Raw genomic sequence first — 64,509 nt, forward strand, 5'->3', positions numbered from 1 at the left:
TAATCGGATATTTAGTTTCGAGGTTATGTATCAAAATGTGAAAATCACAAAACTTCATTATCTTAGAAACTACACAACCGATTTGAACAAAATTGGTATCAAAAGAACGGCGTTGTTTTTTGAACCATTTGTGAAATAATTTTATAATGATTGAACATGTAGTTCAAAAGTTATGCAAAGAAACGTGAAACACTGTTTAAACTCACTTACTTTTCTCAGAGATGGCTGGACCGATTTTCACAAAATTAGTGTCATATGGAAGGTCTTGTTGCCCCATAAGACCCTATTGAATTTTATTGTTATAGGACTTTAACTTTGTCCGTTGTGTATAATAATGTGAAATCAGGCTATGACAAGAAACACGTTTCTAAGACTGCTTGAAATCACCCACTTTTCTCAGAGATGGATGGACCGATTTTCACAAAATAACCTGCAATAGGAAGGTCTAGTTGCCTGATAAAACCCTGTTGAATTTAATTATAATCGGATCCTTCGTGGGGGAAGTAAAATACAAAGTGCCCTGCCAGTTGTTGCCATCCAGGATGAGACAGGTATGACAGAGCTGTATGCCATCACGGGTCGGCGCGTGACGATCGCCGAGGTCATGCAATATGTGCGTGACCACTGAAAGTTCCCGACAGTCCCGGACCAGCAGCGAGAGATCGCCTAGGGGTGGTGAGGGTCGGACACTGGGCAGTAGACTATTCGCAAAAGCCACATGTACCCAGAAGCATCTCCGACGGAGCGAGCAGTGCCGCTCCCACCATCCAGAATGCACTAACCCGCCCATTGGGGCCGATTTTAGTGAGTTTCCAATTACGGCAACTGGTCGCAACTTTTTATGATTCGAGTTCGTTTTCATACCACGATTCTGGGCTAGCACCTGCGCCGAGCTCCCTCAGTAAGGTTTCCGTCTCGTAAAACCTGGCAGGCCTTCCAGTACGTTCCGCGTCCATTGCCTGTTGGGAAAAAGGCAGAAGGGTCAGATGGTGGGAATTGGTCTTAGAACCAGATTCCCTTTCCTGACTTACGCCAGTCGCGGGCGACATAGTTGTTCATAGTTGAACAAGGATAGCGGCTGGAAGGGAGACCGAATTAACTACAAAATGAATACAAATAAGAAACCTGTGACGGGTGTGGAGGGACTACCAAATCTCTTCGCAGCAAAACCTGGTGGCGGAAAGGCTATCACACCAGTTTCCACACCGGATATAATGGTCGATGATCTCTTGCTAGGCAAGGCGACCGAAAAGAGCAGGGACAAGCGGCCTAGGGTGGCAGCGCTTTCCGAACAGTTCGATGCTATCATCGAGTTCGCGGCGAATAGGACCAATTTTTCCAGGGATCTGAAGCAGGGCCTCCTCCTGCTTCGGGCTACCATCGACGAAGCTCAAAAGGAGTACGCCAAACTTGTGGCTCGGGTTGAAGCCTCCGAAAAGGGGGCGAGGACTGAGAGGGGCAACTGAATCTAAGCAGGTTCAGAATGATACCCTCAGGCCCTCATTCGCCGCGATCTGCTCTACGGGGCAGGTCGGTAAGTGAACGCGGCAGTCCCCGGGGGAAGCAGCCCCCGATAACGTGAAGAAGCGATTGGTGGAGCTAGCCTCGTGTCGTATACTAACTCTTTTGTACGGCACCGTAAATCATAAACAAACAAATGCTAAATTAATTGAACCGCGCAGGTAAGTTCCGTTACATCAGCTATGTAACTGAACTCAACCTTTGCCGACGTTACAGCATACTCGCTACTAGACCTGGCTGAGTGTAATGCAACGTGGGTGCCCGATTCATATAGCGCGCAAAATGCAGCGTTGCAATTTTGATGCCCGTTGCTCCAGATGTTTCCTATAGGAGCCAATTTGGGCATGTATATACACACATAGAATTAAGTATTTCGGCAATTGCATTTGCCTATAAAATCAAATCGATTTTAATAAAGAATCATTAATTAATTAGCATTCCGCAGTGACTGGTCTACTCGTCTCACCGGAAAAGCTATAAGAACAAAAAGGTCTTATCATTGCGAACGGGTTGGCTTTCGTCGACTCCGTCGCCGCTATTATAGAAACCTCCCGTTCTATGTCCCGAAGTTGCGCCGGTTGTTCCGCTCCGAGATTGAATACACGCACCGAGCTCGATGAAACTTGTCATAACAACAAAATTAGTACAAAACTATTGAATGGCGGTATGTAAACTAGTAATCTCGCGAGCTAGCACACCAGCAAGCTCAAAGGCCGGAACATCGACCGGAGCGGTGACTGCGGGAAACCCATGGGTTACCGTCGTAGGAAAAGGGCACAAGGAGAGTAAAAACCTCAGGACAGTGCGGCGACAAAACGTCCACCAAATGTCTAAAAGGCGAGGAGTAGAGGGGACTGGTCCCCGTGGCTCTGTGGTTAGCGATGTCGGTCGGTTAGCTCTCCCATACGGTTGTGATATCGGGTTCGTCTCCCGATCGAGTCAAGGATCTTTTCGTGCTGGAAATTTCTTCGACTCAGCACTGGGGCACGGTGTATCGTTGTACTTATCCTACACATGCAAAATGTGCCAAAAACAATATCTATAACAAGTTCTTTCAACTAATCTAGTTGATTGAGACTGCTATTAGCCCCAAGGCTAAGCGTGCGATATTGTTTTTAGGGGGGAAAACCTCTTACCCAAGACTGACGGGTCCAAGTATTCATAAGTCTTGAAGAAAATGAGAGGTAACACCCAGCTGCAGGATTTAGGGGCGGATGTGCGAACCATCCATCGATCTCGCACTGGCGAGATGATTCTTGAGCTCCAAAAGAATGCGAAAAACAAGGGCGCTTCCTATAAGGCGGTAGCCGATCAGGTGCTTGTTAAAAAGGTGCAGATTTGAGCACTCACCTCGGAGGTGACTCTCCAGCTCAAAAATCTGGATGAAATCACCGAAGAGTGTGACGTTGCACAAGTCCTCAGAAAGATATGTGCGGTGTGGAGGAGGCCACTGAGTCAATCCGCCTCCGAAAGGTCCAGCGGGGACCCAGGTGGGTACCTTCCGACTAGCATCGGCAGATGCAAACCTCTGGATATATTCCAACGCCCGGGCGTTTGCTTCCGGTGCTTCGAGGATGGACATAAGCTCTGAACCTGCAAGGGGCCGACAGAAGCCAGTTATGCAGGCGTTGCGGTGGTGAAGGCCATAGAGCGAAGGATAAGTCTAGTATGATGGCCGTATGGACGACGAGCAGGTTCACAGTTTAGGAGGTTGTTTCAACTTCAAACGAAGGGTACGCGGTTACCAAAGTGAATGGAGTATTCTACTGCAGTTGCTATGCTCCACCACGTTGGACTACCGAAAGGTTCACCCAGATGGTCGACCAGTTACCCATGGAGCTAACGGGTCTAACGCCGTTGGTGGTGGCGGGTGACTTCAACGCTTGGGCTGTTGAGTGGGGAAGTCCCTCTACGAACCAGAGGGGCCCGATCCTGTTGGAAGCTTTGGCAAAGCTCAACTTGGATCTGGCCAACGTTGGTACCAAATGTACATTTAGCAGAAATGGTGCGGAGTCGATCATCGATGTGACGTTCTTCAGCCTAGGACTGATCACGAACTGGTGGGTAGACGATGGGTGGACCAATTGCGACCACCAGTCGGTTTGCTATAGTGCAGAAAACAACGCGAGGCGGCAAGTAACGGGTAGAGCCAATACTCCGACCGTCCGCGGCTGGAAGACATAGCATTTCGATGCCGAAGTATCCGAAGTGGCAATACGAAGAGAGTGCGATGGAGGCAGTTGGCGCCCGACTTAGTTGCCATACTCTCGCGGGCGTAGGACGCCAACATGCCTAGGATCCGCCAACTGAGGAATGGGAAGCCACTGGTTTACTGGTGGACTGATGCGATAGCGGACCTCCGCAGTGTGTGCCTCCGTGCAAGACGGAGGATACAGCGTGCGCAAACAGACGAACAGAGGATTGAGCGCCGCGCAGCATTCGGTTCTGCAAGATCGGCGCCAAAAAGTGCGATTAGGGCAAGCAAGAGGGCCTGCTTCGATAGGCTATGCGCGAGTGCCAATACGAACCCGTGGGGTAACGCCTGTAGTAATGGCCAAGACCAAAGGCGTGCTGGCGCTTGCAGATCGATCACCAGCGATGCTGGAGCGTATCATCGGGGGACTCTTTCTACGCCACGATCCTAGTTCTTGGCTTCAGGCAGTCGAATAGCTCAGCGGTAAATGGCAGCAAGCGTAAACTTCTTGCCAGCATGGTTTCGTCCATACTCAGGTATGGGGGCCCAGTGTGGTTCAAAGCGTTAGGTACTAACAGTTATCGTGGTAAACTGGGAAGTACCTACAGGCTCATGTGCCTAAGGGTTGCGAGTGCGTTTCGTACAGTGTCATACGACGCAATCTGCGTCCTGTCCAGCATGATGTCTATCAGCATAGCCATTCGGAAGGGTGTAGAATGCTTCGACCAACGTTACACATAGGGCATACGAGGTACCAGAAGATCATTATCGATGATCAGATGGCAGCAGGTATGGTCCAATTCCACGTAGGGTAGATGGACGCACCGACTTATTCCGGTGGTATCCGGATGGGTGGGGAGGCGCCATGGAGACCCGAACTTCTGGAGGGCGGTTTGTGCAGCCGCCTCTCAAATAGTCCTAGAGTTACAAAGCAGGCGACAGGTTGACCACCGACACGCCAGTGTTTGCTAACTGCCAGTAGCCAGGTTAGTTAGCTAATTACAAAGAGACTTGATTGAGTCAGGAGGTTGCACAAAGCATAAAAGCCGCTACCCGAAGCAATACTTTGCGGTCGTCCCGGGGCGTATTAAGGGCTGGAAACTGAGGGGTTTTTAGTGGGTCAAACCCCACACTACCTGAGGTTGGTCCCTCAGGTGTTTGGCAGTAAATTTTCCCTCTACCTGAAATAGAATTAAAAGGTGAGACAGGTCTCGTCGTTTATCACCACTGCCACGTCGTGATTTGCCGAGAAAATCGATTTGACCATTTTATTCAGGCGCTGCCGCTGCGTCATTGCATGTAGCTGCGAGACTAGTGAACGGGACTGCTGCTTCCTGGCATGTATGTTCAGTCCATGATCGCCAGGCACTTTTTTACTGTTTGGTCGGTTGCATGGACCTTCCGGCCAAGCGCGTCACTCAGGGTCGTCCGGAACCGGGCTTTCTTTCAACGCTCTGATTGTTTTCGAATAGTGCCAAGATGATGTAGATGCCGAAACGGGCGTATCCACAGTGTCCACGAACTGACGCACGATGCCCGTTTTCGAGGCAGCGTGGTACTATTATTTAAACGCGCACACATCTGAACGGAGTAGCTCCACTGTTTTCGCCATCACGATTAGAGTTCGACTGATAACTAGAACTATCAATTTTTCTGCTGGCTCATGGGTTAATATGATTGATACTGCATGCGTTGTTTCATCAGTGCGTGTTTAGTTATTACTATTATTTCATTGTTCATCGCTAAAAATTGATAAAAAGTTTCAAAGACTAATTTATGCGAACAAGAACCAATCACATGCGAGGTTTCCTAGCACAGACAACATGAGTAGACAGCAACCATTCTATCTGATATTCTTTTAATCAACGTCATAGGAAAAATTGACAGTCTCCCCATTCCAGTAGGTCAATTTATGTTTGCTTTCATGAGCTTAAACTAGTTTAATGTCTTGAAGGTAAAGGTTTTTTGAAAAGATTGAAACTACCCTTTTTTGAACAATTTCTAAATCTGCTATAAGAACGTAAAAAGATCTGATGTTTTAGAAGAGAACATGCTGGTGAACGTAACAGCACCGTACAGTATATGTGTAGCAGAGAGCTGCAGTTCTCTCGTCGCCTATGATATCAGTGGTACACTTCTATTCGTACATTTCAGCGGTACACTTTTATTCGGACTGCAGCGGTACTTTTCGTATTGCAGGGGTACACTTTTGTTCGTACATTTCTAAACGTGAATATGATTACCAGGAATTACCCAACAAGAAATGTACAATTTTGCAACGGTTATAAGTTATGATTTATTGACGTAGAATTACGTCTTTCGGCAACATATACAGGGGACCAGTTTCATTACAGGGATCCAATTACAAAAACCAAAAACATCGGCAGCGTCACAAAAATTGTCCATTTTCAACCGTTTTAAGCTCAGTCAGTTTCCAACCGATTTTCGTCATTTTTGCAGTAATCGATTGGAAAATCAATCAAGCACCCGTCCAAATGCAAAAAGTTGTAATCTGATTGTTCGAACGATTGTACTATTGAAAATTGTCAAGCCTTGTCGAAACGCAAATGTCGACCTCTGATTGGTCGCACAATGCTTCTTTCCCTAACAAGGTCGACAGAATATACCTAGTTGACTAAGAATGTGCGCTTTGTAATTCATTCCATGATTGTGCCGACATCACACGGACGTTGGTTGCTGATCGTGAAGAAGAAAGAAAAGCCGGGTTTCAATCTTTGTCAGGGCGGATATCGCGCGCTATCTGGACCATGAAGCATTTATGCGATAATTAAATGAAATTTGCAACTGCAGCAACCAGTCTTTTTCAAGGCTACTAAGTATATTTTGAAGAGCATAATGAATGGTTATTACTAAATTGCATCTTTGATTGCAGTTTGATGCTGCTGCAATTGCGCAGCAGTGTGATGTATATTACGATTCATTAACACTGTGCATCACAAGCGGTATATGCGAAACAAATCCGATTCCAAACAGAAAAGTTCAGCAAGTTCTGCTCACGGCGCTGAGTCCGTTTTAGAAAATTCATAACACTTCATTAACAAATATGTAACGTCTTTAAGAAGACGGTTGTTACTTAATATCACAGCATAATTACGACCCTTATATCCGATACGAGAACGGGAACATCTTCTTCCTTCAAGCCGTGCAACACACGATACATGTGTCAACCTATTGTTGCCTTTATAAGGCAACAATAGGTTGACAAGAGAAATGTAACAATTTACTTGGAGCAGCAAACGTATGGCGGTCTGAACCTTACGGCAAGTGTAATAGTAGAACGTTTGTTGTAATCCGCCAACCGGGAAGCAACCGAAAATGTTTCTCCTTACAACGAGGTACGACCTGTTGTGACAAATTTTCTGGCTCCTTTGTCGCTTGCCTCTGGTGCCATCTCAATGATGATACATTTGTTGCCAGGTACACAGTTGACGATAAAATAATGCGCTTTCACGCTCAAATTTCGCTAATATACCGACAAACTGTGAGCAGCGTAGCCCATACTCTTTTTTACGAACGTAGTAGAATGATATAACTGGAAATAATTTTTCCAGTTATCTCATTCCACAACGTGCGTAAAAAATCTTTGTCAGAGCGGATATCGCGCGCTATCTGGACCATGAAGCGTTTATGCGATAATTGAATGAAATTTGCAACTGCAGCAACCAGTCTTTTTCAAGGCTGCTAAATATATTTGGAAGAGCATAATGAATGGTTATTACAAAATTGCTACTTTGATTGCAGTTTGATGCTGCTGCAATTGCGCAGCAGTGTGATGTATATTACGATTCATTAACACTGTGCATCACAAGCGGTATATGCGAAACAAATCCGTAAATGTCAATTTACTAAGTTTTCATCATTACAAACCAGTCACTTCTCACAGCATCTCGATCATACTCATGGTTCATAACAATTTACAGAAGGGGCATCTTTGCCGATTGAGGATTCCGGCCTTTCTCTGGTTAAACTCCGTCTTCTTACAGCATCATGAAATACCAACAATCTTCATATTCATATACTTGACCATGGATTCCGACGATACCTTCGGAAAGTTAAAATTCTTTCTGCTTTGTTATTTTAACACATTTAACAAGGCTGAAATTATTAACTGTTACTGCACAGTTCAATTGTCTGGTAAATACAACTAATATCAAACATTTATGAATTGAATATACGATTTTTTTAAGTTTCTTTCATCAGAGTCGACTTGAGCACATCGATTAGTGCGTTTTCGACGTAGAATTATGTCTTACGGCAACCTATATAGGGGTACAAACTGTAAAACCGAAAGCATCGAGAGCGTCACGAATATTGCCCACTTTCAAAAGTTCTGAACTCAGCTAGTTTCCAACGGATTCCGTTTATTTTTAAAGCAAAAATAATAAACGAAACAAATACGGAAAAATATATCGCTTCACACCATTAAAATGATTAACCCTAATCGAGTGTATTTCCAAAGCTATTGCAAAAAATTATTGACATAAGACAGGCTGTCGTAATTCTACGTTATCCTTGCGGTCGTTTCGTATAAACAACCTCTTCCACTTTTTTTTATTTCATTTCAGTTTCGATATGTACTAAATATTCATGACTGGATAATATCGAAAAAGTATATTCCTAAATATACAAATTCATAGAAGAGTAAGAGCCTGTGAGTTTTTTGTCCTTTGACTAAGATTTATTCAAAATGTTCTTTGAAATTTGAACGTCGTAAGATGATATTTTTCCATTTATAACTTGACGAACAATTTATGTATATTAGCTGTCCTCGTAATACAGTGAATGTAATTGTTAGCAAAAGAAAAACCTAAATTAATCCACTTAGCGGTCAGACCCAGCCTTTCTCATTAAATTTTTTATTTGTAAAAGTAGATTTACATGAACGCTTCAATCCAATAAATGTATATTCACTCTTTAGGTTCTAAAATATTGATGTTGTAATCTTTACATATAAAAATGCAGTCAAGTCTGTCTGTCTGTCTGATCCATATAGGCCCGAAAACTACCGAACCGATCGACGTGAAAATTTGTATGTAGGGGTTTTTGGTGCCGATAAAGATTCCTATGATAGCTTGAGACCCCTTCTTCTTCTGGAGGGGAGGGGTCCCATACAAATGAAACATGAATTTCTGCACAACTCAAGAACAAACCACGCAAATGAAACCGAATTTGGCATGTGGATGTTTTAAGGGGTAACTAATATGTCCAAAATAGTTGGATGAAGCACAAATTTGTGCACATCTCGAGAACTAATCAACCAAATGGAACAAAATTTGGCAGGTAAATGTTTTTAGTGGTAACAAATATGTACATAATGGTTTGATACCCGACTTCCTCTTTTGTAAGGGAGAGATCTCATGAAAATGAAACACAAATTTCGCACAGCTCAAGAACCAATCAAGAAAATACAACCGAATTTGGTATGTGAATGTTTTTAGAGGTAACAAATATGTCCATAATGGTTTGACGCCCCTCCCTCTTCTGGAAGTACATGTTTCTTCACAAATTTTTGCACATCTCGCGAACTAATCAACTAAATGGAACCATATTGGCAGGTGAATGTTTTTAGTGGTAACGAATATGTTCCATAATCGACCTCAGACAACATTTTGGATTGTAAGATGGCAACTTCCGGTTTCTGGAAAACAGCCGAAAATGGCCGATTTCCACCCAATATAATAATATCCGGATCTAGAATAATACACAGGAGCGAAAATCGACCACAGATAGCATTTTAAATTCTAAGATGGCGACTTCCGGTTTCTGAAAACAGCAGAAAATGACCAAATACCACCCAATATGAGTTTTTCTTTAACCAGTATGCCGTTCAAAATCCAGAAATTGTCTCCAAATGCCATTATGAAATTGATTTTACGCGGTCCGAAAAGCGCCGGAGAGAACTGCGGATTTCGTTCGGATGGATAAAACACGCGAGGCACGTTTGATACAATAAATTCAACTGATATATTTCTATTGCCTACAATTGGCTTTTATATGATCGAATAGTGTGAAGCAAGACTCAAAAATTTAAACAAAAGGTATACAAATCGCAAATTGGAGTAATGAGGAGAGATACAGAGTTTGGCATAAAAAGAAATTGTATTACAAAAGGCAACGGCGAGACGTACTTAGATTCCGTCACACCATAAACCGCCCACCAAATTACGTCTGGAAATTTCCGCTCCATTCCGTCCTGGCACGTACTCGTCATCCTCCAACGGGATGCGCCGAAGTCGTCGTACATCTCGCCGCGTGGTACCATTGGCAGTCTTGACGTCCACCACCCTGACGTGGCCATCGGTTCCAGGGAACGTGCCGATAATGCGGCCCATCGGCCATTGCTTAGGCCTCTCGTTGTCGTCCACCAACAGCACAAAATCTCCGACTGAAATATTCGGAGCTGCTTTCTGCCACTTTGCCATGCGCTAAAGGGATAGCACATATTCTTTCTGCCACCGAGCTCGAAACTGTTGTGCGATGCGTTGAACAAACTCCCATCTGCTGAGGGAACCGATGTGGCGTTCTAACTGATTGATCTCTGGCACAGAATGTAGTGGTCGACCGATGAGAAAATGGGCTGGAGTGAGAGGTTGAGGGTCGTTCGGGTCATTAGAGAGTGTAGAAATCGGCCGAGAGTTCATACAAGCCAGAACTTGTGCGAGAACGGTACTCAGTTCTTCGAACGTTAAACAAGCATCACCACCGATTTTGCTCAAGAAAGTTTTCGCCACCTTCACGCCTGCCTCCCAGAGGCCCCCGTGATGTGGGGATCGCGCAGGAATGAACTTCCACTCGATTCCCTTGTTGGAGAAGAAGTCGGTCACTTGATCGTTCCGTTCGGTTTCGTTGATGTGTTGGTATAATTCACGGAACTTTCGGGCTGCTCCCCGAAAGTTGGTAGCGTTGTCCGAGTGAATTCTGCTCGGCAATCCGTATCGGCTGCTAAAACGGGTGAATGCAGCAATGAAAGCAGATGTACTGAGGTCCGACACAGCTTCAAGATGCACGGCACGGGTGCAAAAGCACACGAAAGTGCTATGTAGCCTTTGCTAGATGTAGCGCCACGTGTACTCCGATTGATGATGTTAACAGGCCCAGCATAATCAATGCCGGTGATAGAGAAGGGGGGATTCGGTGCTAGGCGATCTACAGGAATCTGTCCCATCAGCTGATGCAATTGTGTAGGTCTTGCACGCATACATTCGACGCAGGATCGACAAGTCTTGCGTGCAGCACTCGTTCCTCCGACAATCCAAAACCGTCGCCGTATATCACTCAGCAGTGCTTGCGGACCACAGTGGAGTTGTTCGTGGTGCTCGTTATGGAGAATGAGTGCGGTGAGGATTGAGTGGCGTGGCAGCAAAATCGGGTGCTTCGTGTTGTAACTTAGCTCTGAAAGTTGCAGCCTACCGCCCACCCTGAGAAGATGTCATTCATCCAGATAAGGCTTCAACTGGCGAAGAGAGCTGCTACGATTTACTTCACCTTTGCGTTCTAGGCGATTGATCTCTTGTTGGTAATGTTGATTCTGCACGTGTCGTATATAGACTTCCATGGCATTCTCAATCTCTTGGGGCATAAGGCGATTTGATACTCTCTGCTCTCGATGGGAGAAACGTAGCATTCGCGCTGTGATACGCAAAAGAAGCTGTAAATTTGGGTAGTATCGGGCTAGCATGTCGTCGATAAATTGGTTTTTGTATACAACCAAACACGCCACGGCAGTCGATCGTTGCTCTCTTTTCACTTGTCGTTGTTGAGTGGCGTCAAGAGCACAAGTGAGTGTAACTTCGTCGGTGTTGAGTGACCTGATCCAGCCTGGTTCATGCCACCCAAGGGAATTGTTGATCGATTGCTCTGGCAGAGCACCACGTGAGATTACATCGGCTGGGTTGCTGTGTGTATCTACATGATGCCAATTGATTGCAGGTAGGATCGTAGTGATTTCTGCCACCCGGTTGGCAACAAATGTTTTCCATCTCGAAGCTCCTCCGTGAATCCATGCCAGTGCAACAGTTGAATCCGAAAAAGCCCGCACTTCATGGAAATGTATAGAGTTTGCCTTCATCACATTCGCTATCAGCCGGGACAGAGTCACTGCCGCACACAACTCCAAGCGGGGTAATGTTGTTCGTCCATTCCCAATCGGTGCTTTCTTGGATTTCGCACACAGCAAGTGCGACGATGTATTGCCGCAACCACCGATGGCCCGAATGTAGAGGCAAGCATCCATGGCTCGCTCGGATGCATCACTGAAGCCGTGCAGATAGACGCGAGAGGCTTGACGCATACCAATCACTCGACGTGGTACCTGTAATGAATTCAGATCGGAAAGGCTTTGCACAAATACTAACCAATTTTGAACCAACTCACCCGGGGGTGTTTCGTCCCAGTCCACCTTCAGCTCCCACAGTTGCTGCATGATCATTTTCGCTTTGATGACTATCGGGGCTAGTAAGCCTAGGGGGTCGAAAATGCTGGCGATTTGCGGAAGCATGGTCCGCTTTGTGGGCTGAAAGATCTTGTGCGTTGAGCTGACTGCTTCTTCTTCGGAGTCAGCTCCCAACAACACGTCGTCGACGTAGGTGCCCCTTTCTGCTTTCCCAACCGCTGTCGGATACTGCTGTCTGTACGATTCCAATAATTGTTGCAGGCACTTTGTCACCAAGTACGATGCGCTCTTCGTCCCATAAGTGACTGTGTTTAATCGGTAGGCCTGCACAGGTTCATTATTGCCCCACCGCCAAACAATGCACAAATAATCGCAATCGGCCAGCTTAATTATACGGTACATTTGCTTGATATCACCGATGAAAACAATCAGCGGAAACGAAAGCGAAGAAGAATGTCCACTAGCGAATCTTGCAGTACCGGGCCAGCCATGAGAATATCGTTAAGGGACAAGCCGCTGGTAGTCTGCAGCATCATAGACAACGCGATATTTTGTGGTGGAACTCGATTCCTTTACCACACAATGATGCGGGAGATAAATAGCATCGTTCGGAGGATTCTCGATGAGTGTCATATGGCCGGACTCAAGGTACTCACGGAGAAATGCATGGTATTCCAGCTTGAGAAGAGGGTTCCGTAACAACTTTCGCTCGATGTGACTTAGTCGCTTTTCGGCAATTTGACGCGAATCACCAAGTAAGCTCGGAGAATCCAGAAACGGTAGCCGTACAATAAATTTTCCATCATCGTCTCGCACGGTGTGCTTGTAAAAATGATCCTCGCAGCGTTTTCCCTCGTCGCTAAGATGAGGTGAAACTGGTGCATATTCCTCTAATTCCCAGAATCGTTGCAGTTGCTGGTTCAAGCTGTCGTCAGTGGTGGCTAACAAGCATGTAGTAGTTGTCACTTGTGGTGTGGGATACCGATATCGACCAGCAACCACCCACCCTAACTTAGTGTTTTGTAAAGTGGGCAAACTGTTGTCAGAGCTCAGTGAAATTTTTCCAGGCTCAAGCAACTGGAAGAAAAGTTCAATGCCAAGAAGCACGCTAATCATATCGGGGCGATGAAATAGCGGATTGGCCAGGGTGATCGAGCCCGGAATGGGCCAACCGTCGGTGTTCGCTGGTTTGATGGGTAGAGTATTTGTAATTTTGTTGAGCACCATGCAAGGCGCGGTGGTACGATAATCGGTGCATTGCGATTCAACGATGATTTGCACACATTTGTCTGCATGTGCGGGGGTTGATGATATACCTTCCAAATTCATGTCTGCGTCTAACAAATCGAGGCCAAGTTCGTTGCAGAAAGTCTGGCTAATAAAACTTACTTGGGACGCGCAATCCAGAACAGCGCGACATGCGTGGGGGCGTCCATGTTTGTCTAGTACATTAATCGACACAGTGGCTAGTAGTACATTGGAGGCGTCGAATTCAGTAGTGGAATCAAGGGCCGAAATCAAAGATTGGGCGGCCGAACTACCACCTGAGGAAACAGCCTTCGATGCGGAAGGAGTTTGGCGATCTTGAGGGGTGAGGGCACAGTGCAACATGGTGTGGTGTAGTAAACCACATTTGCGACAGTTACCCGATTTGCAAGGTTCGCCTGGGTGCTTTCTTAGACAATTGCGGCACAGTCTGTGAGAGCTTACCACAGCGAGTCTTTACTCTGAGCTCATGTGTATGAACTTACCGCACTGGTAGAGAGGATGAGAGGATTTGGCACAAACGTCGCAATTTGATGTTGTATTGGTGGCGACGAGTGCGGTTGCTCTCTTATACTGCGGCTTTATTGGAAGCTTACTAGCAGCAATAGTTCGTTGTCTAGTAGGCTGAGCAGCTTGCAGAGCGAAACTGCGAGAGTCGATGAATGCGAGAAAAGCTTTCAGAGTGATGCCAGCTTCCTCCATATCAGCAACCTTTTGATACCAAAGCTGCTTGGTTTCGGAATCCAGTTTTCCGATGAGGATGAACAGCAGCCAAGTATCACGATCCTCTCTTTGCATGGCTTGAAGAGCACGAACAACCTCGTCGGAGACGTCATGCAATGAACGTAACCCTTGAGCAGACGGTGACGTCATGGCTTGTTGGTTGAGAAAGCGTTCAATGTGCTTGTGAGCTATCTCGAGCGGTTTATCGTAGCGAGCTTTAAGCTTTGCCAGAGCCGGAGCGTAATTTGCATATACAATTTTAGATGGGAGATAAGCGTTGCAGCCTCTCCAGAGAGATGAGTTTTGAGAAAATACAATTTTTGACTATCCTTGATCGATGGGTTCGAGTCAACCATGCTCTTGAATAAATCGATAAAAGACTGCAACTCGAGATAGTTTCCAGCGAAGGGAGGAAGGTTCATGCGGGGCAGCTTGAGATCGGACAGCGGTATGGGATCGTGGGCATTATCAGCAGCAGCAGTGGGTGCACTAGCGCCAGCAGCCGTTCTACCCGCCATCATACGGAGTAACTCTGCTTGCTGCTGGGCAAGTTGGTTAATTATTTCACTTTGCGGCGGAGATCGCTCTTCTTGACTGCGATCGCGATTCTGCACCGCTTTTAGCACTTTCGCAAGGCGATTTTTCAGTCCAATGTGAGTGCGTTCAAAATTGCACTGATTTTGCACAGCGTCTGCATATTTATCTTCATCGTCACATGCGTCCAACACTCTTTTGTGCACTGTACAAAATGCAACCCAAATATCACCGAGCACTTCGAGTACCGTTTGCACTTCGGTTTCTTCAGCCGCTTCTGTCTCTAGTTTTTTCACTGCTTCAGCCACACGTTTGATACGTGGCTCGATAGATTTTCGTTCGCGGATTAACTTTTCCATCGTGAAAATCACGTAGTTCACACTTCGAAACTTTTCGTTCCACAAAATTACAGTATTTCTATCACTGTGTCACAGATCGGCAAAAGCACTAAATGACCGTAGAATTGGCGGGCAACGAGGCCAATTGCACGCGACACTTGGTTGATCGGCACTATGCGGTTCACGACGATAACTCTCGCGAATCCGGCTCGAAGGACCATATGATTTCACGCGGTCCGAAAAGCGCCGGAGAGAACTACGGATTTCGTTCGGATGGATAAAACACGCGAGGCACGTTTGATACAAAAAATTCAACTGATATATTTCTATTGCCTACAATTGGCTTTTATATGATCGAATAGTGTGAAGCAAGACTCAAAAACTTAAACAAAAGGTATACAAATTCGCAAATTGGAGTAATGAGGAGAGATACAGAGTTTGGCATTAAAAGAAATTGTATTACAAAAGGCAACGGCGAGACGTACTAAGATTCCGTCACACCAGAAATCCAAAATGGCGACTTCCGGTGTCGGAAAAACAGCGGCAAATGACCAAATACCACCCAATATGGGTATTTCCGGAACCGTAATAATGCACTGGAGCCACAAATCGACTTCAGACAACATTTTGAATTGTAAGATGGCATGGAAAACAGCCTGAAATGGACGATTCCCATTAAATATTAGTATTTCTGGAACCAGAAAGATGCACAGAAGCTAAAAATTGATCACAGACACAATCTTGAATTTTAAGATGGTGACTTCCGGTGTCTAGCATACAGCCGGAAATGACCAAATACCATTCAATATGAATGTTTTCGGAACCAGAATTACGCCCAGATGACAGAAATTGATTTCACAGGCAATTTTATAGTCCAAAATGACGACTTTCGGCTTCTGAAAAACAGTCCAAAGTGACCAAATATCACCCAACATGAGTTTTTCTTTAACCAGTATCCTAAATACCATTTTGAAATTCAAGATGGCGACTACCGGTTTGTGAAAAACAGCCTAAAATAAACAAATACTATCCAATATGAGTATCTTTGGAACCAGAATGATGCAAGGAGCTAACAATTGACCTCAGGCACCATTTTGAATTGCTAAATGGCAACTTATAGGCAACAGTCGGAAATGACCGAATAATACTCAATATGGATATTTCCGTAAACGTGATGATGCATAGAAACCAAACATTGACCCTGGACACTATTTGAATGAATTGAAGACGACCACTTTTAGTTTCTGGAAAGCAACCAAAAATACCTCCCAATATGGGTATTTCCGGTGTCAGATTGATGCCAGAAAGTCTGCTGATAATGACAGAATACCACCCAATATGAATATATTCAGAATTAAGGCGATGTACAGAAGCCAAAAGACGAGGATGTTGTCTTTTCGATAAAACCAATCATTTCCAACGATTTGTTATTTGACTTTGATCATATCCTATGGCCGATTCGTCGTGCATTTGCAGACTTCAAACAAACCGCAAGGAATCAATGAACTTGGAACGGTCAAATAGTACGACACCACATTTAAATTATGTTGAGGCCACAAATATCGATTAAAGCAGGTGTAGTTTTAAATAGTCTTTGAATGTCTCTTCTTTCCATAACTTTTGAGCCACATGTCAAATTGTTATGAAGTTTGTTATTTGTAAGTTTAAGAGATGACTCGTTCGTATGACACTAGTTATGTTCGGATAAGTCATGTAATCTTTGAGATAATAGACTTTCGTTGTTTTATTAACAATTTAATACATAACGGTTGCTTAAGTTCGATTATAATCAAATGAAATGGGAACGTGTAGGGCAGCCAAACTTTGAAACCACGTGTTCAATCATAATTCATCAGTTAACCCTTAACTAGCCCGCTCATCTGATAATAATAATCAAATCGGTTGTGTAGTTTCTGAGATAATGAAGTTTCGTGATTTTCACAAGTCGGCACATTACAAATGAATTTACAGTTCGATTACAGTAAAATTCAATAGGGTCTTCTGAGGCAGCTAGACCATTCATTTGCACTAATTTTGTGGAAATCGTGTCGGCCATCTCTGAGAAAAGTGAGTGAGTCCAAGTAGTCTTCGGAATATGTTCCTTTGCATAGCTGGATTTCACATTTTTAAACATAACAGGCAAAGTAATAGTCCGACTGCAAAACAAATCAATAGGGTCTTATGGGGCAATTAGACCCTCCATTTGACACTAATTTTATGAAAATCGGTACAGCCATCTCTGAGAACCATGGGTGAGATTAAACAGTCTTCAGAACACGTTTCTTTTCATAACTTTTGAACCACAAGTGCAATCTCTATCAAATTCAAAACTTAAAGGTTTTCTAGGTAGCCCGTTCTTTTGAGACCAATTTTGTTCAAATCGGTTGTGCAGTTTCTGAGATATTGATGTTTCATGATTTTCACATTTGTAAACATAACCTCTAAACTAAAAATCCGATTACAATGAAATTCAATAGGGTCTTATGGGACATCAAGACCTTTCATTTGCAATTAATTTCATGAAAATCGGTTCAGCCATCTCTGAGTGAGAATAAAAATCTGCACATACACACACACACACACACACACATACACACACACACACACACACACACACACATACATACATACAGAAAATGCTCAGCTCGTCGAGCTGAGTCGAGTGATATATGCCATTCGGCCCTTTGGAGCACTTTTATACTTTCGGTTTTGCAAGTGATTGCTATACCTTTCTAGGAGAAAGGCAAAACTTGGCGAGCAAAGCAACAAAAATGATTTTTTTTTTTAACTTAAACTTCGTTGTAACGATTTTTTTTTACTCTCGCTTATTTACCGTCGGTCTAGTTCCGCCACTGTTGTGGCCAATCACCGACGCCCAGGGAGACGACTCCACACCCAGGACCCTAACTCACGACCCGTTTTATCAACGGACCGGCGCCAACGGCTTTACTTCCTCATGCGATGGAAGGCGTGATCCCAGAGATTTTTCGCCTCAGAAAATCTCCCGGTGTCGGCTAGGATTGAATCTAGACCAGTTGGGTTGGTTGTGAGTGGATCACGCCACCTCACAACCATCAACACCTATGTCGGCGGTGGGATTCGAACCCAGGCGTCGAGCGTGGTTGGCGGAGACGTTACCAACCACACTAGGCCCCCGCCCTTATCGCTTACACTCTTGATATTCTTAATATTACATTGAACAGATTTTATATAAGGTAATCTAACGTCGAGAGAACCTATTTTAGTATTGTGAGGGAATTGGTTCAGCCATCTCTGAGAAAAGTGAGTGAGAATAAAAATCTGCACATACACACACACACACACACACACACACACACACACACACACATACATACAGAAAATGCTCAGCTCGTCGAGCTGAGTCGAGTGATATATGCCATTCGGCCCTTTGGAGCACTTTTATACGTTCGGTTTTGCAAGTGATTGCTATACCTTTCTAGGAGAAAGGCAAAACTTGGCGAGCAAAGCAACAAAAATGATTTTTTTTTTGAACTTAAACTTCGTTGTAACGATTGATTGCTATGATTTTTTGCTGGAACTTATTGATAATTTTGTTTAACATATCTTCTTATGTTTGCCTATTAGTGAACCAATGTGAGGGCTTCCATATTATCTTAAAAGTAAGACCAATATAATAAATTTGATTTAATCAGAGTTAAATAAGACAAAATTATTCGTTATGATAAGGCGTCGTATACAAATTATGTAACGCTAAGAATCTAGAGTTGCTCTAAAGTAACAAAATCTTCTTCGTTTGTTCTGGGTGTACGCTTGAGCACTTTTTCCACTGCTTCCGTGCCATATCCGTGTCGTGTCCGAGTGGTGTGTCACCCGTGTAGGTTTGCCTTTGATTCACCCCAAATCACCGTGCCGAATCCGGGGCAGAGGCGAGTTGCCGTCGAGCGAGGGAAAAAATATCGTTGGCGACGATATTTTGTGCTATCTGGAGAGTGCATGGCAGACACTCGCGTAGATGTGTGTATGTAGTGTGTTTGTCAGTAGTGGTATGAAAAAAAAAAACAAAGACGTTCTTTCACACACACATTAACATTTCTCAGCAAGAACATGATGCATGCTCGGAGCGGTGTGAATGCATACAAATCCCGGAGAGAAGCATACCCTAACTAACACGCAGAGAGTTCCCAGGATACCTATAACGGAAACACATCTGACCGGAGATTGGAAGTTGTGGGTTCGAGTCCCACCTTCTGAACTATATTTTTCGTAGTTTCTACAATCATATTTTCAGTTAGTTTAATTTTCTATCTTCATTACTACATTTACTCCTTAAACTAAAATTAAGATACCTATAACTCGGTGACGGAATCGTGAGAGGAATCTTCTCTGCGATACGAACAGAATCTGTACGAATCGCATTTGGAAAACCTTCTAATTGATTCCTCAAGAGCCCAAATGAATCGTGCGATGATTCATTTCTGCGATACAGACAGAATCTGTGCGAATCGCATATGAAATCTAAATGTAGGAATCTTCAAGAATCTAAATGTAGGAATGCTTAGTTTCTTTTCCACAGAATCGAGAGATGAATCCTTTTGCGATACGGACGGAATATTTTTACGCGGTTTGCTCGCCAGGGGTTTTTACGCGGTGTTTTGACTGAACGTGTATTTTTTACGCAGATTTTCGAATTAATCATGTAACTCACGCAGAATTTTGAAATACTGCGGTTTTTCAACGCGGATTTTTGAATTACGCAGTTTGATTTTACGCACATTTTTGAATTACGGCGTTTTTTAACACGGAATTTTGAACTACCGAATTTTTTACGCGGTTTTTTATGAGGTACGTTTCCTTGCGTAAAAAAACCTGACTGTATAACATAACACTGAGTAATACGTATCGTAATGTGTCTATCTCTTTTCCAGATGAGGTTGAAGAATGTAACCAACATTATAGTGAATATTATACACATTGCGAGAGATAGAGTGGTAAACTTGCTTCCATTCTTAGATCAAATTGTACTCCTGAAAAGACGGTGGATCTGATTGAGGAAATAAAGACTTCAAATTGATTTAGATTTTTTTTTCTCAGAGTGTTCTACGTGCCAATTTAATCTTGTAACTTGTTAATTCTGTTCTAGAAGTATTCAAAACCTATGTTTGGAAGTAATATTGACCAAACACTAGTGTGAAAATTTTTTATTAAATAAGTTCAATTTCAGCCAAACTAGATTCACCAATATTTTAATTTGGATTTCTCTGATTTGAATCTGAAATAATATGATTTAGAAAGACTAACAATCAAACATATATATCAACGACGTAAACTCCATCCAGTATCAAGCCGAAGTTGCTTCAACTTCTTAGAATGTGAATGGAACTTCTCTGAATATGCGAACAGGATTACAAATTTCAGCAACTGACACTAGCACGGACAGACTTTTTAACCTGACTAACGTCCCGGTTAGAATACACCCATATATATGTTCGTACACGCAAAACTTTCCCTTATTACTTTAGAAGCAATAGCGCAAAATTGCCCTTAGGTAACAAATCCATTACCTAAAAAGCAATAAAATTCTTCCCCAGTCAAGTAACAACACATACTGTCAGAGCCGGATTTAAGGGGGGGCCCAGGGGGCCCGAGCCCTGGGCCCCCACATTTTTGAGGCCCCCACAAAACGAGAAAAAGTTCTTTTCTCTATCAAAAATTAGATTCAATCAAAAGTTGAATTTACAGCAAGAAAATTTGAACAGACCATTTCAATCTGAAACTTTTTTTCAGTATAGGTTATGTTTCCATTTAATTCTACTACAAAAAATCGAATACCCTCTAATCGAATATCGTCCGCAGATACGTATTTCGGCTGCTACATGCAACCATCATCAGTGCTTATGTGGACTGTCCTATTCTCAATATTCAATTCCATTCTACTAAGACGCTCAAAAAGAAATTTATCTTTTCTTCAGTGTTATTTTTTCGCGAGCGCCAATCACAACTACATCCATAAGATCCTTCGATTCTCTTGGAATGACACACATTAACACACCATTTGAATCGAACTAGCGCGCATGGGAGATCAAGCAGGAAAGAAAATACATAATCCACAAGTTTTTTTAATGCATTGCTGTTGATTCCGAAAATAAGTTTACTTGTCTGAATCAGGGATACCAGATTTGCATTGTAAAATGCAGATTTTCAGAGTCCGTGGGCAGATTTTATTGACCTGCAGATGTGTGTAGTTTTTTCCTAGTTTCTGTAGATTATTGCTAGCGTAGCCTTATATTTGCGCAGTCTTACTCTAATTGTGTGCAAATTTTTGCCTGTGGATCGCATTTTTTTTTAAATTGCGGTAGGTTTTTTTTTCAGATATCAAGAAAAAAAATTCCGGATTTCGAGCAGTTGCAGACATCTTTCGAAATCATCTGGCGCCTCTGGTCCAAATCATTCGACAGTTAGATCTGGCTATAAACAGTGAGCAAGAACCGAATTTATTATTATATTTATTCAAAATGAGCTGTCACCACAAAACCCCGAGTATATCAAAGTGGTGCTCAAAAAAGATGATTACATGAAGAAAAAAATCAAAAACTCGTTAGTGCCTTGCAAAAATTATTTTATTTAAGGATTTATTTGAGCCTAATGATCTCGAACACAACTGGAGAAGGTCTTTTTCGAAGATGAAACTGATTGAAAATAGGTTGCGTACGACTATTAAGAGTGAAAGGCTGTCTTAGCATTGTTAAGTTGAGAGTACAATATTCTGAAGGAGCTGAATGTTGGTTATTCAATCAATAAGTTCTCTGCAAAAAAAAACTCGTAAAAAAAATTTAGCAAATTTTTGGTAACTTTTCAATAACAAATAGATGTTTTTATCTCGTACGAAAAAAAAACGGGTTTGTTTTATTCTGGGGCGCCCACTGTCCCCCACAATCGTAAATCCGGCTCTGCATACTGTCATATATTTCCCAAGTATCAATCCAAAGACGATTTAGTTTTATTTATATTTTATAGAAGTTTTATTAAAACATTACTAAATCTATCGAGTTTTATCATAAATTTATTTAAGTACTTGTAATTTTTATTTATCAACAGTTCCCAAGAGTTATTAAAGAACACTTGAAAAGTCCTCCATAAAATTACTTCATCAATGAATGTGATAAGCCTGAGGAGCGGTTTTAAAACGCACTCAATATCCCTTTCAAAATACCTATGAGAAACTTCCATAAAACTTCATTAGAGTTTTACGATAGTTTTATGGTACTTATCTTTAAGATGAATCTATCTTGAAAATGTGCCCATAAAATTTTCTTGAACCCATTTTGTCTCATGAAAGAGCAAAAAAAATTGGTGAAAGAAAAGGATCTAGAATAAACAAATTTTTTTAGCTCATCAAGCAACTAACTCATACTAAATCAAGTCATTTAAGGGTATATTACTTTTGGTGTTAAAAGCAGCAAAACCTCAATACTCACTAACGGACATGAAATATAAGATGGTAGAAATTTCAGTACAGGTCGGACTCGATTACCAAACATTTTTTATTCCGGATAATCGAATCACGGAAATATATTGAAATTTGTGAATAACGAACATAAATAAACAGGTATTTCCTTTTTTTTATTTTACGTGTGTGCAGTGGCATAACCAGAAATTATTTCTTGAGAAGCAAAAAAGAATAAATTGGACATTGATTATCGAACACTTTCCAAACATGTCGGAAATGACATAAATGGTAACAAATATGCCAGAAGGGGTGGTAGAGGCAAAATTTCGGAGTGAAAGTTAAAACGATCACCGAAAAAATGAAATTCCGGATAATCGAATCTAAAATTCCGGATAATCGAGTCCGACTTGTACCTGAGAATGACAGAGAAATGGTATTCATTCCCCTGCTTCATGCAATATGTTGCATTTCTTCATTTTGCTCTTGTTTAGGCCCTAAATATAAAATACACCGGATATTTATTCCAAACCATTTATTGTTTCTTGTTCAAAAATCGCTACAAGTAACACTTTTCCAACAGCAATCACAAAAATGGTGCTTGACTGTAAACAAACAGTTGTCAAACGGGAGAGAGGGCTATCTTAGATAAAATTTGTTTGTCTTGAAAAGTTCAAGCAAGTTTAATTCAAGCGCAAGTATTCTTCTACGTGAATGCAACAAGTAAATGCCAACTTGTCGAGATACTAAAAAAATCTTATTAGTCTTGCTCAAGAAGTTTTAGTTAGAAGCCGTCTTATGAGGGATTAAAATAAAACCAACGACAAATATGGCGAACAGACTGTGATTAACTGCGTCAAAATAATAGCCATTTGTAATTAAACGGTAATAAAAGGCCGAGATTCTTAATGCTACTAATAATTCTGGCAGTTCAGTAGTGAATGTTGACCATGCTGAACACAAAGTTTAGTAAAATGTTCCGTAGTCCGGCAAACCCGAACTTAACGAAAATTCAGATATATATTTTATTTTCTAAATAAATTACTAATTTGCCAGTAATATCATGGCGCGTTGAAAATTACAAATTTTTTTGTCATATAACGTATAAACTTAACGTGGCAAATAAAAATTTACAAATATGAACTTGAAAACACATGTAGATTTATCTACCTATTTTATCCAACGACTGCGATGACATTCATTTTGGAGAAAGAGTAGATCGATGGGGTTTGTTTCATAAATTGATCTATGTAAATAAAAAACAAATTCTGTTCATAGCGAAATAAGCTAGAAAGAAGAGTTGCGAACCTGATTTAAAAAACTCTCGTAATTTGTTACAGTTTTTTCATGGTTGTGAGCAACTCCTGAATGTCATCATGAGTACATATCGATAAAAATATAGAGTTTTAAGCAAACTTTAGGAACTATTCTTGAGAACCTTCTCTAGCATGGGCCTCCTTGATCTTATGGGGATTTTACGGCTGATTTGTAGCAGTTTGTGAAAATAATAAGATTTATGCCCTGTTTTAAAGAACAAGCAATCAAAACTTCTTCAAGTACATCTTGAAACTGATATTGTTACTTGGGTTTAGCACGTGTTACGAGAGTACGACTATCTAATAATGGTCGTTTCAACCGCATGCTACGTTTTTTTTGTCGAAAAATGCTCCCTTTCCATCTCAAGTCAAAAAAAATCACACACCGTCGCATAAGTTGCACATGTTACAAGTTTTTTTAATCTCCAATTCATCCGGTGGGCGTGTATTAGTTCGCTCGTTGTATGCATACGGAGTAGCGAAAAAATATGACAAGAGCTGCCAAGCAACATTTTCCCCGTCATAGAGTATGCAAACGTTGATGATTTCAAAGACTTGAAATGCGCCTTAAAATGACATCACGATCTGTAAACTGCGTTAAAGAAAAATAAAAACATTCGCTTTCTTGCAAGCTATCTACAGCACATAATCATTGGTTCATGGAAACTCATTTGCACCTGTTTGAATATACAAAACTCGTGCCCATCCAGAACAATATTCGCAACTTCGGCAACTCTGGTCAGACAGTATTACATATTTCCATTTCAAGTTAACACTGGGGGACGAAACGAAAGTGTTTCTAATTGGACATTTGAGGTTGACGGTTGAGATTCTGATCATGTGTGGATGAAGGGGAAAAAAATGAACCAGATCGTTGCATCAATACAAATGCAGCGAGTGAAGTCTTGCCAACACATGCATTGCGGTGCTTGGCTGTATGTTCTCCTGCAGAAACACATACAAGCGTGTGGCCGTCATAATCTTCATTACTTTTTGTTTGCTACTTACTGTATAATGAGCAGTCATAAGACACAAAAAGTAATAAAAAATTTCCCAAAAGTAAATAAAATATTCCCCGTTTGCGTTGGGTGTAGCACCAATAGCCTCAGCCTTACATCCGCGGGAACCCGGTTTTCTCGAAACTGAAGAATTTCATAAATATTTGAACAGAATCTAGTAACCATTGGTTCAAAGTACAATTACTTTCACAATTTTTATGATTTTGGGTATTTTGATGCTATGCCCTCAAAATGTACCTTCTGGAATTGATTCCACTGGGGCTTCTAGTGGCCATAGAAACAATCAAATCGAACAAGGTCAAACACCATCCAATATTGATATTTTCGGAACCGGGATGACATCCAGAGACTGAAAAATGACCGATGAAATCAATTTGAATTTCAAGATGGCGACTTCAGCTTTTAAAAACCGTCCCCGAAGGCAGAAGCATGCCAACAATGGAAATGATGGTTTAAAACGCAGTATTGTGAGAAAAGGTCAAAATAAAATATGATCATAATTCAGCCAATCCGGGCTCAAAAATGCTTCTTGGGTACAGAAAAAAAAAACAGAAGAACATAAAAACTCATCTGAATACATGTGAAAAATCCTCTGAAACAAACTACAAATTACAGACCCTGATCGATTATGGCACGGCTCGATTTTGACACATGTGCCAAAAACGAACGGTTATGTTTAATAATATTTCGTAGTTTCCTCGTCTTTTCGCTAAATAATTTAAGCTCCACAGCCGCCAAAATGATGGTATTAAATTCCTTTATGTTACCAATGCGGATGGCCTGAAAAGGTGAACTGGTTACGGATGTATGACCGTAACACGCTCCGGTAAAATAATGGTCATGATCAAAGCAGTGCATAGAACCGTGCCATTCCAATAATTATTCGAGTACCTAGTTATCATCAAGTGCCTTGATCGTCATAGGCCACACACTGACCTGTCCCGGTTGAACTCCGGACACTCCCAGATTATTGAAACAACACCCATCAAGCGACACCTCTAACGACTATGAATCCAAAAGGTAGTCCATTGGTGCACGCAAAACTTTTCCTTGTTACTTTAGAAGCAATAGCGCAAAATTGCCTTAAAGGTAACAAACCTATTACTTAAAAGGCAATAAAATTCTTCCCCAGTCAAGTAACAACACATACTGTCATATATTTAGCACGTGTTACGGGAGTTAGACTATCTAATAATGGTCGTTTCAACCACATGTACAATTTTTTCTGTCAAAAACTGCTCCCTTTCCATCGCAGGAAAAAAAAATCACACACCGTCGCATATGTTGCACATGTTACAAGTTTCTTCAATCTCCAATTCGTGTATTAGTTCGCGCGTTGTATGCATACGGAGTAGAGAAAGAATATGACAAGAGCTGCCAAGCAGCATTTTCCCCGTCATAGAGTATGCAAACGTTGATGATTTCAAAGACTTGAAATGCGTCTTCAAATGACATCACGATCTGTAAACTGCGTTAGAGAAAAACAAAAACATTCGCTTTCTTGCAAGCTATCCAAAAAACATACTCATTTGTTCATGGAAACTCATTTGCACCTGTTTGAAAATACAAAATTCGTGCCCATCCAGAACAATATTCGTAACTTCGGCAACTCTGTTCAGACAGTATAACATATTTTCATTTCAAGTAAACACTGGGGACGAAACGAAAGTGTTTCTAATTAGACATTTGGGGTTGACGGGTGAGATTCTCATTATGTGTGGATGAAGAGGACAAAAATTAATCTGATCGTTGCATCAATACAAATGCAGCGAGTGAAGTTTTGCTAACACATGCATTGCGGTGCTTGGCTGTATGTTCTCCTGCAGAAACACATACAAGCGCGTGGCCGTCATATTTTTTGTTACTTTTTAGTTGCTACTAATTGTGTATAATGCGCAGTCATAAGACACAATAAGTAATAAAAAATTGCCCCAAAGTAATAAAATGTTCCCCGTTTGCGTTGGGTGTGGCATTATCTAGTGCCTAAGTTGCATAGGTTACTTGCAAAGTGGAAACAATTCAGGAAAAAAGGCGTGTAGCCAAGAGTGAACGAGGTCTGCATTCCGAATCAACTAAAAATGCTTGAGAACGCTCCTGGAATTCAGAAAAAAAAAACAAAGAAAACTCTTTTAAATTTGGTTCAAATCAATAGAGGAATTAAAACTAGAACAAAAGGCCAAAACGAAAATGATAAAATTCAGCGCAATTGTTTAAAAACGCTTCTAACGGATAGAAATAGCAAGAGCAGGAAAGTTATTTCAAATTTAACTCAAAGTAATGCCATAGATGGATCAGACTAGAAACCGGTGATTCTGGTGATTTCACCAGAAGCCCCAGTGGAATCTGTCCCGGAAGGACCATTTCGAGGGCATACCACTAAAACATTCAAAACCATAGAAATGGCCTGTGAAAGTAGTATTAAACAAATTTGAACCAGTTATTGTGAGATTCTTTTTAAATACGCATAAAATTCCTCAGTTTTGGAACGTATCCCCGGAAACCCGAATTTCCGGGAGAGAAGAATTCCTTCGGGGCATCGCCAACGCTAATTTGAAAGTAGATGATTTACTTAATCTTTTGGCGATAGAACTACCGAAATCGGATGAAAATTGCAAAAGATGCAATAATTTTAATTTTGTGGGTACCCTGGTACCCCGTCGAGCACTAATGGGTAAAGTGAAAGATTTTGTATTCGAAAAATTATCATAACACGATACTCATTCAAAAATCCTAATCCCATAGATAGGGCATTCCTGAGGATTCTTTTTTCAGGATTCCGTTTCACGGACGCTCATGATTCCAATGTGAGGAATTCTAGGGAATCTATGCGAAACCTGTGTGTTCGTCTGGTTGACGTTCCGGGTAGAAATAATTCATATACATCCGGTTGAACACATACGATTCGCATAGATTCCCTAGGATTCTTCACATCGGAATCGTGGGCGTCCTCTTCAAGGTATCCTGGAAAAAGAATCCTCAGGAATTCCCTGTCTATGGGATTCTTGAATGAGAAACGTGTTATGAGAAGTCTTCGGATTCCAATGTGGAATCCTGCAGAATCCGATGGATTCTCACTACACGATTTTTATTCAAGAATCCTAGTCCCATAGACAGGGAACTGCTGACGATTCTTTTTTCAGGATTCCTTTTCACGGACGCTCACGATACCAATGCGAGGAATCCTAGGGAATCTATGCGAATCGTACGGACGGACTTGGCTCGAGTTCGGCACGAGAGCACTGGGAATGGCGTTTTAAGATGCCATTTTGTAATATCTGTATTTGTTTCAATCGCGACTAATTTGTGAAGAGATCATGTGCAAAAAAGGACCTTTTGATTATTATGAATAATTTTATAGTTAGAACGATTTGTTTGATTATCTCTGACAAGGTTGTTGATAATTTTGTCCGTCACAAAAATACAAACCTTGAAAATAGCCTTGAACTGTTTTTAAGGTTTATATTAACCTTAGGCAACGCGTCATGCGCTGAACTTTTCGAAGCTCGATTTCGAAAAGTGATCTGAATGGCAAGGTAAACTAGACCCTCACGACACTTTTTGAATGTATGTTAAAGGATTTCTTTTCAGCTTTCGGAAGGTGGTGAAAAATATAAAACCGATGGTTGCAAACTTATTCAAAAACATGTTTTTCTGATAAAATTCGAGATGGCGGAGAGATCCAAGATGGCGGCCGGATTTTTCTACTTCAAATGAAAGCCCTATCATTCACAACGACGTGCTGGTTGTAGGAGCTTCAAGAGAAATAGATCAATGAAAATAAAATACAACTTTTTTAAAAGCCCTTTGACCTCTTGATGCCCGAGGGGTCCATAAACATGAAATATGAAGGGTTCTCTCATTTTTCATCACCTTCAATCATTTGAACACAACAAAACCCTTTTTCAAGGAACTCATGTCACCAGTGCACAGTGGTCCAGGAAGCGGAAAAAGGTGCTCTCAGGCTAAAACGCGTTAAACTTTTTCAGGTAGGGGATCTAAAAGGATACTTACGAATCTTTAAAAATTTTCAACTGAACAATTTAGTAACAAGAAAGAAGGAGGTCCTAAAACTCGTTCAGGAACACTCTTGTTTTTTACAGATGGCTCTAAAATGGGTGAATCTTGCCGATCAATGACTCTTGTTTTGTCTTCAAAAAATGAAACTCTCAGATCGCTGAGAGGGAAATAGTGCACTACCCTTTCAATGCTTGGTCAAATAAAATTAAAATTAGACGAGCTAAATTTTCTGTGAAAAACATTCACTATTTTATTTCATTTTGTTTTCAAAGTTGCTATTGATCACCACTAAACTGAGATAGATTTATTAGTTCAAAATAGCTGGTTTTCAGCACTAGATCAACGGTGTGATTTCTGTTACAAACATATTTGTTGAGTGGCATTAAACTTTTTACCATCTGGACAGGCAAGATTATCATATGTCCACTTTCCATTCAGAATATAGCACTGATAGTATTTAGCGGAGTTATTACTATCAACGAAATTTCCCTCCCTTGAGCACCGATATACACAGGTTTTGCCGTCAAATGTGGCCCCGGTCGAACATTTCAACATCAATACTTGTGAAAGAGCATTATTTGTGTAGAGGCAAAGAGCATAATATGTTTTACTCGTACCGAATGCTACTAAGCCAGTCGCGGCGGGACACTTGATGGACACGCAATCCGCCGAGTTGGACGATTTTCTACACAGTAAGGTGGCTGGGTTCCAAACATATCCAACAGGGCAGGCAGGGCCGAATTTACGATTGTGGGGGCCCGGGGCCCAGTTATAGTGGGGGGCCCAAATTAAAACAAAACTGTTTTTCATCGTACGAGTTAAAAGCATTTATTTGCTATTGAAAAATTAGCAAAAATTTGTTAGAATTTTTTCTTAAGCTCTATTTAGAGTTCCAAGCGAAGTGAAAATCTCATACAACATGTTCATTTTTTCACGCTCGTGAAAAATGCAACCTGCAAAAAATTTCACTTCGCTTGGAACTGTAAACAAATTCGATCCAGCGAAATCGATGGTTGTGGATCTCATCTTTTTCACTTGGGTTTATTTCTTTCACACATGCAAGCGCTAGTGAAAAAAGGAGCAGCAAGCGAAAACTTGCGTGCGTTTCTATTCTGTCAGTTGCAGCCAATTTTCACTTCGCTCGGAGTGTAAACTCGTGAGTTTCACTCCACTTAAACTGTAAACTGCAGGGTGGTGAAATACCTGCGTGTTCCACAAACGGGTTTTCACGACAGATTTCGCAAGCGAAAATTTACGCTTTTTCACTTGTCAAATTTTTCACTTCGCTTGGAACTGTAAACTATGCTTTACGAGTTTTTTTGCAGAAAACTTATTAATTAAATAATCAACATTCATCTTCTTCAGTATACTCGTACTCGAAACTTAATAATGCTAAGTTTGACTGCCTTTCATTCTTCACAGTCGCACGCAACCTATTTTTAATAAGTTTCGTCTTCAAGTTTTTTTCTTGATACCTGAAAAAAAAAAAAACTACCGCAATTTGAAAAAAAATGCGAAACACAGGCAAAAATTTGCACACAATTTGAGAAAGACGGCGCAAATATAAGACGACTCTGACAGTAATAGAAACTAGGAAAAAACTACACACATCTGCAGGTCAATAAAATCTGCACACGAGCTCAGAAAATCTGCATTTTGAAAAGCACATCTGGTATCCCTGATTCGGACAAGTAAGCAAAAGCAATGCATTAAAAAAACTTGTGGATTATTATCTTTTTTTTGCTTTACCTCCCATGCGCGCTAAAGCTCTAGAGTTAAAGTTTGGCCGACTGTCACTGAAAAGTTCCAATCAAACAGTCAACAGTTTTTTCATCATAGTTTTAACATTGCTGATGTTCGATTGGAACGAGTTTTGACAGTTCGATTGGCGCTTTTAGTGACAGTCGGCTAAACTTTAACTCTAGGCGTTTAATGCGCGCTGGTTCGATTCAAATGGTGTGTTAATGTGTGTCATTCCAAGAGAATCCAAGGTGAACTCTTATGGATGTAGTTGTGATATTGGCGCTCGCGAAAAAATAACACTGAAGGAAAGTGTCAGATTGAAATGGTCTGTTCAAATTTTCTTACTGTAAATCGAACTTTTGATTAAATCTCATTTTTAAAAAGAAAAATCTTTTTGTCGATTTGTGGGGGGCCTAAAAATGTGGGGGCCCGGGGCCCGGGCCCCCTGGGCCCCCCCATAAATCCGGCTCTGAGGGCAGGTATAGACATCCGAATCCACATCTGCTGCCGAACAATAATGGTAAGCTTGACATGTATTTGGATCTGTAAATAAAAGAAAATTCTAATATTTCACCTATACAATCGAATTATATACATACCTGGGTATTCTCCTTCTCCGGTGCATTTGATTTTTGCAACTTTGCAGCTTGATGCAGTATCAATCGTTGTAGAACACGATCCGCTATAACAGTTTGGTGCAGATGCCGGACACGCTGAGTCAATTTTTGCTGCGCTGCCCATACATTGCGTTTGCGTGAAGCAATCCTTGCAACCTGAATCGTATCCTCCAGTGCATGTGAAAGCTGCTGTTGCTACCGGTAGAAACAGTGATGAAGAGGTCTGAAGTGTTCCGGGTACCTCGGCGGGCTGTGCACGGCAAACCTGGACAGCTAGCACCAGAAGGAATACTTTCGCCAACATGATAATGCTCTGCGATATCCAATTCTGTAAGTAATGCTTTGTAGCTGGTGAGCATGAGTATTTATACATAGAAATTCTTCATCGCCATAGTAGAGATTACTATGATATGTAAACATAATAACATAACAATAACAATTCGCAGAATTCATTATTTTTTAAATGAATTAAGGTGTTCAATTCGATGCCTACACAGGTCAAACGTGCAGCAACGCTACTTGAGTTCAAGAGACAATGTATTTCACACGTCAAAGCTGTTTTTTAGGCAGCTAAACAGAAATGTTTTACAATTCACGCACTAAATTGACGAAGTTTTCATAACGGATGATTTTATGTGGACTTTTGCTGTAATAGCTTTTTAGTATTTATTTAAGCATTGTAAAAACTATTATGTTCGTCCCGATGATAATGATGGATTTTGTATTTAATGTAGTAGTAAAAAAAAAAAATTAATGAGAAGTCTACAAAGGTTTGAGAATCGCGCGCGTTACACAGATATAATTGACTACCTTTCTTAAATTAGTATTTGACATTTTGAAAAATAAAGGTTTTTTTTTTATTTACATACATACAGATGTATTATGCTGATGTATGTTATGAAAATTGAGTTTTTGTGACACAATAAACTTTTAAGTAGTTCTGGACATACGTCGGATTACTCGGGAAAATTATGACACTTTTGATTGTCTTTGGACGTTGAAATTCCTAGCTGTTCTAAGACTTTTTCGGGTTGGAAATTTTCTAGACTTCCCTAGGTGGGGACATCCTCATGAGTCTCATGTTAAGTTAACGGTTTACCTGTGCTTTGCTTGCTGAGTTCGGCGGGAATGGCCTTGTTGGGACTGTAGCAATTTAGCTGTGGGCTAGATTGGGTGTTGGCTTAATTCAGATGTGAATAATGTTCAATTGATTGAAAGAAGTAAAATAATTAGAACTTGGTAATCTTGGTCGTAGAACGGCTTAGAAATTTGTGTTTAAATTTTTTTCATTCAGTAATACTGCCGTTTAAGCATTGGAATATTATGAAGGATTTTATATCTGTATTGACAAAACCAGTCCGTTTTTTTTTGCTTTCTGGTTTAATTGAAGTAATAACTAATTATCTAATAGATAAATCGTCTACCTCAAATCTTTGTAGGGGTAAGAGGCGGGACCATCATCATCATCAAAAAAACAAACAACATAACATTTGATAAGATTAGATGTGATAGTGATACTTTTCAAATAAAGATTTTGTATGGTTCAAGGTGTTGTAAGGTGAAACTTCAGAGCAATAAAATTGTTTACTGACTTGTGCGTATTCTGGTGTGATTATGATATAAGTACCAAAAATATAGTAAAGGTTTGTAGCTAAAGTATATCTTTATTGTGCTTAGCATTAACTGTTTTCTAAGAGGCTATAGTTTACATACCGAATAGTGTAGTCCTAAACATAGAGTATAGAAGTTGGCACGGTCTTTCGTGCTAGGCAGCAGTTTGATCTTAGTTTTTACATTACTAGTCATCATCGCAAAGCTTGACGCGAATATGTACAGAAACATTTGAAAACGAGTTTCGTTAGAAAAATAGGTGGTTTGTGGCTTGGAACATTTTCTGTAAAATATCCGAGAAAAAGTGTATCAAAATAAAATCAGAATCTTTCCAACTAAGAAAAAGAGTTTATTTTCTGAAAACCGAACAAAAATTGCATTCATAAAAATTCGGATGAAACAAAGTCTTCAGGACAAAATCCTATTGAGTTTTTTTTACTCTCGCATTTGACGTTTGCGTTTGCGTCCTCTTCAAGGTATCCTGGGAAAAGAATCCTCAAGAATTCCCTGTCTATGGGATTCTTGAATGAGAAACGTGTTATGAGAAGTCTTCGGATTCCAATGTGGAATCCTGCAGAATCCGATGGATTCTCACTACACGATTTTTATTCAAGAATCCTAGTCCCATAGACAGGGAACTGCTGACGATTCTTTTTTCAGGATTCCTTTTCACGGACGCTCACGATACCAATGCGAGGAATCCTAGGGAATCTATGCGAATCGTACGGACGGACGTGGCTCGAGTTCGGCACGAGAGCACTGGGAATGGCGTTTTAAGATGCCATTTTGTAATATCTGTATTTGTTTCAATCGCGACTAATTTGTGAAGAGATCATGTGCAAAAAAGGATCTTTTGATTATTATGAATAATTTTATAGTTAGAACGATTTGTTTGATTATCTCTGACAAGGTTGTTGATAATTTTGTCCGTCACAAAAATACAAACCTTGAAAATAGCCTTGAACTGTTTTTAAGGTTTATATTAACCTTAGGCAACGCGTCATGCGCTGAACTTTTCGAAGCTCGATTTTGAAAAGTGATCTGAATGGCAAGGTAAACTAGACCCTCACGACACTTTTTGAATGTATGTTAAAGGATTTCTTTTCAGCTTTCGGAAGGTGGTGAAAAATATAAAACCGATGGTTGCAAACTTATTCAAAAACATGTTTTTCTGATAAAATTCGAGATGGCGGAGAGATCCAAGATGGCGGCCGGATTTTTCTACTTCAAATGAAAGCACTATCATTCACAACGACGTGCTGGTTGTAGGAGCTTCAAGAGAAATAGATCAATGAAAATAAAATACAACTTTTTTAAAAGCCCTTTGACCTCTTGATGCCCGAGGGGTCCATAAACATGAAATATGAAGGGTTCTCTCATTTTTCATCACCTTCAATCATTTGAACACAACAAAACCCTTTTTCAAGGAACTCATGTCACCAGTGCACAGTGGTCCAGGAAGCGGAAAAAGGTGCTCTCAGGCTAAAACGCGTTAAACTTTTTCAGGTAGGGGATCTAAAAGGATACTTACGAATCTTTAAAAATTTTCAACTGAACAATTTAGTAACAAGAAAGAAGGAGGTCCTAAAACTCGTTCAGGAACACTCTTGTTTTTTACAGATGGCTCTAAAATGGGTGAATCTTGCCGATCAATGACTCTTGTTTTGTCTTCAAAAAATGAAACTCTCAGATCGCTGAGAGGGAAATAGTGCACTACCCTTTCAATGCTTGGTCAAATAAAATTAAAATTAGACGAGCTAAATTTTCTGTGAAAAACATTCACTATTTTATTTCATTTTGTTTTCAAAGTTGCTATTGATCACCACTAAACTGAGATAGATTTATTAGTTCAAAATAGCTGGTTTTCAGCACTAGATCAACGGTGTGATTTCTGTTACAAACATATTTGTTGAGTGGCATTAAACTTTTTACCATCTGGACAGGCAAGATTATCATATGTCCACTTTCCATTCAGAATATAGCACTGATAGTATTTAGCGGAGTTATTACTATCAACGAAATTTCCCTCCCTTGAGCACCGATATACACAGGTTTTGCCGTCAAATGTGGCCCCGGTCGAACATTTCAACATCAATACTTGTGAAAGAGCATTATTTGTGTAGAGGCAAAGAGCATAATATGTTTTACTCGTACCGAATGCTACTAAGCCAGTCGCGGCGGGACACTTGATGGACACGCAATCCGCCGAGTTGGACGATTTTCTACACAGTAAGGTGGCTGGGTTCCAAACATATCCAACAGGGCAGGCAGGGCCGGATTTACGATTGTGGGGGCTCGGGGCCCAGTTATAGTGGGGGGCCCAAATTAAAACAAAACTGTTTTTCATCGTACGAGTTAAAAGCATTTATTTGCTATTGAAAAATTAGCAAAAATTTGTTAGAATTTTTTCTTAAGCTCTATTTAGAGTTCCATCATCGCAAAGCTTGACGCGAATATGTACAGAAACATTTGAAAACGAGTTTCGTTAGAAAAATAGGTGGTTTGTGGCTTGGAACATTTTCTGTAAAATATCCGAGAAAAGGTGTATCAAAATTAAAATCAGAATCTTTCCAACTAAGAAAAAGAGTTTATTTTCTGAAAACCGAACAAAAATTGCATTCATAAAAATTCGGATGAAACAAAGTCTTCAGGACAAAATCCTATTGAGTTTTTTTTTACTCTCGCATTTGACGTTCAAAATACTAATTTGTTATAGGTTTTTTTGCAAGAGCTGTAGAAGCTCCTTGAATCCTTATAATTCATATCTTCATATACGTAAGCCAGAATCGGGTAAAGAACGACGCTTCATCATTGATTGCAGTTTTTTGAGTTTCTGATCTCCAGACGTTTTTTCGGTTGCTTGTGGGCTGGTCTTTGACTGCCTATAGCTTCAAAGTTTGTGTTTTGTCAGTGTGTCTTTTAAAGACTACCTGAAAGTTATTTCCCATCAGTCTTTCTCAAGACTACCTACTTTTGAATTTAACATTTGTTTTAACTTTTTTCGTATCACCTGAAATGCCTGGACGGAAAAAGAAACCTCGCATCGCTGCGGGGAGGAAAAGAGAGGCATCTCTTTCTGACACTTCGAGTGTCTGTAGTGACAATCCTTTTGATATTTTGCCTGAGCAAGAAGCTGGTGAAATGGAAATTATGAGTAATGAAACTAAACAAAATGTCAATTCTTTGAAAAAGGAAAAAGTTCCACCTATTGTGGGAACTATTTCTTCTGAATTCAATATTTTCAAAAAGGTACTTTCAACGTTTGTTTCTGACGTTGAAGTTACCTATCAAATTGGTCGTAGAGGCGAATGCCGCTTATTAGCCGACTCTATAAAGGGTCATAATCGTCTTATTCAGTATTTAACTGAAAAGATGTATAATTTTTTACCTATGACACGAAAAGCGCCAAGCCGTTCAAGGTCGTATTGAAAGGTCTCACCAACGATCAAACCGTTGATGAGATCAAACTTACTTTAACAGAATTACTTGGCATAGCCCCTACCCAAGTAATTCTAATGAAACAAAAATCACGAGGCGATAACAGTCAGAGAACTGGAATTTCCCTTGTTAATTATTTAATTCATTTTAACCGCAATGAGGTTAACAACTTAATTTTTTTTGAAAAAGCACATGCTTTGTATAATGTGCGTGTAAAGTGGGAAATTTATAGAAAGTATGGCGGAGGTGAAAAGCATATCACCCAATGCCGTACTTGCCAACGTTATGGCCATGGTTCCAAATTCTGTAACATGGACCAAAAATGTTTAATTGTGGAGACTCTTCTCACAAAAAGGACACATGTCCTGTGAAAGAGAGTAAAATTTTTCGCTGTGCGAATTGTAACGGCATCCATATGTCAAAGTTTTATCAATGCCCAGTCCGTTTAGCAACTGTTAAGGCAAGGCAAGATAAACAAAATTCAATTTCTCAATTAAAACAAACTTCAAAACAAAATTCTCCAAGCGTACCAGTGACGCATAGTTCACCTACTCCTTTGCATACCCATTTAACTTATGCACAGGTTACAGGTAGTTCGAACATTATACCGCCTAGTGTTGGTAGTTCGAAAATGACCGTTAATATGGGTAAGCAAAACACGCTAGAAAATAATTGTACACCTATTACTCCAGCTAATATTGCTGCCGAAAATATTGTTTCTAATGTCAATTGCCTGGGGCCTATTACGGCAGGTAAACTTTCTTTTTTGCAACAGGCAAGGTTCGATCTCATGAACGCCATGTTGCAGGCAAAATCAATGTTTGAAGCCATTCAAATAGGCACAAATTTTACTATTAAAATTGTTTCTAATTTAAAATTTAGCAATGATTTCATATAAAACAATTAAAATATTAAATTGGAATGCTCGCTCATTGAAGGCCAATGAGAATGAGCTTTTTAATTTTTTAACAGTTAATAATGTGCATATTGCAATTATTACTGAAACATTTTTGAAACCTAACATAAAATTAAAATATGATCCCAAATACGTTGTTCATAGATATGATAGGATTCATGGTTCCGGCGGTGGAGTTGCAATTGTTATTCATCGCCGAATCAAACATCGTGCTCTTCCCCATCTTGAGACGAAAGTTATCGAAACTTTGGGAATTGAAGTTCAAACTGAACTTGGGATTTTATTTATTGCCGCAGCATATTTACCATTTCAATGCACACGCGAGAACAAAAATTATTTTAAAGGTGATTTACAAAAACTCACCAGAAATCGTTCGAAATTTTTTATAATCGGTGATTTTAACGCTAAACATCGTTCATGGAATAATTCTCAAAGTAATTTCAATGGCAAAATTTTATTCAATGATTGTTCTTCAGGATACTATTCTATTATGTCTCCGAATAGTCCTACATGCTTTTCTTCTGTAAGAAACCCTTCAACAATTGATTTGGTGCTAACAGATCAAAGTCATGTATGTAGTGGTTTGATCACACATGCTGACTTTGATTCTGACAATCTTCCAATAACTTTTTCTTTATCACATGAATCAGTTTTAAACCCTATGAGCTCTGTTTTTAATTATAACAAGGCTAATTGGGAAAGATACAAAACTCATATTGAGAGAAATTTCAATAATGAGCTTGATTTGCGAAACGAAGTGAATATTGATTCCGCTTTGGAAGCATTAAAATGTGCAATTGTTGATGCCAGGAATTATTCTGTTCCAAAGGCTCAAGTGAAATTTGATTCACCAATAATTGACGAAAATCTTCAACTTCTAATTCGTTTGAAAAATGTCCGCAGACGTCAATATCAACGTTCTCGTGACCCTGTTTTTAAAACTATTTATAAAGATTTCTTCTTATAAAGACTCTTCTGAGAAATCAAAATTTTAAGACTATAGTTGAAAAATTGAAACCATATTCAAAACCATTTTGGAAGCTGTCGAAGATTCTTAAGAAACCTTCAAAGCCTATTCCAGTTTTAAAAGATGGTGAACGTTTTCTTGTATCCAATGAACAAAAGGCTCAAAGACTTGCTCAGCAATTTGAGAGTGTTCATAACTCAAATTTGAATTTTGTGAGTCCAATTGAAAATGAAGTCACACGTCAATTTGATTTAATTTCTTCCCAGAATTTTTTACCTGCGGAAATAATTGAAACTAACTTGAATGAGATTAAATCAATTATTAAAAATTTCAAAAAAATGAAAGCACCTGGTGACGATGGAATCTTTAATATACTAATCAAACATCTCCCTGAGAGCACAATGGAATTTTTAGTGAAAATTTTCAATTGCTGCTTCAAAATTGCATATTTTCCCAAATTATGGAAAAATGCAAAAATTACTCCAATTTTAAAACCGGATAAGAACCCAGCTAAAGTTTCAAGTTATCGACCAATCAGTTTGCTTTCTTCAATAAGTAAACTGTTTGAGAGAATTATTCTTAACAGAATGATGTCACACATCAACGAAAATTCAATTTTTGCAAATGAACAGTTTGGATTTCGCCATTAGCATTCCACAACTCATCAATTGCTCAGAGTTACTAATATGATACGAGCTAACAAATCTGACGGTTATTCCACTGGAGCTGCTCTTTTAGACATAGAAAAAGCATTCGACAGTGTTTGGCATAAAGGTTTGATTGCGAAATTGCTAACTTCTAATTTTCCAATTTTTCTAATCAAAATTTTAAAAAATTATCTTACTGATCGAACTCTGCAGGTTGTCTATCAGAATTCAAAATCTGATAGATTTCCTGTCAGAGCAGGTGTACCTCAAGGTTCAGTCTTGGGTCCAGTCCTGTACAACATATTCACTTCAGATCTTCCTGATTTGCCTCCAGGATGCACAAAGTCATTGTTCTGCAATGAACAAACTACAAATTACAGACCCTGATCGATTATGGCACGGCTCGATTTTGACACATGTGCCAAAACGAACGGTTATGTTTAATAATATTTCGTAGTTTCCTCGTCTTTTCGCTAAATAATTTAAGCTCCACAGCCGCCAAAATGATGGTATTAAATTCCTTTATGTTACCAATGCGGATGGCCTGAATAGGTCAACTGGTTACGGATGTATGACCGTAACACGCTCCGGTAAAATAATGGTCATGATCAAAGCAGTGCATAGAACCGTGTCATTCCAATAATTATTCGAGTACCTAGTTATCATCAAGTGCCTTGATCGTCATAGGCCACACACTGACCTGTCCCGGTTGAACTCCGGACACTCCCAGATTATTGAAACAACACCCATCAAGCGACACCTCTAACGACTATGAATCCAAAAGGTAGTCCATTGGTGCACGCAAAACTTTTCCTTGTTACTTTAGAAGCAATAGCGCAAAATTGCCTTAAAGGTAACAAACCTATTACTTAAAAGGCAATAAAATTCTTCCCCAGTCAAGTAACAACACATACTGTCATATATTTAGCACGTGTTACGGGAGTTAGACTATTTAATAATGGTCGTTTCAACCACATGCACAATTTTTTCTGTCAAAAACTGCTCCCTTTCCATCGCAGGAAAAAAAAATCACACACCGTCGCATATGTTGCACATGTTACAAGTTTCTTCAATCTCCAATTCGTGTATTAGTTCGCGCGTTGTATGCATACGGAGTAGAGAAAGAATATGACAAGAGCTGCCAAGCAGCATTTTCCCCGTCATAGAGTATGCAAACGTTGATGATTTCAAAGACTTGAAATGCGTCTTCAAATGACATCACGATCTGTAAACTGCGTTAGAGAAAAACAAAAACATTCGCTTTCTTGCAAGCTATCCAAAAAACATACTCATTGGTTCATGGAAACTCATTTGCACCTGTTTGAAAATACAAAATTCGTGCCCATCCAGAACAATATTCGTAACTTCGGCAACTCTGTTCAGACAGTATAACATATTTTCATTTCAAGTAAACACTGGGGACGAAACGAAAGTGTTTCTAATTAGACATTTGAGGTTGACGGGTGAGATTCTCATTATGTGTGGATGAAGAGGACAAAAATTAATCTGATCGTTGCATCAATACAAATGCAGCGAGTGAAGTTTTGCTAACACATGCATTGCGGTGCTTGGCTGTATGTTCTCCTGCAGAAACACATACAAGCGCGTGGCCGTCATATTTTTTGTTACTTTTTAGTTGCTACTAATTGTGTATAATGCGCAGTCATAAGACACAATAAGTAATAAAAAATTGCCCCAAAGTAATAAAATGTTCCCCGTTTGCGTTGGGTGTGGCATTATCTAGTGCCTAAGTTGCATAGGTTACTTGCAAAGTGGAAACAATTCAGGAAAAAAGGCGTGTAGCCAAGAGTGAACGAGGTCTGCATTCCGAATCAACTAAAAATGCTTGAGAACGCTCCTGGAATTCAGAAAAAAAAAACAAAGAAAACTCTTTTAAATTTGGTTCAAATCAATAGAGGAATTAAAACTAGAACAAAAGGCCAAAACGAAAATGATAAAATTCAGCGCAATTGTTTAAAAACGCTTCTAACGGATAGAAATAGCAAGAGCAGGAAAGTTATTTCAAATTTAACTCAAAGTAATGCCATAGATGGATCAGACTAGAAACCGGTGATTCTGGTGATTTCACCAGAAGCCCCAGTGGAATCTGTCCCGGAAGGACCATTTCGAGGGCATACCACTAAAACATTCAAAACCATAGAAATGGCCTGTGAAAGTAGTATTAAACAAATTTGAACCAGTTATTGTGAGATTCTTTTTAAATACGCATAAAATTCCTCAGTTTTGGAACGTATCCCCGGAAACCCGAATTTCCGGGAGAGAAGAATTCCTTCGGGGCATCGCCAACGCTAATTTGAAAGTAGATGATTTACTTAATCTTTTGGCGATAGAACTACCGAAATCGGATGAAAATTGCAAAAGATGCAATAATTTTAATTTTGTGGGTACCCTGGTACCCCGTCGAGCACTAATGGGTAAAGTGAAAGATTTTGTATTCGAAAAATTATCATAACACGATACTCATTCAAAAATCCTAATCCCATAGATAGGGCATTCCTGAGGATTCTTTTTTCAGGATTCCGTTTCACGGACGCTCATGATTCCAATGTGAGGAATTCTAGGGAATCTATGCGAAACCTGTGTGTTCGTCTGGTTGACGTTCCGGGTAGAAATAATTCATATACATCCGGTTGAACACATACGATTCGCATAGATTCCCTAGGATTCTTCACATCGGAATCGTGGGCGTCCTCTTCAAGGTATCCTGGAAAAAGAATCCTCAGGAATTCCCTGTCTATGGGATTCTTGAATGAGAAACGTGTTATGAGAAGTCTTCGGATTCCAATGTGGAATCCTGCAGAATCCGATGGATTCTCACAACACGATTTTTATTCAAGAATCCTAGTCCCATAGACAGGGAACTGCTGACGATTCTTTTTTCAGGATTCCTTTTCACGGACGCTCACGATACCAATGCGAGGAATCCTAGGGAATCTATGCGAATCGTACGGACGGACTTGGCTCGAGTTCGGCACGAGAGCACTGGGAATGGCGTTTTAAGATGCCATTTTGTAATATCTGTATTTGTTTCAATCGCGACTAATTTGTGAAGAGATCATGTGCAAAAAGGATCTTTTGATTATTATGAATAATTTTATAGTTAGAACGATTTGTTTGATTATCTCTGACAAGGTTGTTGATAATTTTGTCCGTCACAAAAATACAAACCTTGAAAATAGCCTTGAACTGTTTTTAAGGTTTATATTAACCTTAGGCAACGCGTCATGCGCTGAACTTTTCGAAGCTCGATTTTGAAAAGTGATCTGAATGGCAAGGTAAACTAGACCCTCACGACACTTTTTGAATGTATGTTAAAGGATTTCTTTTCAGCTTTCGGAAGGTGGTGAAAAATATAAAACCGATGGTTGCAAACTTATTCAAAAACATGTTTTTCTGATAAAATTCGAGATGGCGGAGAGATCCAAGATGGCGGCCGGATTTTTCTACTTCAAATGAAAGCCCTATCATTCACAACGACGTGCTGGTTGTAGGAGCTTCAAGAGAAATAGATCAATGAAAATAAAATACAACTTTTTTAAAAGCCCTTTGACCTCTTGATGCCCGAGGGGTCCATAAACATGAAATATGAAGGGTTCTCTCATTTTTCATCACCTTCAATCATTTGAACACAACAAAACCCTTTTTCAAGGAACTCATGTCACCAGTGCACAGTGGTCCAGGAAGCGGAAAAAGGTGCTCTCAGGCTAAAACGCGTTAAACTTTTTCAGGTAGGGGATCTAAAAGGATACTTACGAATCTTTAAAAATTTTCAACTGAACAATTTAGTAACAAGAAAGAAGGAGGTCCTAAAACTCGTTCAGGAACACTCTTGTTTTTTACAGATGGCTCTAAAATGGGTGAATCTTGCCGATCAATGACTCTTGTTTTGTCTTCAAAAAATGAAACTCTCAGATCGCTGAGAGGGAAATAGTGCACTACCCTTTCAATGCTTGGTCAAATAAAATTAAAATTAGACGAGCTAAATTTTCTGTGAAAAACATTCACTATTTTATTTCATTTTGTTTTCAAAGTTGCTATTGATCACCACTAAACTGAGATAGATTTATTAGTTCAAAATAGCTGGTTTTCAGCACTAGATCAACGGTGTGATTTCTGTTACAAACATATTTGTTGAGTGGCATTAAACTTTTTACCATCTGGACAGGCAAGATTATCATATGTCCACTTTCCATTCAGAATATAGCACTGATAGTATTTAGCGGAGTTATTACTATCAACGAAATTTCCCTCCCTTGAGCACCGATATACACAGGTTTTGCCGTCAAATTTGGCCCCGGTCGAACATTTCAACATCAATACTTGTGAAAGAGCATTATTTGTGTAGAGGCAAAGAGCATAATATGTTTTACTCGTACCGAATGCTACTAAGCCAGTCGCGGCGGGACACTTGATGGACACGCAATCCGCCGAGTTGGACGATTTTCTACACAGTAAGGTGGCTGGGTTCCAAACATATCCAACAGGGCAGGCAGGGCCGAATTTACGATTGTGGGGGCCCGGGGCCCAGTTATAGTGGGGGGCCCAAATTAAAACAAAACTGTTTTTCATCGTACGAGTTAAAAGCATTTATTTGCTATTGAAAAATTAGCAAAAATTTGTTAGAATTTTTTCTTAAGCTCTATTTAGAGTTCCAAGCGAAGTGAAAATCTCATACAACATGTTCATTTTTTCACGCTCGTGAAAAATGCAACCTGCAAAAAATTTCACTTCGCTTGGAACTGTAAACAAATTCGATCCAGCGAAATCGATGGTTGTGGATCTCATCTTTTTCACTTGGGTTTATTTCTTTCACACATGCAAGCGCTAGTGAAAAAAGGAGCAGCAAGCGAAAACTTGCGTGCGTTTCTATTCTGTCAGTTGCAGCCAATTTTCACTTCGCTCGGAGTGTAAACTCGTGAGTTTCACTCCACTTAAACTGTAAACTGCAGGGTGGTGAAATACCTGCGTGTTCCACAAACGGGTTTTCACGACAGATTTCGCAAGCGAAAATTTACGCTTTTTCACTTGTCAAATTTTTCACTTCGCTTGGAACTGTAAACTATGCTTTACGAGTTTTTTTGCAGAAAACTTATTAATTAAATAATCAACATTCATCTTCTTCAGTATACTCGTACTCGAAACTTAATAATGCTAAGTTTGACTGCCTTTCATTCTTCACAGTCGCACGCAACCTATTTTTAATAAGTTTCGTCTTCAAGTTTTTTTCTTGATACCTGAAAAAAAAAAAAACTACCGCAATTTGAAAAAAAATGCGAAACACAGGCAAAAATTTGCACACAATTTGAGAAAGACGGCGCAAATATAAGACGACTCTGACAGTAATAGAAACTAGGAAAAAACTACACACATCTGCAGGTCAATAAAATCTGCACACGAGCTCAGAAAATCTGCATTTTGAAAAGCACATCTGGTATCCCTGATTCGGACAAGTAAGCAAAAGCAATGCATTAAAAAAACTTGTGGATTATTTTCTTTCTTTGCTTTACCTCCCATGCGCGCTAAAGCTCTAGAGTTAAAGTTTGGCCGACTGTCACTGAAAAGTTCCAATCAAACAGTCAACAGTTTTTTCATCATAGTTTTAACATTGCTGATGTTCGATTGGAACGAGTTTTGACAGTTCGATTGGCGCTTTTAGTGACAGTCGGCTAAACTTTAACTCTAGGCGTTTAATGCGCGCTGGTTCGATTCAAATGGTGTGTTAATGTGTGTCATTCCAAGAGAATCCAAGGTGAACTCTTATGGATGTAGTTGTGATATTGGCGCTCGCGAAAAAATAACACTGAAGGAAAGTGTCAGATTGAAATGGTCTGTTCAAATTTTCTTACTGTAAATCGAACTTTTGATTAAATCTCATTTTTAAAAAGAAAAATCTTTTTGTCGATTTGTGGGGGCCCTAAAAATGTGGGGGCCCGGGGCCCGGGCCCCCTGGGCCCCCCCATAAATCCGGCTCTGAGGGCAGGTATAGACATCCGAATCCACATCTGCTGCCGAACAATAATGGTAAGCTTGACATGTATTTGGATCTGTAAATAAAAGAAAATTCTAATATTTCACCTATACAATCGAATTATATACATACCTGGGTATTCTCCTTCTCCAGTGCATTTGATTTTTGCAACTTTGCAGCCTGATGCAGTATCAATCGTTGTAGAACACGATCCGCTATAACAGTTTGGTGCAGATGCCGGACACGCTGAGTCAATTTTTGCTGCGCTGCCCATACATTGCGTTTGCGTGAAGCAATCCTTGCAACCTGAATCGTATCCTCCAGTGCATGTGAAAGCTGCTGTTGCTACCGGTAGAAACAGTGATGAAGAGGTCTGAAGTGTTCCGGGTACCTCGGCGGGCTGTGCACGGCAAACCTGGACAGCTAGCACCAGAAGGAATACTTTCGCCAACATGATAATGCTCTGCGATATCCAATTCTGTAAGTAATGCTTTGTAGCTGGTGAGCATGAGTATTTATACATAGAAATTCTTCATCGCCATAGTAGAGATTACTATGATATGTAAACATAATAACATAACAATAACAATTCGCAGAATTCATTATTTTTTAAATGAATTAAGGTGTTCAATTCGATGCCTACACAGGTCAAACGTGCAGCAACGCTACTTGAGTTCAAGAGACAATGTATTTCACACGTCAAAGCTGTTTTTTAGGCAGCTAAACAGAAATGTTTTACAATTCACGCACTAAATTGACGAAGTTTTCATAACGGATGATTTTATGTGGACTTTTGCTGTAATAGCTTTTTAGTATTTATTTAAGCATTGTAAAAACTATTATGTTCGTCCCGATGATAATGATGGATTTTGTATTTAATGTAGTAGTAAAAAAAAAAAATTAATGAGAAGTCTACAAAGGTTTGAGAATCGCGCGCGTTACACAGATATAATTGACTACCTTTCTTAAATTAGTATTTGACATTTTGAAAAATAAAGGTTTTTTTTTTATTTACATACATACAGATGTATTATGCTGATGTATGTTATGAAAATTGAGTTTTTGTGACACAATAAACTTTTAAGTAGTTCTGGACATACGTCGGATTACTCGGGAAAATTATGACACTTTTGATTGTCTTTGGACGTTGAAATTCCTAGCTGTTCTAAGACTTTTTCGGGTTGGAAATTTTCTAGACTTCCCTAGGTGGGGACATCCTCATGAGTCTCATGTTAAGTTAACGGTTTACCTGTGCTTTGCTTGCTGAGTTCGGCGGGAATGGCCTTGTTGGGACTGTAGCAATTTAGCTGTGGGCTAGATTGGGTGTTGGCTTAATTCAGATGTGAATAATGTTCAATTGATTGAAAGAAGTAAAATAATTAGAACTTGGTAATCTTGGTCGTAGAACGGCTTAGAAATTTGTGTTTAAATTTTTTTCATTCAGTAATACTGCCGTTTAAGCATTGGAATATTATGAAGGATTTTATATCTGTATTGACAAAACCAGTCCGTTTTTTTTTGCTTTCTGGTTTAATTGAAGTAATAACTAATTATCTAATAGATAAATCGTCTACCTCAAATCTTTGTAGGGGTAAGAGGCGGGACCATCATCATCATCAAAAAAACAAACAACATAACATTTGATAAGATTAGATGTGATAGTGATACTTTTCAAATAAAGATTTTGTATGGTTCAAGGTGTTGTAAGGTGAAACTTCAGAGCAATAAAATTGTTTACTGACTTGTGCGTATTCTGGTGTGATTATGATATAAGTACCAAAAATATAGTAAAGGTTTGTAGCTAAAGTATATCTTTATTGTGCTTAGCATTAACTGTTTTCTAAGAGGCTATAGTTTACATACCGAATAGTGTAGTCCTAAACATAGAGTATAGAAGTTGGCACGGTCTTTCGTGCTAGGCAGCAGTTTGATCTTAGTTTTTACATTACTAGTCATCATCGCAAAGCTTGACGCGAATATGTACAGAAACATTTGAAAACGAGTTTCGTTAGAAAAATAGGTGGTTTGTGGCTTGGAACATTTTCTGTAAAATATCCGAGAAAAAGTGTATCAAAATTAAAATCAGAATCTTTCCAACTAAGAAAAAGAGTTTATTTTCTGAAAACCGAACAAAAATTGCATTCATAAAAATTCGGATGAAACAAAGTCTTCAGGACAAAATCCTATTGAGTTTTTTTTACTCTCGCATTTGACGTTCAAAATACTAATTTGTTATAGGTTTTTTTGCAAGAGCTGTAGAAGCTCCTTGAATCCTTATAATTCATATCTCTATATACGTAAGCCAGAATCGGGTAAAGAACGACGCTTCATCATTGATTGCAGTTTTTTGAGTTTCTGATCTCCAGACGTTTTTTCGGTTGCTTGTGGACTGGTCTTTGACTGCCTATAGCTTCAAAGTTTGTGTTTTGTTAGTGTGTCTTTTAAAGACTACCTGAAAGTTATTTCCCATCAGTCTTTCTCAAGACTACCTACTTTTGAATTTAACATTTGTTTTAACTTTTTTCGTATCACCTGAAATGCCTGGACGGAAAAAGAAACCTCGCATCGCTGCGGGGAGGAAAAGAGAGGCATCTCTTTCTGACACTTCGAGTGTCTGTAGTGACAATCCTTTTGATATTTTGCCTGAGCAAGAAGCTGGTGAAATGGAAATTATGAGTAATGAAACTAAACAAAATGTCAATTCTTTGAAAAAGGAAAAAGTTCCACCTATTGTGGGAACTATTTCTTCTGAATTCAATATTTTCAAAAAGGTACTTTCAACGTTTGTTTCTGACGTTGAAGTTACCTATCAAATTGGTCGTAGAGGCGAATGCCGCTTATTAGCCGACTCTATAAAGGGTCATAATCGTCTTATTCAGTATTTAACTGAAAAGATGTATAATTTTTTACCTATGACACGAAAAGCGCCAAGCCGTTCAAGGTCGTATTGAAAGGTCTCACCAACGATCAAACCGTTGATGAGATCAAACTTACTTTAACAGAATTACTTGGCATAGCCCCTACCCAAGTAATTCTAATGAAACAAAAATCACGAGGCGATAACAGTCAGAGAACTGGAATTTCCCTTGTTAATTATTTAATTCATTTTAGGAGACTCTTCTCACAAAAAGGACACATGTCCTGTGAAAGAGAGTAAAATTTTTCGCTGTGCGAATTGTAACGGCATCCATATGTCAAAGTTTTATCAATGCCCAGTCCGTTTAGCAACTGTTAAGGCAAGGCAAGATAAACAAAATTCAATTTCTCAATTAAAACAAACTTCAAAACAAAATTCTCCAAGCGTACCAGTGACGCATAGTTTACCTACTCCTTTGCATACCCATTTAACTTATGCACAGGTTACAGGTAGTTCGAACATTATACCGCCTAGTGTTGGTAGTTCGAAAATGACCGTTAATATGGGTAAGCAAAACACGCTAGAAAATAATTGTACACCTATTACTCCAGCTAATATTGCTGCCGAAAATATTGTTTCTAATGTCAATTGCCTGGGGCCTATTACGGCAGGTAAACTTTCTTTTTTGCAACAGGCAATGTTCGATCTCATGAACGCCATGTTGCAGGCAAAATCAATGTTTGAAGCCATTCAAATAGGCACAAATTTTACTATTAAAATTGTTTCTAATTTAAAATTTAGCAATGATTTTATATAAAACAATTAAAATATTAAATTGGAATGCTCGCTCATTGAAGGCCAATGAGAATGAGCTTTTTAATTTTTTAACAGTTAATAATGTGCATATTGCAATTATTACTGAAACATTTTTGAAACCTAACATAAAATTAAAATATGATCCCAAATACGTTGTTCATAGATATGATAGGATTCAGGGTTCCGGCGGTGGAGTTGCAATTGTTATTCATCGCCGAATCAAACATCGTGCTCTTCCCCATCTTGAGACGAAAGTTATCGAAACTTTGGGAATTGAAGTTCAAACTGAACTTGGGATTTTATTTATTGCCGCAGCATATTTACCATTTCAATGCACACGCGAGAACAAAAATTATTTTAAAGGTTATTTACAAAAACTCCCCAGAAATCGTTCGAAATTTTTTTTAATCGGCGATTTTAACGCTAAACATCGTTCATGGAATAATTCTCAAAGTAATTTCAATGGCAAAATTTTATTCAATGATTGTTCTTCAGGATACTATTCTATTATGTCTCCGAATAGTCCTACATGCTTTTCTTCTGTAAGAAACCCTTCAACAATTGATTTGGTGCTAACAGATCAAAGTCATGTATGTAGTGATTTGATCACACATGCTGACTTTGATTCTGACCATCTTCCAATAACTTTTTCTTTATCACATGAATCTGTTTTAAACCCTATGAGCTCTGTTTTTAATTATAACAAGGCTAATTGGGAAAGATACAAAACTCATATTGAGAGAAATTTCAATAATGAGCTTGATTTGCAAAACCAAGTGAATATTGATTCTGCTTTGGAAGCATTAAAATGTACAATTGTTGATGCCAGGAATTATTCTGTTCCAAAGGCTCAAGAGAAATTTGATTCACCAATAATTGACGAAAATCTTCAACTTCTAATTCGTTTGAAAAATGTCCGCAGACGTCAATATCAACGTTCTCGTGACCCTGTTTTTAAAACTATTTATAAACATTTACAGAAAGAGATTAAACATAGATTTACTCTTCTGAAAATCAAAATTTTGAGACTAAAGTTGAAAAATTGAAACCATATTCAAAACCTTTTCGGAAGCTGTCGAAGATTCTTAAGAAACCTTCAAAGCCTATTCCAGTTTTAAAAGATGGTGAACGTTTTCTTGTATCCAATGAACAAAAGGCTCAAAGACTTGCTCAGCAATTTGAGAGTGTTCATAACTCAAATTTGAATTTTGTGAGTCCAATTGAAAATGAAGTCACACGTCAATTTGATTTAATTTCTTCCCAGAATTTCTTACCTGCGGAAATAATTGAAACTAACTTGAATGAGATTAAATCAATTATTAAAAATTTTAAAAATATGAAAGCACCTGGTGACGATGGAATCTTTAATATACTAATCAAACATCTCCCTGAGAGCACAATGGAATTTTTAGTGAAAATTTTCAGTTGCTGCTTCAAAATTGCATATTTTCCCAAATTATGGAAAAATGCAAAAATTACTCCAATTTTAAAACCGGATAAGAACCCAGCTAAAGTTTCAAGTTATCGACCAATCAGTTTGCTTTCTTCAATAAGTAAACTGTTTGAGAGAATTATTCTTAACAGAATGATGTCACACATCAACGAAAATTCAATTTTTGCAAATGAACAGTTTGGATTTCGCCATTAGCATTCCACAACTCATCAATTGCTCAGAGTTACTAATATGATACGAGCTAACAAATCTGACGGTTATTCCACTGGAGCTGCTCTTTTAGACATAGAAAAAGCATTCGACAGTGTTTGGCATAAAGGTTTGATTGCGAAATTGCTAACTTCTAATTTTCCAATTTTTCTAATCAAAATTTTAAAAAATTATCTTACTGATCGAACTCTGCAGGTTGTCTATCAGAATTCAAAATCTGATAGATTTCCTGTCAGAGCAGGTGTACCTCAAGGTTCAGTCTTGGGTCCAGTCCTGTACAACATATTCACTTCAGATCTTCCTGATTTGCCTCCAGGATGCACAAAGTCATTGTTCTGCAATGACACAAGCATTTCCGCAAAAGGAAAAAGTTTTCATGTCATATGCAGTCGATTGCAGAAAAGTTTAGATATTTTTTCTTCCTACATGCAAAAGTGGAAAATCTCTCCCAATGCTTCTAAAACTCAAATGATAATTTTTCCGCATAAGCCTAGGGCTTCTTTCCTCAAGCCAAACAATAATCACGTTGTCAAGATGAATGGGGTTATTTTAAGTTGGTCGGACAAGGTTAAGTACTTGGGACTAATTTATGATAAAAAAAACTTATTTTCAAAGAGCACATTGAGAGTATACAAGCCAAGTGCATCAAATATACGAGATGTTTATATCCTCTCATTTACAGGAATTCTAAACTTTGTTTAAAGAACAAACTTTTGATTTACAAACAAATTTTTAGACCAGCAATGCTTTATGCTGTACCCATCTGGTCAAGTTGCTGTTCAACAAGTAAGAAAACGCTCCAAAGGATTCAGAATAAAATTCTGAAAATGATTTCGAAGCGTCCTCCTTGGTTTGGTACACTCGAATTACATAGACTTACTAGTGTTGGACCATTAGAAGCTATGTCAAATAAAATTATTAAAAATTTTCGACAAAAATCGTTGCAATTCTCAATTGCTACGATAAGCTCTCTTTATAGCCAATGAGTTAGCAATTAAGTTAGTTGTAAGTTTACTTTCGCTTTTCTGACAAGTAGGTTTAAATCCCTTCGAATGATAAGTCCTAATTGCGAAAGCAAACAAATCCTAACAATTAAAATTACAAATTTCTAACAGTGTTGAGAAGTCACCATTTGTGATTGGGCACACATACTCATTATTACTAATATTTATCATAAATACTTAAGCTACTAACAAATCCCCCCCCTTAAAAAAAAAAATAAAGAGTCTGATCTGCTAAAGCATACTGCTGCAGTGATATATGCCTGGAACTATTAAAGTGGGGAGTCACAATAACAAAAAAATAAAGCTTAAAAGTTCATTTTTTGTTCCATGTCAAGCCCCAAACCAACATAAATTTATCATTTTTTTTTCTTTCCAAAGAGCTCAGAATGGCTTAAATCATACGTTTCACTACGTCCAAAATATTTACCCACATTTTTTTGCTTATTCAAGCTGAGTGTGATTCAAAAACAAAAAAAAAACCGCATTTATCCACCTCGCGACGAGACCCAGCCTTTCTTATTTAACGTTACTATTTTTTAAAATAAATTTACACGAACGCTTCAATTATTAGAAAAAATACACCTTTTAATTTCTGCTGGGTTTATTTTCCATTCTTAATAACAAATTTTTGCTAGCCAATAGTATAACTATACCGAACATTTGAAACATAATATTCGAACACATATAACACATACACATGAAAATAACATGAAATAAATATGTTTCAAATATAAATGGACGTTCCATAATTGATTCATAAAATAAAACAATAAAAAAAATCAAAATAAATTACAGGAAACTAAAAAATTAATAAAAACTAAAAGAATATTGGAAATGAAATAAATAAATAGAAAAAGTTGAAGAAATATATATAAAATATATATTAAAAAAAAAAAAAATGTAGAGTGTAATATTTGTGCTAAATAAAAAGCGAAATAAAATAAATGACTCTGAATTTCGAAAACTTCAATCACGAGCAATACCGGGAACATACAAATAGTGCAATTCCAAATTTAAATTTTGTTGGGGCCACATATTTAGATCAAAGCAGCTAGAGTTTTAAATAGTCTTGGAATTTCGTTTCTTTCCATAACTTTTGAACCACTTATCAAATTGTTATGAAACTTGTTACTTGTTAGCTTGAGAGAAAATCCGTTCGTATGACACTAGTTATGTTTGTTTGGAAATTATGTGCAATATCATTTAATTTTGAAATTTTTTTCATGAAATTTTCTATCATAAGCGATGGCGGCAATTCTTTACATGCGATTCGACATAAAGTATTCTTACTGTGTAAGATTCTGTTCAAATATTCATAGAACTCCTCCGTTTCGGAACATATCCCCGAAAAAACGGATTTCCAGGAATGAGAGAATTCTTCCGGCGCACCGTTGACAATAATTTCAAAGTAGAGAAGTTACTGAAACTACCAAAATCGGTTAAAAATTGTCAAAGTGACGAGACTTTCAATTTGTGGGTACCCGGGTACCCCCCTTATTTATGCCGTATGACGGGCTTGAGACGTTTTTCAGAAGAAACGCACGCTGTACGCACCTGGTCCATCGACGTCTCGTTCCTAGAACTTGGAACCAGCATGTAAGATAAACCATGAAATCGCGATATGTTAATATGGGACGGAAGGATGGTGGCCAACGTCGGCGCCCACAGCCGATCATTTCGACATTGTGCGGCAGTTGCAAGATTTTCTCATCAGAAAACACATACTCCTGACCCGCGTCCCACGAAAGTATCAGTGAGTCCAGTTTTTTTTTTTCATTGTATCACATGATCCCCGCCTTTTTGCGGGGAGCGGGTCGCATTTGACTTTATCGAAAACACGATGATTCTGTCTCATAGCTGAGGCGAGATTTTTATGTTTTGACCGGTCCTGGCCAAAAATGCAACCCCCTCCCCGCAAAAGGGGGAGGATCATGTGATTGTTATTGTATCTTTGAGTATCGCTTACACTCTTGATATTATTTTGATATTTGGTCTTAAAACAAAATGGCGTCTAAAAAACATAAAAAATTTCCGATTTCTAAAAAATTCAAAATGGCGCCATTGTTGCCTCTTAAGTTGAAATATGGCAAACTCGGGAATATTCAGTTTTGCATCTGTATACACAAAAAAATTATATATAGAAACCCAGGCAGAAAAAATGTCAATTTTTGTTGCAATGTGTAATCTGTGTCGAAAATTTTCCAATAAATATTTAACTTTTTTGCAGTCATCGAATCTGAATCTTTAGGTTCCATTCGAATTCATGTTAATCAAACAGGAAATCCATTCGAATCTTTGTGGGTTTAAAAAAAGGTGAATAAATTCACGCTGGGGCTGTGGTGAAGCAAACATAAAATAGCGTTTTGGTGCGCATTAACTATTACCAAGTCTTGTGCCTTTGAAAATTTAAAGTGGTGGCTCGAAATCGGCCGTTTGTGGTTTCAACACAATTTCACCTTAAGTTGCCATTTTGTGCTATCGTTATTTGTTTTAATCGCAAATAATTTCCATCCCTCAAACACAGTACAATATATCGACCTCATTCCAATCACGTTTTCCTTTTTAGGCCAGCAGTACATTTCCGTTTTCAAATAGTTGAAGAGGTTGTATATAAGACACGACCGCGAGGTTAACGTAGAATTACAACAGTCTGTCCTATGTCAATGTATTTTTTTGAAATTCGTTTGGTAATACGATCGACATGTTGTCCTTGTTGAGAGAAAATGAAAAGAAAGTATTGTGTTGAACATTGTGAAGCTCTGATGCTGAAGCGCTCGTCTATCTGCTAGCTGTTAGAAAATACTAAGTAGTTGATAAAGTTCTGAAAATGATCTGAACAGAACGCAAATCATCCGGCACGTCATGCAAGTGGCACTCTGCAATGACAAAAAATTAAACAAAATTACCGAGTGTGAGGACAATTAAATTGTTCTCGTTTCGGATGGAAGCAGATACCAAGAGTGCCACTGTTGCGTGTTGCATATTGCCGATGTGCGACTGGGGGAGAATTCTGTTCGTGCTGATGTTAGCCAGTGGCAGATATGAACAATATGTTTCAGGCTACACTCAATTGGAGTTAATCAATTTGCTTATGTGGAGCGATAAGTTTCAATAATAATTTTTTTCAACTCTCTTTATGAATAAATGATTGGTAACCTTGAAGAGAAGCGTTGTTTGATTGACTTTAAGTCATTCGAAAATAATGTTGAAGGTGGGCTGGAACACAGTTATAGGTAGAGTGCCCATTTCACCGTCAAAACAAAACAGCATGGGTGCACACTAAACTTTTTTTGCTGAAATTCAGTAAACTTCCACTGAATTTTGCCACGCTGAAACTTCAGTAATCCATTCAGCAATGTAAAATTACTGAACGTTTCAGCAAAGTGAAATGTCATTCTGTTCGACGAAACTTTACTGAATTTTCAGCAATATGGAATGTCATCCATGTTTGACAGACTTTTACTGAATTTCCAGCATTATTCAAAGCGTTCCCGAACATTCAGCAATGTCGGCCGCCGCATATTTTGACAGTACTTTGCTGATAGAATTCAGCAAAGGTCCGTCAGATTCCTGAAATATCAGTTGAATGGAAATTCTTTATATGGGTTTTAAAACACGTTTAAAATTGATTTTTTCTTAGGATTTATTTCATCTTACCCTTATTGTACAAATATGAGCATTTTTATTGTAAAATGTGCCGCCGAAGTCCATTCGATGGCCGAGGCACATATTTCAATGCCCTCTACCGTACAGCGAACTGAAAATACGAGAATAATTAACTATTCTACTCACCAAGCAGATTCTCCACGTCGCAACGGTCTACTTTTAGGTTCTAGAGCACTTCCTCGAGATTCGAACCCATTTTTCAAATAAACTTTTTTTTTCTCTTTATTCTGACAACCGAAGTACGAAGCAGTCGATGACAGATACCGAATATTTGGCAATTGAAATGAAGATTGCTGAATGTCAGTAAACCAAAAAGAGTTGCTGTATTCTCAGTACACTGTTAAATTGCTGAAATTTCAGTATATGGCTATTAATGTTGGATTTCAGAAAAGATTACTGAAATTGGCTTTCGGGAATTTGGTGTGTGGATTTGAATCACGCTTGATAGACATTTTATGTCAAATTTCAAATATTAATTAGAGGCAAAAACTTACTTCCACTGCTTTAACCCTCTAGTGCCCAATGCCGCCATTTGGCGGGCTTCAGTCGAAGTTCGGAAAAGCTTCAATAAATACTTAAAAACGTTTAGTTACGTTTAGAAAATAATTTGGGCACCAAAGGGGTAATTGAAAATATGTGGTCGGTTGGTTTTAGTTTATACAAAACTGAGACACAAGCATATTGATTAATCGAATTATGTCTAGTATCCTGTTTTCTTTGAAAAAGAATAGCTTGGATATGCGACAGAATAGGGCATTAGTAACCATCACGCACCAGGCGATGAATTCGACCTACAAGAAGCCCAACACGAGATGAACGGGACTCTGCCGTTCGATTGGCTTTCTTTCCATTGGCATGACCAGACATTGTAACTTGCGAATTAGATTCAACGTGTGTTGTTACCATGAACAAACGGAATAGCGATGTGATGAAAACGCTCGTATGATTGTCTTAAATACCTACGGAGAAAATTAACACGAATGCCAAGGCGGCGCGACGTAGGTGGTAGAATGAAGAAATTTAAAAAAGGGGACGGTGCGTTGCACACTGTACAAATTGCAATTGGCTTTTCTCAGGGCCAGTAACACGTTCTTGGAGCAATGCCGAATTTTCTTACCTTGAAAGTTATGAAATGTGCAGTTTTACGTTTATTCCAAATGATTAAAAAGTGTTTCCACTAAATGCGATCATGTTTTGATTATCGATCTAGTTTGAATGATGGTAAATTCTATTGTTGTTGTGACTGAGTTATTTGAAAAATGGTTTGATAATTATGTTGAAAGAATGCCATTGGTTTGTTATAACAATGTCCGCGTTCAAAATACAAACACTGGAAAAAATCTAAATTTCAAATATCTGATTTTGCGAAGTTATTGTAATTTTAGAGGCATTTAAATGCACAGGACTGGTTGAAAAGCTGTAATCTGTCATTTTTTTCTAACTTAAGATCTAGGTTAAAACCAGTGTTTATCAATATAATTTTTTTGAAGGTTATCGTTCTGAAATATATGGATTTCAACATTTTCTAAATATTTGTATTCTAATGATTTTTAAAGATTTTGATGGACGTTTTAACTTTCTACATGCATCTGTTTTTAAACTATTTCGAATTAAGTTCAAAAAGTAGAAAATTAACACTAAATACACTATAGTCTTTTCTACGCGGGGTCATTTATGCTAAATACTTTCGAAGAAGATTTATTGGCAGTGTTTTTTCCGCGTGCGAATAAAGAAAAAAAAAAGATCAGGCCAAATCGGTGAATATTCAGTAATTTGATTAGGTAAACTCATCAGACACTCTGAATAAACAATTTGGTAATCAAAAACCAATAAAACATACCGCATGAGAGATTACTTTTCTGGGAAAAAACGCGTGAATTCCAAAATCCGCGTAGAAAAAGACGCGTAAGAAAGACCTTAGTGTATTTATACCCGATCAGTCGGAAATATCAGGAATATAACAAATCTTAATATTTTGTTACGAACTTTTTGTTTCAACTTGTGTTCTAAACTTGGTCTCGTTAATAGTTTAAAAATCGAAATTCCTATCAAAATCAGTTACCGATAATTGTAAATTAAAGCAAGTTTTGTAAGGTTTTAGGCAGAAAAAGCTCAGAAATAGTTAGAATGTACAATATTTTGTTAATTAAATAACAAATTTTGTTTTAAATATGCTTCAGAAAAACGCACTTTTGAACATTCAAGTGTATGATAACAGAATTTGATTTAATACTACACTTTTTATCATTCTGGCTTATCAAAAATATTACAGGCTTTGTTATTTCTACCAAGTTCTGATATATTTGTGTAACCCGTTTGTTTCAATCGTTTGATCAGGTATTAATGCAAAACAGAGTCGAATTTAACGTGAATTTTCATTTTTCATTGAAACTTGACATTACTTATTTTTTTTTTATAATAAGTCCAGGACCGTGAGAAAAGACGCAGTCCGCGCCGTTCCGCATTCAGCATAGCAGGGGCCTAATATTTGCCACCACCCGCTTCCTGCTGCTACAGGAAGAGCCGTCCGCTTTGCCGGTCAATGAACGAATGAGAAATTCAATTCGATGGCGTTCGTATGATACCGGTACAGTTTTGGAATGAAAATAATAGATTGAAATGTTCGAATGGTACCTTTTATATCGAGGGTTCGTCTGTTATTTGGAAAGAGGGTGTCGCGTTGGTCTCCTCCGTTCAAAACAAACGAGAGTTTATTTCATAACACCATCATTTTTTCGTCCACTGACTTAAGCAGGTATTAGACGAAGCAAATATTTGCTATTTTTGGTACGATTTTTATTTGCACAAAATTAAATCTGTATTGAAAAATAGCAAATGTTTGCTTCGTCTAATACCTGCTTTACGCGCGATTCGGGTGTATATTCAAAGCTCGGATCCAGTTTCCTGGCGTCACTAATTGCCCAGAAAAATATTTTTCCGAATATCCAAAGCTGTTTTGCCTTTGAAGAAAACAGGAAACAAAATTTATTTGATTGATTCCCAGCTTTGTAGGACATTAACGAAACCTTTCCTTTAGGGAACGATCATTTGTTTTCAATTACAGCAGTTAATGGGTTTTCCACATTCCAGTACTATACAGTGCACGTGAGTTTACTGTCAATAGCAAAAATCAACGCAAGTCTTGAATTAGCAATACTTGAATCAGTCATTTAAAAGCATTGTTAATACCTACCTATACAGCACAATAATAAATATGCAGCCTGCGATCAATATTTTGTATGAGTTTATCAACTTCTCGTGCGAACGGAGCAAATAAAATAAAACTCGAAATTTTATAGATTGTCAACCATTTATTTGTGATGTTTGCTCGAAAACTGGGCTGTTGAGAAACTTCTATCAGTTGTAATATTTTCGAGTTGCATGAATTTAAGTTCGTGTAGGCTTTTCAATGAAGAGTAACTCGATTCGAACAAACAATAGTAGACTTTATGACTCATTCATGAAACGCTCTAAAAGCTTGGTCATACCAACCCAACGAAAAATTGTGTTACAAAACAGATTATTAAGTTGTTCAGCCGAAATCCGTTTAATAGCAGCTTCACAGCATCAATAAAAATTATTTGTCAGAAAGTGTGCGTATTTTCCGTCAGTTATGCGCTTGTGTCTTGAATGCAACCTCCTACCATTTCTCAATACAACTTAAATAAAATAAGGTTGCGCAACCGGTTGGTTGTATTGCTACTAGATGCTATTTTCAATGCTAAATTATAACTTCAATCGGTTCAATTCAAAGAGAATGGTAAAATGGCCTTGAAATTTAAAACAATCGTGGAATAGGAAAGGTAACATTTAAACATGTGTTGCACGAAACCGACGATAAAACCAAATTTTTTGCAGTACAAAGTTAGTATTATTTTGACAATTACCATATTCTCACCAAACAAGATAAGAATCACGCGGCAATCGTAAAATTCGTGGAATAAACTTGCTTATCTTCAACGCGGAAACATCCGAATTTGTTGAAAATTTATCTTGACACTTCTGAAATATGAACGTCTTATGTTTTTCTAGACATGATTGCAAAACAAACAAGGTTTTATCTCACTGCCAAATTATTGAGTATTTGTTTAGAGTGTTGTTTTCGCTCTGGGAAACGCTATTTAAAAGATTTTCAAGGAAATCTCTACGGATCAGTTTTCGTTGCGTGTGCGAACCGTCCGGACAAAATGAAGGTTCTCGACAGTTTGATTGGGCTGAGTGCGCTTTTGCTCATGCAACCTCAGCTGTCGTTTGGTCAAAACTTTTGCGGCATTACGCTGGGTAGCAACACTGTCGCAACCAAATGTTTGCAAGATTCGAACAACCAGCTTACAGTTTGTATCAATGACGATAAAAGCTTTGTTGTGACATGTGATGATGGCAAATTTTGCACCGAAAATACAAAAGCTGGAACGGCTTCGTGTGAGTCGGATGGACAGGCTGATACTGGAGCAGTGACTTGCACCAGTTCCGGGATCTTCCCGGATCCAAAGAACTGTGCGAAGTATCACTATTGTCCGTCAGCAGGACGGCCCTCGTGGGTACAGGAATGTCCGACTAACTACACCTTCTACTATACGTCAACATCGACCGGTGTGTTTCCGTGCAAAGCTATAAAGGTCGAGTCCGACTGTATGGTGGTAAACTGCTCGGCCACTTCAGAACACAAACCGTACGGTACTAGTGAGATATTTTACGGGGACTGCAAAGCAGATGGGTCAATAACAATCTCCAGATGTTCCAATGGAGCAGCTTTCAACGAAACGGAATGTGTGTACGCCTGTACCAAGGAGGGCCGTTTCCCTGATTCTACTAATTCAGCGGTTTACTACGAGTGTTATTATTTAAATTCGAGGCTTGTAAGTGCTAAGAGAAACTGTGCAGATAACAAGACTTTTGACGCAGTTGCGCTAGTCTGTAAATAAACGAAGAGAAGTTGGTGACTGGAAATATTTTGTGTGCTGATTTGTCTTTGAAAAATGCCTACGTTAATAAATTGATAATTATTTTTACCTGCGAGTATATTTTATTGTTATGAAATTCTTTTTCTATGATCCGAAACTAATTGAAATAACTTTCAGGGCAATTTCTTTTATACCAACGAATTTTTGTTAGGATTTTCATTTTTTTTTCACAACATTTATTTTTCACTAGGATTTTCATTTTAAAATCTCATAGGCTTTTGATAGGAAAACACATGAATAGTAACAGAAAAAAAACTTATTGGTGATTATTTTCTCCAATTACAAGTAGTGATTCTTCACATTCTGTGCCGAACACGCATCAGTATCGGACGTGTTTGGTGATCGCTCCGATAGAATATTAAACAAAAGACGTGTGAACAAGTGTTGGTATTGTTTGCTCGGTCGAGTGAAATAAATCCGGGTTCAAGGTCGCGCCTTTGTGCAACTGTTTCGCATCGTGACAGCCAGCTGGTGCGTAAGCTGATTTGGCTGCTGGCTGAATTGTGCTACAGCAGTGGACGAGACACAAAAGAGGAAAAAGAAGAAGCCATCAGTTGACAGTTGAGTTGTATCGCTGTGTGGAGTGGTCTCACACCTGGCTCGCTGCTGGTGGCTGTTTGGTGCTGCTGTATGGGTGCTGCTGGCTGTAACGGCTGCAACTTCGAAAGATCGGACAACCAACCTTACTGGAAGGGAGAAGTAAAAAGGTACGTGCTCTTGTCGGCGCTAGTGCGCTAGACTTAGTGGGATGGATGTAGATCCCTCGCCTCCCGCGCCACCATCCCCGAACCCCTCTGACCCTGACCCTTCTGTTACCCCCTCCCCTGTTCATTCTTAAGTCCCCCCTCGCCCCAGGCTTTACCCAGACGGAGCCCAGGGCAGCTATACTGTCTATTTTCGGCCAAAGGCGGGACCGAAATCGAAACAGTTGAACCTCTTGCAGATTTCTAAAGACCTGACGAAGGAGTACAAGGGCGTGACCGAAATTTCCAAGGTCCGGCCTAACAAACTCCGTGTCGTGGTCAGTAACCTGAAAGAGGCCACACGCGAGTATCGCGTTTACATACCCGCACGAGACGTGGAGATCGACGGTGTCATAAGCGATTCGAGTCTGTCCGTCGAGTGTATACTGGAAAGTGCCAAAGGGTGCTTTAAGAACAAAACCTGTCCCGATGTAGAGGTGCTCGACTGCAAGCAATTGCGGTCAGCATCGATCATCGGTGGCAAAACAGTATACACTCTGTTAGACTCGTTTCGAGTTACGTTCGCCGGGTCAACGCTACCAAGCCACGTCTCGATCCACCGGGTTCGTCTCCCTGTGCGATTATATGTGCCTCGCGTCATGAACTGCCTGAATTGTAAGCAGTTAGGCCACACCGCCGCCTACTGCTGCAATAAGGCACGTTGTGGCAAGTGTGGGGGGAATCATGCGGATGATTCCTGCAGTAAAAATGCTGAAAAATGTATTCACTGTGGGGAGAGTCACATGAGCTCTCGACATGTGCGGTGTACATGCAGCGCAGGGATAAAATAAAGAGGTCTCTCAAAGAGCGTTCGAAGCGTTCTTACGCTGAGATGCTGAAGAAGACCGTTACCACTTCTCCCATTACATCAAACCCTTTTGATCTGTTGTCCTCTGATGAAACCGATTCTGACGATTCACCAGCGGGAACATCTTACGCCAATCCTGGGGAGTCTAGAAAGAGGAAAAATATTTCCTCTCATAAAATTCCCAGAAAAGGTCCTAAGATTTCTCAAAGTGAAATGAAAGTTACAAACAAACCAAACAGTGCTGCGGAAAAACCGAAGCAAACTCCTCCTGGGCTTGCAAATTTAAAGTCCCAGAAGGAGTTCCCAGCACTGCCAGGAACATCTAAAACCCCAGTTGTTCCTTTTGCACTCCCAGTTGATGAAACAAACCCTGAATAAGTAAAATTTTCTGACATTGTGGACTGGATTTTTGAAACTTTCAATGTACCCGATCCAATTAAAATTTTTCTTACAGCATTCCTCCCAACAGTTAGATCATTTTTGAAGCAGTTGACTGCCCAATGGCCCCTCCTTGCAGCGATTGTATCCTTCGATGCCTAATTCAACTGCGTATATGAAGGATTCTATCTCTGTCTTACAGTGGAATTGTAGAAGTATTTTACCAAAAATTGATTCGTTTAAAGTTTTGATAAATAAAAACAAATGCGATGCATTTTCCCTTTGTGAAACTTGGCTTACTTCAAATATTGATCTCAACTTCCATGATTTTAATATTATTCGCCTTGATCGAGACACCCCATATGGAGGAGTACTTTTAGGGATTAAAAAGTGCTATTCTTTCTATCGTATTAACCTCCCCTCGATTCCAGGCATCGAAGTTGTCGCATGTCAAATGACAATACAAGGTAAAGAGCTTTGTATTGCCTCAATATATATTCCTCCCAGAGCACAGGTTGGGCAACGGCTGCTCTTTGATTTAATAGAACTTCTTCCCTCGCCACGTTTGATTTTGGGAGACTTCAACTCTCATGGTGTGGCTTGGGGTTCCCCTTACAATGATAACCGCTCCCCTTCAATCTATAACCTTTGCGATGACTTCGACATGACTATTTTAAACAACGGTGATTTACACGTATCCCGAAACCTCCAGCGCGCCCAAGCGCTTTGGATCTATCCTTATGCTCGACGTCGCTACGGTTGGATTGCACATGGAAGGTAATCCTCGATCCTCACGGTAGCGACCATTTGCCTATTCTTATTTCAATTACAAACGGGTCAACTCACATGCGACCAATTGACATTCCGTATGACCTCACACGGAATGTCGATTGGAAGATATACGAGGAAATGATTTCAAAAGCGGTCGAGTCGATTCAACATCATCCACCACTTGAAGAATACAACCTCCTCGCGGGCTTGGTTCTCGACGCCGCGTTGCAAACCCAAACGAAGAAATATCCCGGCGTAACGATTAAAGAACGGCCTCCAACTCCGTGGTGGGACAAACAGTGCTCCGATGTCTACACGCGAAGATCCGACGCGTTTTTGGCCTTCCAGAAGGGAGGTATACCTGGCGACTATTTACGGTATTCGGAGCTTGATACCAAGCTCAAAAGCCTGGCTATAGCAAAGAAACGCGGATATTGGCGTCGGTTCGTGAACGAGACGTCGAGGGAGACATCGATGAGAACTCTTTGGAACACAGCCCGAAGAATGCGGAATCGCGTAACGGTCAACGAAAGCGAGGAGTCTTCAAGTAGGTGGATATTTGATTTTGCCAGAAAAGTATGTTCGGACTCTGTTCCTGAGCAAAACTTTGTTCGCGATACGTCTCCGGGTCACGACGCGATAGAATCAACTTTTACGATGGCAGAATTTTCAGTTGCCCTTCTGTCCTGTAACAATAACGCGCCTGGGTTAGATAGAATCAAATTCAACTTGTTGAAGAATCTACCCGGCAATGCCAAGAGGCGCTTGTTGAACTTGTTCAATAAGTTCCTGGAGCAAAACATTGTACCGCAGGATTGGAGGCAAGTAAAGGTGATCGCCATCCAAAAACCAGGGAAACCAGCTTCTGATTACAACTCTTATAGGCCGATTGCAATGCTATCCTGTATCCGGAAATTGATGGAAAAAATGATACTCCGTCGTTTAGGGTCGAATCAAATGGTCTACTATCAGAAACACAATTTGGCTTCCGCCGTGCCAAAGGGACGAATGATTGTCTTGCGTTGCTTTCAACAGATATTCAGCTGGCGTATGCTCGCAAAGAACAAATGGCGTCTGCGTTCTTGGACATTAAGGGGGCTTTTGATTCCGTTTCTATTGACATTCTTTCGGGTAAACTTCACCGACAAGGATTTTCTCCAATTTTGAAAAAATTTTTGCACAATTTGTTGTCCGAAAAGCACATGCATTTTACGCACGGCGATTTGGCAACTTTTCGCATTAGCTACATGGGTCTTCCCCAGGGCTCATGTTTAAGCCCCCTTCTTTACAACTTTTATGTAAATGACATCGACGAATGTCTGGCAAATTCATGCACGATAAGACAACTTGCAGACGACAGTGTAATCTCTGTTACAGGAGCCAAAGCTGCCGATTTGCAAGGACCATTGCAAGATACCTTGGACAATTCGTCTGCTTGGGCTTTACAGCTAGGTATCGAATTCTCTCCGGAGAAGACTGAGATAGTAGTTTTTTCTAGGAAGCATGAACCTGCTCAACTTCAAACACAATTAATGGGTAAAACGATTTCTCAGGTTTTGGTACACAAATATCTTGGTATCTGGTTCGACTCTAAAGGCACCTGGGGTTGTCACGTGAGGTATCTGATGAAAAAATGTCAACAAAGAGTGAATTTTCCTCGTACAATAACCGGACAATGGTGAGGAGCCCATCCAGGAGACCTTATAAGGCTTTACCAAACAACGATATTGTCTGTTATTGAGCACGGGTGTTTCTGCTTCCGCTCCGCAGCAAAAACACATTTGATCAAACTGGAGCGAATACAATATCGTTGTTTGCGTATCGCCTTAGGTTGCATGCAGTCGACCCATACGATGAGTTTGGAGGTCTTAGCTGGAGTTCTACCATTGAAAAACCGCTTCTGGAGCCTGTCTTCTCGTATTCTTATCAAATGTGAGGTCTTGAACCGTCCCGTGATTGAAAATTTTGAAAGGTTAATCGTACTTAATTCTCAAACCCGTTTTATGACATTGTATTTCCATCACATGTCCCAAAATATTAACCCTTCTTCGAATATTCCAAATCGTGTCGACTTATCAAATACTTCTGATTCTACTGTGTTTTTCGATACATCCATAATAGAAGAAACTCGTGGAATCACGGAT

The 64,509-nt window shown here is 39.4% G+C and overlaps 6 protein-coding genes across 6 annotated transcripts; 1 reads left to right on the top strand and 5 right to left on the bottom strand.

The window, feature by feature from the left end:
• Positions 1-10,161: 10,161 nt before the first annotated feature.
• Positions 10,162-11,169, bottom strand: LOC129720314 (uncharacterized). Its single transcript, XM_055671774.1, has 2 exons — positions 11,147-11,169; positions 10,162-10,678 (listed from the first exon to the last, which is right to left on the bottom strand). Exons 1-2 carry the CDS (start codon positions 11,167-11,169, stop codon positions 10,162-10,164), a joined length of 540 nt encoding a protein of 179 aa, XP_055527749.1.
• On the bottom strand, positions 11,166-12,530 carry LOC129720315 (uncharacterized). The gene has a single exon (XM_055671775.1). The coding sequence runs from the start codon at positions 12,528-12,530 to the stop codon at positions 11,166-11,168; it is 1,365 nt and encodes a 454-aa protein (XP_055527750.1).
• Positions 12,531-12,629: 99 nt separating this feature from the next.
• On the bottom strand, positions 12,630-13,739 carry LOC129720316 (uncharacterized). Its single transcript, XM_055671776.1, has one exon. It carries the CDS (start codon positions 13,737-13,739, stop codon positions 12,630-12,632), a length of 1,110 nt encoding a protein of 369 aa, XP_055527751.1.
• Positions 13,740-13,850: 111 nt separating this feature from the next.
• On the bottom strand, positions 13,851-15,010 carry LOC129720317 (uncharacterized). Its single transcript, XM_055671777.1, has 2 exons — positions 14,443-15,010; positions 13,851-14,401 (listed from the first exon to the last, which is right to left on the bottom strand). Exons 1-2 carry the CDS (start codon positions 15,008-15,010, stop codon positions 13,851-13,853), a joined length of 1,119 nt encoding a protein of 372 aa, XP_055527752.1.
• Positions 15,011-29,124: 14,114 nt separating this feature from the next.
• LOC129720318 (uncharacterized) lies at positions 29,125-45,149 on the bottom strand. The gene is made up of 5 exons (XM_055671778.1): positions 45,111-45,149; positions 44,828-45,040; positions 31,110-31,455; positions 31,024-31,053; positions 29,125-29,468 (listed from the first exon to the last, which is right to left on the bottom strand). The coding sequence occupies exons 1-5, from the start codon at positions 45,147-45,149 to the stop codon at positions 29,125-29,127; spliced, it is 972 nt and encodes a 323-aa protein (XP_055527753.1).
• A 13,739-nt stretch (positions 45,150-58,888) lies between these two features.
• On the top strand, positions 58,889-59,626 carry LOC129720319 (uncharacterized). The gene has a single exon (XM_055671779.1). It carries the CDS (start codon positions 58,889-58,891, stop codon positions 59,624-59,626), a length of 738 nt encoding a protein of 245 aa, XP_055527754.1.
• The last annotated feature ends 4,883 nt before the right edge of the window (positions 59,627-64,509 follow it).

The sequence above is a fragment of the Wyeomyia smithii genome, chromosome 2 (assembly GCF_029784165.1).
Source record: "Wyeomyia smithii strain HCP4-BCI-WySm-NY-G18 chromosome 2, ASM2978416v1, whole genome shotgun sequence".
Taxonomy (NCBI): Eukaryota; Metazoa; Arthropoda; class Insecta; order Diptera; family Culicidae; genus Wyeomyia; species Wyeomyia smithii.

Coding starts and splice junctions, on each gene's coding strand:
- LOC129720317 (XM_055671777.1), bottom strand. CDS start 15,010: ATGGAAAAGTTAATCCGCGAACGAAAATCTATCGAGCCACGTATCAAA. Junction 14,402..14,442: donor GAACCCATCGATCAAGGATA/GTCAAAAATTGT, acceptor CTCTCTGGAGAG/GCTGCAACGCTTATCTCCCA.
- LOC129720316 (XM_055671776.1), bottom strand. CDS start 13,739: ATGTTGCACTGTGCCCTCACCCCTCAAGATCGCCAAACTCCTTCCGCA.
- LOC129720319 (XM_055671779.1), top strand. CDS start 58,889: ATGAAGGTTCTCGACAGTTTGATTGGGCTGAGTGCGCTTTTGCTCATG.
- LOC129720318 (XM_055671778.1), bottom strand. CDS start 45,149: ATGTTGGCGAAAGTATTCCTTCTGGTGCTAGCTGTCCAG. Junction 31,456..44,827: donor TGGAGAAGGAGAATACCCAG/GTATGTATATAA, acceptor CATTACTTACAG/AATTGGATATCGCAGAGCAT. Junction 31,054..31,109: donor CGGAGAAGGAGAATACCCAG/GTATGTATATAA, acceptor TTTTATTTACAG/ATCCAAATACATGTCAAGCT.
- LOC129720315 (XM_055671775.1), bottom strand. CDS start 12,530: ATGTACCGTATAATTAAGCTGGCCGATTGCGATTATTTGTGCATTGTT.
- LOC129720314 (XM_055671774.1), bottom strand. CDS start 11,169: ATGACATCTTCTCAGGGTGGGCG. Junction 10,679..11,146: donor ACATCTTCTCAGGGTGGGCG/GTAGGCTGCAAC, acceptor CACCCGTTTTAG/CAGCCGATACGGATTGCCGA.